Source organism: Parasteatoda tepidariorum, chromosome 1 (assembly GCF_982258835.1).
Source record: "Parasteatoda tepidariorum strain Cologne lab strain chromosome 1, Ptep-v5.0, whole genome shotgun sequence".
In the NCBI taxonomy this organism is placed as follows: domain Eukaryota; kingdom Metazoa; phylum Arthropoda; class Arachnida; order Araneae; family Theridiidae; genus Parasteatoda; species Parasteatoda tepidariorum.
This window is the reverse complement of record NC_141755.1, coordinates 45,091,895-45,152,842: the sequence shown is the minus strand read 5'-3', so window position 1 is coordinate 45,152,842 and position 60,948 is coordinate 45,091,895. Positions and strand designations below refer to the sequence as shown.

The window sequence follows — 60,948 nt, the reverse complement described above, 5'->3', positions numbered from 1 at the left end:
CGTATCTTTATAGTTGGATTCAAAATTACATTAAAGTTATAACAAACATGAAATATGAACTAAATTAAATGAAAGTTGGGAATTAAGCTTCAATTTAGAATAATTTCTTAATTAACAAAAAATTCTTTGTTTTTCTTGGAAAATGCCGATATTTTGAGGAGAAACAATGATGAGGGTTGGTGAACCGAGTTTGCTTTATTAAGCGGTGCCTTTAAAGATCTACTTTAATGAAAATGAAATATTGCAAAAGAAAGATTAATGAATTGATTGTAATGTTAAACTTGAAAAGAGTGTTTGCTAAATACAGAGATGAGATTGTTATTTTTGGAAAATAAATTATCATTTTACCATAAATAAAATGCTAAAAACTTAGTCACATCTTTAAAAATTTTCTTTAATTTCTGAAAATTTTGTCATAAAATAATACGTATTCATAAATTGTGACATTTTTGTAATATTTTTCAAATCTGAATGTTATAAAAATAAGGACAAAAATTGCAATAATGAGAGTTTCAAAAGATTTAGAATACATTTACAAATTCTTTCATAATTATTTAGAACAAATAGGATGATAACATTAATAATTTGTTACACTTCAGAATACACTTACAAATTCTGTCATAAATATTTAAAACAAACAGGGCACGGTGTTAAAATTTAATGATTTGTTGCATAATGCATTTCAGAATTTCTGAATTTCTCATTAAATTCGTTCTGTTTGTATTTTATTCATTACAAATGAGTTATTGGCTCATAACAGGTCAATGTTATTATAAAATTGTACAAAACATTTTCAAAAACATTTCAAACTTCATAGTATAAAAACAAAAAAGCCTTTATCAATATATACATAAATTATCTAAATATTTTTCAAACATTTTCACACTTTGAAAGTAGTCAAATCTTTGTATAAATAAAATATATACACCAAATGCATTTTTTTATTTAGTCATATTGACCATCAAGCACTTAAAGTGTTTCGTCGAGAAAATATATTTAAAATTACAAGAATTCATAAATAAGTCTATATTATTTCAGTTGATATTTATATTACATTTGTTGATAATTTTTCCATTTTTATGCAATATTATGACAGCTGACATAATGATACATATTAGAGTTTAATTAGCATTGATTTACTTTCCAAAACAGTTATTTAATAAATAACAGCTAATTGAAAAAAAAAATGAAGTGAAAAACTGAATTTAAAATGAAAATGCTTTGAGTTTAGATAGTTGATAATTACGTCTCCGAAAATTTTAAAAAAAATTGCTGTTAGGTGTAAGAATCTTTCGGTTCTCTCAATAAATATACTTCAAATTAAGGAACGAATTGATTGTAAAGATTGATTAGGAAAACGAGGATTAGGAGAGTGGTTAAAATATATTGATTGGGAAATGGAAGTAACGGTGAGATTGGATTCAAAAGAAAATTTGGTAAGAGAAATTAAAAAAAAGCATAAAATAAACCTGTGAATTAAGAGCAAGTTCTGAAAGACTTTTATTTCATTTAATTATGAGAAATTTTATGATGCTACAAGAATCACTACCCTTAAAACATACTTTCTGAATCCTCATTCAAAGTTAAGTAAAAAGGAACACATTAAGAATCATTAATTAATATTTAAACGAAACAGAAACAAAAACTGCGTTGAAAACTGTTGAATCACTGGTAAAGATGGTTGAATAAGAAACATTTAAAATCAGTTTGATTGTCTGCTCAACCAGGTGGTGTTTCTAATAATCACTCCCCTGTTTCGTTCCATAATTGTGTTGATGTTTACGTCTCGCCTTCTCTATTAATGACTCTTTAAATGACGATAGCCTTTTTTTTCCTTGTTTAAATACTGACTTGAAACCCTATATCATTTTGAATTAATTTTTGAGAAGGATTCAAAAAATATATTTTGAGGTAGATGATAAAGGAATGCCTTGTAGGAGTTATTTTTATAATTATTCATTTGTTTTAGATTATTCTTTATTTATTTATTTTATAATTAATTATTTAATTATTTTTTTACCACAGAAAATGCTTGATGTTTTTATGACAAAAGCCGCACATACAACAGCATCCATAGGATGACTGCCAGTCAAATCATTTATCATCACAGCTCTGATGGCATGGAAAAGAAATCAGAGATGATCTGAATCTTTCAAAGACTACTGTTTGGTGGACTAGCATCAAAATCATCATCATCGTCATCTTCAGGTTGAGGTTCAGTCACGTGAACAAGCATTTTATTGGATGGCAGGGATTTCAGCTGGAAGTATGCCGTTCGTGTCAATGGATTCTCTTCCATGTTCAGTTCTTTGAGGGAGGCAGAAGCTTTGATTTTTGAGATGTCAATATCTAAAAACAGAAAGATTCATAGAAGATGAGCCATTCCACGTTCACTTGGTTTTTTAAAAAAATATTTATCGGATGTGACCGGATCTTCCCCTACAAGTAAAACAGTACTCAGTACTTTTTTTTTTAAATATTTTAGGGTTAAATGGATCTAGTGCTTTCTATGATGGAATACATTATTATTAATTATTATTATTACTAATTATTTTTTGAATTAATTGCTAGTATTAATTAATTATTAGTATTAATTTTAAATACATTAATTATGGTAAGTTAATTAATCTTTTGATAACTTTTTGTGCGGATTTAATAACTAAAATTTCCATTAATAAACTGACAATAATTGTTTTTTGCATTTTTAAATGAAAATTGTTGATCAACTTATTAATTATTTCATAAAAATTGCAGCAGTAGTATAATAAAATTAAGGACCAAAAAGTCCTTTACAATTAACTTAAATGAGTACAGATAATTAGTAATGTTTAATAACGGTTTTTCAAAAGTTTGATCAAAAAAACTTTTTAATTTGAAATTAGTTCAATATACCCTACCCTGCTCAGTACAAAAATGCACAATTTCATATAGCTTCAACTTTTAACTGATTAAACTTTTTTTACCTGCAATGTAGTTTTTCTTTAAATTCAGGTACAGAAGATGAGGTATTTTGAAGGCAACTTTTGGCAAAATAAGGAAATCATTATGAGAAACATCTAGTTTTTTCAGTTCCTTTAAATCTTTAAGTTCTTCAGGTAATGTACTCAGCCTGTTGTGAGACAAATTAAGCTCTGAAATAAAAATAAAATGTTTAAATAATTTTCTTGCTCATAATTTTTCAAATTTCAAAGCAGAGAACGTAATAAAAACTTATTTTTTAAAAAAAGTTGATTTGACAAAACTGATTAAATTAACAAATATTAACTACCATTTTATGCTTCACTAAAACTACATCTCGTGTAAAAGAAAAACAATTAATTAGATTATAATTTTAATATTTATATAATTTACTTCGTTTATTCATTCTAAGAATGATACGAAAGATGCGTGTATGCAAATTAATACTGCAATACCTGAGTGCGTGCGTGATACTCAGTAGATTTCGAAATAGTGATTTGAACCTCTATGTTCTATTTACTACAAAAAGCTGAATTAATACTGTTGTGATTATCAATAAAAATACATATAATTTAGATCAGAAAGACAATCATGGGTATGTTTGATTAATTATTTTATTAAAAGCAATCTTTGAAGTAAAATTGTGTTTGGTAACTGAAGGATACGAACTAATGATAACCACGAAGCCTGCCAATCATTTCCAAATGAGACTGAAATTCCTGAACATTTATTCTCCTCTTACAATGATTATATCTAAAAAACCAATTTTACTTAAATGTACAAATATTAAAAAAAGAAAATAATAATTTCATCTGTATTTAGCGTCGGTGAGAAGATATTATAGACGCAGGCTAAAATACGTGTTTAAGAAAATGGATTCAGCAAGAAATGGCCTTTTTCAATGTTCTATCCAAATTAAACAACTAAACTCGAAATTTTGAACTAACTTTTCTTTACTTTTACTCATTACGGTGTCAAGTGTCGGAATTCGGGGCTGGGATGAGTGGGCATTACAGATGTAATTTTTCAGTCTTCTCTCCGTATACAAAACACTAAATGATAAAGAAGTTTTAATAAATATAAATTTATACCACAACAATTTAATATGTACCTCTACTTCTAATTTATAGGCCCCTAGACAACCTTGTAAAATAAACTTTTGACTTTTAATTTTTTTTTTAAAAAAAAACTCGTTTAAAAAAAGTTTGAAAAGTGATTTAGGCAAAAGGATGACATCGCACTACGATTGTATTTGAATCCATTAATGCATTCTTTAAAAAAAAAGAGAACAATTTTTATACTGAATCAAATGCTACATCCATTTTCTTAAACACGCATTTTGAGCTGTATCCAGAATAAAAAGCTCACCGACAGCTTTCTTAATAATTTGTTTGAATCGCGTGTTTCATGTCTTCGACACCAACAAACTTTTTTCTATAAATAAGTTTTTTAGTTTCGGAAACAAAATAGTTGTAGTTGCAGGAGCTTTGGCTGAAAAGTATGGTATTCCTCTACCGAAATTAAAAAAAATGCTAAAGGATTTCGAAATTATAACTTTAAACATTATTGCTTGGAACTGAAACATCACGTTACTTTGAAGCATAAACATGTATGTATTATTAGATCAATAATAATAGTCGAAACTTGAAAGTAAAAATTATCATAATCAGTTATTAGCATCAGTTTTTCTCCGTTCTTTAAATGGAAATTAGAATTTTCTTCGATGTTCGATAATCAGCATATTTCTTTCATCCATATAAAAATGAGCGTCGTACCTGTTATATTTACAAATTTGATGGGTAACTGCGCAGGTATCTTTCTGAACACATTGGATGACAAATCACAGGTTAAAACGACAGTATTTCTCATCAAGTGGTAGACAGCTTCTGGGAAGGACATGAGTTGGCACTCGGACAAGTCTGAAATGGATATAAATCATTAATAAACAAACAGGTTGAAACAGTTTACTCATTGTATTCCAATAACAGTTTGATATTCAATTAACAGCTAATAAGAAAAGTTCCCATAAAATAAATGGTCTTAAGCTGGCAGCCCCATTGATTTCGAGGAACCATTAAGTAAAAAAAAATACCAGCAATATTTTATTTTGCGAATACTTTAATATAATAAATAGATAGTCTTTAACCATGGAACATTCAGCTACAAACCATCATCGAAAGTAAAATCAGTAAAGAAAAACCAAAACACAGTTTTGGCACATTCACATTCATTCTAAACAAAATTCAAAATTATAATATTAAAATTTTTTTTTCTTTCAGATTGATGCACATTAGTTCTCTCCTTCTAGTAATTTAAAAGAGTTCATTAAAAACATCAACATTTTAAAATATGTATTCCATTGAGATCAAATAAAATATAACTGGTTATATAGATGTTACATATTCGAAAAAAAGGTAAGAAATACTTGAGCATTCAGTACAAAATGTCAAAATCGTGTTTCAAATGTGTATGTTTTTCGGAACATAAGTACAGAAAAGTCTCAAAACACTCCTGAAACGTTTTTAAAATGTGCCTGGAATGTAAAAATGTCAATTTTTCTAACAATCAGTTTTGAAATATTTCTGAAAATGCTTCTGATGTGTACCCTGATATGAATACCCAAAATTGGTCTACTCAAATGAGAATTTTGAAAGACAATCTTTCAGAAATATTTGTGCTGTTATATGATATTTTTCTAAGAGATTTTTAATAAATCTAAAAATTATTTGCTGTATAGGAATTCACTGCTTGGTTCTCTTATTTTCCATTTCTTTGAGTCCTAAATTTAAGATATTTTATTATTATAATTTTTCTCAACTTCGATTAATTTATTTTTCCTTCATTTTCAAAAACTTTTTTTAAATTAAAAAAAAAACAACCTTTAATAACTGATTAAAAATTAAAACCAATTCCTTGAGCAAAATAATATTTTTAAATGAGTAGTTTGAAAACTACGTAAAGTTTTAAAAACAATATATCAAATCTGTTATTAAAAAAATGTGTTTGGTAACACTGCTTAGGGAAAAATTTAACGGTCGCCACCGGCCGCAGCATGACCATGTTACCCGTGAATGATCGAAATTAAGAGAATGCCTATTTTTACAGCTGAATGTCAACAATCTCATAGTTGCTTAGGTGAATGTCAGAAATATTTGTTACATCCGATTTGATATAAATTTATTCGTTGATATTATTATATTTATTCGATATTTTGATATCTGCTGAGGATAGATTAGGATAACCATCAGTGTTCGGAGTACCGGTTAAATGCATACTGAGCAGTGACACTTGACCTTAAAAAACATTGATGTAGGGCATACCGGGCAGTGGCACTTAACTAGACCTAGTATATATTTCCGACATTTACCAAAGCGACTATGTGATTGTCAACATTCGCCGATGGAAGTCAACAACCACCAACTTCGGTCATTCACAGTAACAGCTGTGTAATAAATGGTGATTAAAAATTTGTTTACCAATCACCATCCGATCACTAATTTTTTTCGTTGTGAACGCACTTTCGTTTTAAAATCTTAACACATTAAAAAAATAAATCTTGTAATGTTAACTATGTTTCACTTATATCAACAGCTTTTTTGAATTTAAAATGTTCAATTTTTGCAAAAGTGGTCACATGTTTCAAAAAGTTGCCACAAGAAAGCCAGTATCAAAACTCCCTAATTTCACCTTGCATAACACTTTCCATTATTGACTGTTGGTTTATTAATTCTGTGTCAATTGTAATTTGCTCAATAAACTTTAAAACTGTTAAAAAAGCCAGTCTCAAAATTCCCTAATTTCACTTTCCATAATTGAATGTTGGTTTATTAATTCTGTGCCAATTGTAATTTGCTCAATAAACTTTAAAACTGTTAAAAAAGCCAGTATCAAAATTCCCTAATTTCACCTTGCATAACACTTTCCATAATTGAACGTTGGTTTAATCATTCTGTGCCAATTGTAATTTGCTCAATAAACTTTAAAACTATTAAAAAAGCCAGTATCAAAATTCTCTAATTTCACCTAGTACAACATTTTCCATATTTGAATGTTAGTTTATTAATTCTGTGCCAATTGTAATTTACTAAATAAACTTATTTATTCTTCATCATTGAAGCAATGGTAGCATAATTTTGCTTTAAAAATAATTTTGAAAGAATTCTTAAAACAAGCATTTATTTTGAGCGAAGTTGCTAAACAAATTTAACAGAGAAAATCAACGAAACAATAATTTCAATGTAGGTTAATAAGGGAAGATGATTTTTGATATCAACCAATTTTAAGTGATGCGAATGAAGTCCGCCAGTTTTACTAAAGTGTGAAAATGTGATCTTTACTTTTTCTGCTAAGACATGACAAATAATTTCCTTTAAAATTAGAAGATATATAGGTTACTTTTCTATTTAATAAACATGAAATATAATTGCAAATAAATGCGCATAATAGGGGCCAATTCCGGTTTATTGATTTCATTTATATACAGTTTACTCCCACAATGTATTATTTTCATAAATATACCATTTATAACGCCAGTAAAGTTTTATCATTCTAGACAAGCGTATTTTGAAACAGAAAAGCAATCGCTCCCTTCAGGTTTCATAAAGAGAAGAAATATTTTGCGTCATTTCTTAAGAAAAGACGCAGTTGGGAAATTGCCAGGAAGCATTTGGGGTGCGATTGAACTGAAAAAAATAAGTCCTTCATGGTTTGAAAATATAAGATCTTATGTTTTTGAGATTGTCTGCCAAAATAATATTTTTTTTTTCCAATTCGAGAAAAATAAACGAAATCCATGTAAACAATCTATATTATATAAAACGCTAATACGTACGTACGTATGTATGTATGTATCAATAAAACCGATGATATTTCTTTTCTCGCGCTGGCAACAGTTTTCATTTTTAATTGATTGGATTCGGCTCGCAAGAGCACTTAGTGAGCAACCAGATAACAATAACCAGAGTGAGCATTATCAGGTTGTTCAATTCTGATTCATGCACTAAAAACATGACAATATTTAATTTAAACTCAATTAGGAATTAATTAATTAATTGAAGTGAGAATGCTTTAAAAGGCCGCTGTTGAATTGATATTTTTCTTCTGGGAGCTACCTGAACGTCTAAAAAAAACGTTTAGGTGTTTGTATTGAATGCATTGAATTTTTTTATATTTCGCGTTTATTTATGCATTGAATGTTCACGCTTTAAAATACAGAATATTAGTGAAGCAATATTTGATAATTTATTTTGCTAATATGTTTCTTATTTAGCTAATGTTTTGATTTTTTCACCATGTACAATCTAAATAGCTAATATACTTTTTTAAAAGCCAATAAGAACATTGGTAGAATTCATCTACATAAGTACAATACTATGTCTTTGATGATAAAATACTATGTCTTTGATGATAATATATTATGTCTTAGTGCTAGAACATTGAGTTCATTGGCGAGCGAGCGCAGCGAGCCATGGTTCACGGCGTGAACCACATAGGATTGCGTAGCAATTCTCGGGGGTTGGCGAGCGTTAGCGAGCAGGCGGCGGAGCCTCCTAGTAGTTCAAAATTCAGTTATCATTCAGTTTAAGTACGAAAATTGATTAGGTAATTACTCAAAATTAATTATTTGACATTTTAAAATGAAAAGTTATTCATATATTTATGTTAACACTGTTGAAATACAATATGCTATTTTTGACTAATGAATAAATAACTTGGTTGAATATTTAAAGCTATCGCACTGCGGCATATTGCGCCGGATGCCAGTATTCTCTTGTATTTGTATTAACATTACTTCCTTCTCCCTCTGCTAAATTATGTAGAATGTGATTTGTCGATCGTCTGGGCTATACAAAAGTTAAATAATGCTTGTTGGTGATCATAAGTCCATTTTAATTACTAATTAAATGCTTCATGTAAATAAATATACGAACGAAATAAAACTGATTTTATCTTCTTAACGTAAGTACTCATTTACTTGGTTATGTTGTCTTATAGTTCTTCAACAGTGCAGTTAAACTAAATGATTGCTTTTTAAGAATCTATTTTTTCATTTTGAAATACATTATTTATATTTTTTTGGATTTCAAGTATTCCTTTAATATAAATAAATTCATAACATTGTAAGTTCATTTGTTTGAGAAAAAAAAACAAGAAAAACTGTACTTTGGGATTTATTCTGTCGACCTGTCAACACTAGCAAAAATACTCAAATTCTTTGGCGCCATCATAAGGATAAGCAATTTCCAAAACAAACATCTTAAACACATTAAATTTTTCAAATAATAATTAAATAATAACAAAAAAATGCAAGCGTAAAAATGCGTAATGAAAAAGTGTAATAAAACGAATCAAAAAGTAAAAACCTCTACTTTTTTTATAATTACGCATTGAACTATTGTTGAATCTAATCATATATATTATTATAAATTCGGCCAAAAAAATCCTTGATAGCGTTTAAAGCGCAAACAAACAAGTCATTATCCTTGTGCAGCCGCCGTTACATAAATTCGTTTAAATACAAATCGGTTTTCGGGTAGTTCTTTTCTGTTAAATAATAATAATTCCTTCGGTGCCATGCAAATCCCAAATTCGAATGATTTTGCTGTGGAGTTAAAGTATATTTCAACACGCTCAAGAAGTCGTTTAGTCAATGATTACACAGTAAATATGATAAAATTTGCGGTTATTGGCGTAGAAGTTACCTTTCGGCGATAATATCGGGTTTGGCAAAAATGGTTGACAGGATAATCCCAAAGAACGAAAATGGTTGACGGGAAAATCCCTAAGTACCGAAAAACTTACAAATAAAAGTAATTGATTCACAAAAGAATGTTTTAATTGCTGACACAATGATAAATCAATAGAAACAAATAAGCGCATAGTTTGATTTTAACGAAATGCTTATTTACTTTACTACCCTAAAAGACTCCAACGAGCCGAACTTTTGTTTAAAATGTTAGCATATGTTGTGTATTGGACATTAAATCCTCTTTTAAGAACAAATTCACTAAATGATAGCCATTTTTGTGAAAGTTGCAAAATGCTACAAAACGCCCAAAATCTGAAAGTGTGAATATTTTCGAAGAATAAATTACATTTACTCTGCAATACGAGTTAATAAGCATCTTGCTTTGACTTTTGACTGTATAATTTTAAATTTCGAGATACTTGAAATTCTATTTATTTAAATAGGTGGACTTGCTGATCACCAGAGGCGGCTAGTAAAAAATAAATAGATGCATTTGATATGAAGCCTCTTTTATCAATAAACTGCTAAACTTAAAATAATCTGGCAACAATTCAATTTTTTTAATACATTTTTTTTCTCGTGGAGAGACTGAATTGAAAATATTTATAAATTTGGAGTGATGATGCTATAGATGCGGAAATAAAATTATCGTCAAATAAATGCTAATGAAAATATCATACTATGTTAATGTGAGACTTCATTTAGACAGTTTTATCACTGTCACCAATTTAGAACAATATTTACAAATTCAAGAAACGTTCCTTTAGAAACTAGTTAAATAAATAAATCTTCAGCCCTTTTGATTTATTTTGGAACGGCAGGAAGTTTCCAGAATTCTGTGCGGAAAAAATATATAACAGTTAAATACTAAGTTTTAAAAAAAATCCTGCCAAAAGTTCCTGCGCAATTTCCTTGACGTGAGGGTTAAAAACGCTTGCCACATTGATTACGTAATTGGAATGAAAACAAGATCACACAGAAGAGGTTTACCTGTGTTTTTTGGCACAATGCCTCTGCCTAACACGTCGCATGTGATAATAACCTTTAAAATAAAATTTGCCAATCCCAGATTTCACCAAAAATTCCCCTTTAAACCTAACTTCTTTTTATCATGAATTATTCTTTATTCTCTTTTAAACCTAACTTCTTTTTATCATGAATTATTCTTTATTCTCCTTTAAATCTAACTTCTTTTTTATCATGACTTATTCTTTATTCTCCTTTAAATCTAACTTCTTTTTATCATGAATTATTCTTTATTCTCCTTTAAACCTAACTTCTTTTTATCATGGCTCTTAAATTAAAAACCAATACTGTTTTGTCCAAGTTTCAACTTAAAACAAAAGAGTTGGGAAAAGAATGTGAAAGAACACTGCGTTTACATTTTACCAAATTCATTATTTATTAATAAAAGGCTAATTTTCTGCTTTGTTTATATATTTGTTTTGTTCATTTTGTTCAGATGACAGAAAATAACTGCATATATTTTTTCTCGACACATCTGTTAGGAATTGTATAATATTTTAAATTACAGTATTTTTCTCTTAATATTCTATTGTATACTAGTAGGAAAATAGATATTTATTATTTAAGGGCTCTTATGATATTGAAGAGTCATTAATCTCTCTGCGTCATTAATCTCTGCACTCCCTCAATCGAATCAACGCAAACTCATTCTCAGTTTTATTCATTTATTTTTAATTTTAAAGATCTTATTTTGAATCAAGTGCTTTTTATCATTTCGTACATTTAAAAAATTTATAATTTGTCTGCGAAATGTGTTTAACGTAAAGAATACGACTTTATAATACTGCAACTTTATGTATTTTTCTGAATACTCTGAAAACATTAAATAATGTTTTTACTAAGGTGATTACGACAATAGTGCTAAAACGCTACCCCCAGTATGACTTAATTTATTGTCCATATGACTTCATTTGTAGTCTTTATTTATTTTGTATGGACTGAACTGGGTACAGTTTGGCTTTAAATTTTTTTACGTTCATATGTAGGGCATTTGTTCAGGAAACTACATAAGTATCTTTTCCTAATTTAAGTAGTTTAGATTTTCTTTTGATTACAAAAAATATTGAGTTCTAAAAAAATTAACATGTCTTCATAATTGACAATAGTATTTGAAAGATAATATCGGTAACCAAACAATATGATAAAAACTATTTTAGTCTTAAGCATTTGAAATAAAATAAAAGTTAAAATAATAATAATAGGTATTAAATATCAAATAGGTATTAAAATAATAATGGGTAATAATAAATAAATAATAAATAATTCATAGATTCAAGCAATAAATTTTTATTAATTTTTCAAAGATGATTTTTCAATTTTCTTTGTTTGTTAGAAAAATATCACGAGATTCATTTCGTCCAATAAAAATAACCAGAAAACAACGAAATAATAACTTTTCTTTATGAATTTAATAAGAAAATAATTTTTTTATCTTTACGTTATTTACAACATTTATCTCCGACGTTAATAGTAATTCAGTGATTCAGTTTAAAATAAAAATCTTGTAAAAAAGTTGCTTAAGATATTATTCAAACAGAGGCTTTTAAAATATTGCACCTAAAAAAAATCACCTAAAAGTTTCTTCACTTACAAAATGTATTTAAAATTTTTTTTAAAAAAAAGAGCGTTTGGAACGGGAAAAATTTCTGAATCAAGAAAAAAAAAGTATTATTTGCAAATAAATAACTGAGTTTGAAAAAGCTTTCCTATACAATAACCTATATTTCTTTGAAATTAATGACAGATATTTGTAAATAAAATTTAGTTATTACGTATGTACAGTGATGCACATTAATCGGGTGATAGTTTGTATTTCGTTATAAACTCCCTGAGTTATCCAGGGAGAATTTAGTGAAAGTATTAGACATATAATTCAATATTAAGCATGTAAGTAAAAAATAAAATAAAAACAAAGAAATATCTTCCGAAAATAATATTAATTACCGAAAAGAATAACAATTCACCAATTGTTAACATGAAGTGCATTGACAAGGAGAATAAAAAATATGCATGAAATCAATGTTTTTAAGTCAACAGTTTTATTTTTAATTAACTCTTGAGATCACGTCGCCAAACAAATTGCGTCGCCAAAAATTCTCATTTCAAATTCATTTTTTGTTGCAATATTCTTTCTAAATTTATTTTGGCTTTTTACTTAGATTTTTCTTCTCAACTTTAAAACGTAATTTGAATTAAGATTAGCTTTTTATCCAAAGTTGTTACGAACTTAGTTATGGAAATGTGTTTATTTATATAGAATTTAAAATTAGTGAAATCTATGTATATTTAATTTTTGCTGTTATTTTTACTCCAGGTTTTAATAAATGCTTGATATAAGGAAACAAGTTTAGGTTTATCAGCATAAGAAAAGATAGCATTCATGCATACTTAAGCTCAAAAAAAGACTATTATTATTCATTAGAAACTTTGCCACAACTAATTATTGCATCATTAACTAATGCAGAAAGATGCAAATGCATTGTACAAACAATGTCTTACAATATGATAGTTTTAGAGTCATCATTTTGTTTTCTCTCCCTTTAGAAATTTTTTGTCGATTTAAAGAAGTATTTTATTCAAAAATGTTGAAAAAATACCCCTTGATAAGATAAATAAAGTAATTAAAAATAGCTGATTTTATTCAATTATATACAATATTAATTAAAAAGAACTAAGTGCAGAAGAGCACGAATAAATAAAATATATAGTCTTTCAAAAATTAAAAAGAGCTTTTAAAAAAACTTTTAAACAAACTCAATCAAATTTATAAAAATAAACCAATTTTAACAATAGTGAAATTTTTTTTCTTAAACTTTAAAAATAATAAAAAATGTATAATTTTCAATAATAAAATTTCCGCGTCTTCTATTAAACCGTATTTATATTAATTTTTTTTTACAGTACTTATTTACTCCTAAGAAGCACTCTTTTCGCAAAAAATTGGAGCATTGCTATACAAACTTAACTCTAAAAGTATCCTAAAAAAATTCATAATCAACAAAATTCTTGAAGCTTTCTAAAACTACCAAGAACTTCTGGAACATAATGTAAAGAAAGATTAAGAAAATCTACCGCGAAATTCTAGAGCAAATTTTTTTTTGCAGTATGAATCGTTAAAGCACCACCATTAAAAAGTTATTTGCATCATTAATAAGTAGTTAAGAACTGGAAGGATGTTAAGAAATGTATGCTAAAATATTTCCACTCAAGCTTTTAAATACTGTTTATAGTCTATTTTCTAAATTATAGTCCTTAAAGAATGCATGCTATTTTTTTTAAAAAGTTTAAAAGTGTAAGCACTATCGCTTCAAATGCTGCACCAAAACAATCAAGGAATTGGAAATAAAAAATGAATGAATTGAAACAAAATCTCATTCTAAATTACCTTATTTTCCAATTTTCTTAGCCTATTATTAATTAACAATTAAATTCAATTAGAGTACTTTTATAGAAATTTTATTTTACAATTACTTTTGTAGCTCTGATTGAATCTGAAATAATAGCTTGCAACTGTTATATGTTGCAAAAAATATTGTAAGAAAATTTAAGAGTTTAGAACTTTTTTGTGCTTGTTGTTAGAAAAATACCAACATCATCATTAAGATTCTCGATTGTGTCAAATATTGAAATGTTATAAGACAATGTAATTTTATGTATTGGTAGATTCATGCATAGAAATATTGAAAAATTATGCGTCAGTTAAAACGAAGGAAATGTCACGGTGCCCCAAACGAAAGTGTTCCAAGTATCACTCTTAGATCACAATGAATTGTGCTCTCATAAATACTATCTAACAGTGTATGTGTACACATTTGAAAAAAAAAATATGGTTTTAAAAATTAGTAAATTTATTTGTAATTTAGTGCTTGAAAGTTGGTTATAAATCTATTGAGCAGTTAGAAACTTTTAAGGTTATATAAGGTCTTTTAAGGTTGCAATGCACGCTAACTTTTACTACCATTTTCTGTGTAGTTAGTTTTCGAGTTTTATTCAGATTAAATGCTAGTGTTGTGAAATTATTTACTTTTTCCTTCTTCCCCCCAAATATAAAAGTTTGATAAACCAGGTATTATTTAAAGAAAAGATGTGATGAATAAATGATTTGCTCCGTAGTAAATTTTATAGACAAGGTTCAATTTTCCTTTAAATGAGATTTCATATCCAGGGTGTTAGTTTTACAAAAATATTGTATGGTGAAATATATTATTAATACATAAAGAAAGAAAAAAGAATATTGATACATAGGGTACTTAAAATACTATTTAGAGAAACATATTTGATGCTTAGAGTTATATTGAAAAAGAGTTTGATAATAAGGTTTCTATTTGGTTATAGGAACTTTTATTACACATTTTATGTTTAAAAAAAGGATTCTAAAAACATCATGTTCTTATTTATAAAATCATTTTCCCAAATGTTATATTCGTTTTTTTCTCGCTTCTTAAAATTTCCTTAAAATAAAAATACTGTTGAATTATAACTTGACATGCTGTTTAAAGGCAAATTATTGTCTCATGCACTAAAAGAGTAATGAAAAATTCATTTATGCCAAAAGAGCTACAGTTAAAATGTACACAGGTGTGTTATTATACAAAACTTATCAACGTAGAAAACTTACCCAAATTTCTGTCTTCTTTTGCGCTGTAGCATCTGTGAACCACTTTTGTGACTGCCTTTCCCGCCATCGCCACTTGTATCATATGAGGTAGAACTTCGCACATTCTGAAGGTCTGCAAAACGTCTATTTTAAGCTGAAAACTATATTAGAGGTTCCTTTTTCCCAAAGTTTTGCAGACACCTCTTCCGCCGTCTATAAATACTGCTGAAAAAGATCGTCATCAGGGGGCACGTGTCCAAGACTTTGCCAACTCCCATCATTCCCAGTCCACGATGATAACAAAGAAGAAAAGTTGGATACACGCTGGCTCCCTTCCTCCAGGGGGGGAGAGGGTTAAAGTACTGGAAGACTTTTGAACAGGCTTACGTCTCTACCAGGAATAGATACTTTCGTATGAAGGGACTGGAAGAGAAAATATATTTATTTATTTTTTTGCGTCTTCTGGAAAAAGATGCTGTTTTTTTTTGTTGAGTTTGTTGAGAAACAAAAATGAAAAGGACGTAGACCGAGATCTCTTACCTGGTGGAAGGGAGCACTAACCTTCATTTATCGGGAAAAACGTCCGGTGTGTAACTGTTTCTTTGAAGAGTTGACTCTAGTTTCAAACGCTTGTAGCAGGATTGCACAATATCAATTTATATTTGATAATCTACGTACATCAATCTCACGTTATTCATTGATTCTAACAGAGACTGTACTCAGTGGGAGAAACTTATCAGGAAAATTTTTATATCTCCTCTGAAGGTGATTTATAATTTAAAGTTTAGAGAAAAAACGAGTCCAGATAAATCTTAAGTAATATTGCCCTGAGTTAAGTTAAATTTAATATTTTGATGGAGAAAAAAATTGGCATCTAAAACTTTATCTTTTACTCTATTAAGTTTGACTAAACTCTCTTTTTCTGCAATTTAAAATTTAAATTATTTCTGTAGGTGAAAGAAAATTTGACACGAAGGATTTCTTCTTCAGTATAGCGTTCTTTTAACATTTCTGGTGCAAAAAACGGGATTATAAGTGACTGTAAAATTTATTCAAAAATAGAGAACATTTTAGAGTGTTGGTATACATGAATGACCTAGTTTTGAATTATCATAATTTCGAAACTATTACACAAATTGCTTTAAACAATGTGCAAAATTTAAAGAAAAAATATGCAAAGCATATTTTTCTTTACCAATGTTCAAAACGCGGTTCTTTCTGTTACCAATGTTCAAAACGCGGTTCTTTCTGTTACCAATGTTCAAAACGCGGTTCTTTCTCTTACCAATGTTCAAAACGCGGTCTGTTCTAATCTGTTGGCTCAAATCCACACATTTTGTAGCTGTTCACAGTCATTGCATCAATGAATTCAAGTTTTTGCAGTGGCATCGGTATTTCATAAAGAATGTCTTTGACATAATTGCATAGAAATAAATTACGCAGAGTAAGGTCTGGGGAATTTGGTGGTCATGTGATCAAAGAAAACGCATTTGTCTTCCGCACGACACTGTTTGTCCATCATCGATGCCGCTTGCAGAAACTTCAAAAGCGCAATTGTGCTGTTAGGACAAAATAATCCTAGGCTCCGATATCATATATATATAACAAGATATTAAATTTTTTTTTTTGGAAAAATGTTTCACGATTAGGAAAAGAAAACTTAAAAATTTATTTTCTCTATTTAAAAAATGTCTCTGGCGTGTATAGGCGGGAAATTATCAAAATTTTTAAAAAAAATCTCATCGCTTAAATGGAATGTTCAGAAACTTTCTACAGTTATATTCATCTCTTTTAATTTTTAAAGTCTCACTTTGAGCTACATAAAAAAAGTTTCAAGAATTTTCCTTAGCCTCTTTTAAAGATTTTGACTCTCTTATCAACTAATTAAATGTAAGAAGGCCTTTGCGTGGAGCTAATGGTGGCCATCAAGAATTTAAATACCTTTTTTTTTTTTTAAAGATACACGGAATACCGAATTCTTGGGCAAGTGGAATGATGTGTTTCAGCATATACAAACAGCTTCCTCTCCCTCTTTTTCTTGTCACGGAATGATATTCCGGAATGACGCCAATCACCATTGGCTGAATGTTAATAACGTATGCAGCGTAATTAGAGCATGCTACTAAGTTCCACTGATTCCGGTGCATAAAATTAATGGAATGCCAACTTCTCTTATTTAAATGAATTCCACCCGGTTTGCTCATAAGTGAAGAAGTGCCATATTATAGCGTGTAATGTTACGTTTTAAACTCTTAAAGTAAAAAAGCACGTGAAAAGCATATATTTCAAATGAAGCTCCTTAAAAATATATAAGGGACTTTTTTTTTTAGGAAGGAAGCTTTAAACGAAGACATTCTTTTAAAGGTTTATCAGTTAATGTCCTTATTTCCATTTATTTTCTTTATTCGTATCATAACAAAATATATTTGAATTCCCCGTATGAATTTTTTCACCAGTTAAGGTTGTTTCATGCTCGTTTAATTCGAGTCTTATACTGTCATAATAGAGTATTTTGAATTACAAATATTTTTATTACTGTTGTTTTTTATGCCTTTTATCATGTATTGTCATAGCTTTACTCTTTCTTTTTATAAAATAGTTCACTGGTTTAGTACAATTTTTACAACCATTTGATTATTACGAAATGAAAAGTCACAAGAACTTATACATAAGGTTTGAGAAATTATCTTTTACTTTCTGTTCGAAAGCAATCAGCTTTTACATTATTTTTTTGTCATAATAGCTAGTTCAAAAAGGCAAAGATAAAACTTGTCATCCCACTATATATATCAAAAATAATAAGCAACAACAACTGCCACAAATATGTTACACATAGAAGTATCAAAGAATGCCTGGTGTTTCTGGGCAAAGTATTACATCTGAAAATTATTGTATGCTTTGTCCCCAGTAACAAGTGTAAAAGGAATGTCTAAGAATTCTATGGCATGATAAACAAATGTTTTTTTAGAAAAGGTAGAAAACATGTGAATTATAACATACTTTTCCTAGCCATTGTTGGGAAGAATGTTCAAGAATTCTATGAAATGAATAATGGTTTTTTTTAAAAGTAAGAAATATGAGAATTATAATATACTTTGCTTGGTTACTGTATTTAATTCCTCCATCTATTGTATTAGTCATTCTATAGAATTCTAGCCTAAGAGGGAAATATTAATCATTTTATACTAGGCAGGTTGATTTTAGACATTCTTCAGAATGCTGAATTTTCTGTATTCATGGTAATATGCTAATATGGTCGTATTTGGAAAAATACTTCGTCAAACAGTTTTATGAAGAAAAAAACTCTTTTATTTTCAGACAATTATTGATTTTTTTCATTAAAAAAAGAACTCATTGAGATTTATATTAAATAACCTAGCCTTCATGTTCTTACGGTTCTAGAATATTGAGAAATAAAATATTTTTATAGATAAATAGAAAAATAATGCAAGGAAAAAATAATTATTATTTTCAAAAACATTATCAGCTGCTTTTTAAAAAAATCTTTTTTAATGAAATATAACAAACTGTAACTAAGTTATGACAAATCTTAGACTATTCGACGACAGCCAGAGACGCTTGATACAATGGTGCAGAGTTGGGCAAAAATGTGATGGATTGCATTTTTCGATTTCAGTAATCAATTACTTGTAATCATGATTACAAGATAACATAATTTTGATTACAGTAATTGTTGTAATCTGTTGTATTACTGTAATTGTTGTAATCGTGATTACAACAATTACAGTAATCAATTACTCGTAATCGTAATTGCAACTTTGATTTCAGCTGTAATCATGATTACAACAGTTGATTACAATAATCAATTACTTGTAATCGTGATTACAACTCTTAAAAATTTTGATTACAGCTGTAATTGTGATTACAATAATTGATTGCAGTAATCAATTACTTGCAATCTTGATTACAATTCACCAAATTTTTGATTACAACTGTAATCATGTTTGCAAGTAATTGTGATTACAAGTAATCACAACAAAAACGTTTACGGGTAATAATGATTACTGTAATCGTGATTACAAGTAATTGTGATTACTTGTAATAAAACTATACGATTACAAGTAATTTCGATTGTATACTATATGCAAATACAATATGTAAGTTTGTATACGGATACATATTTTTATGTACATAGAATGTACGCATGCATGTACGTACAATTTGTGATTCCTATACATGCATATACAATGTATGCACAAAGGTTATTTGTACGTCCAATATACATAATTATATTGCAATATACGATTATGCATTTATGATACATGTACGCATGCATGTTAGTTTGTGTGTAAATGCAATGTTTTGTATGTTTGTATTCATAGGCAATATATGTATGAACGTATATGATAATAATGTTTATACGCATGCAGGCATTTATGTACGTAAGTACATACATTGTATAAATTTACGATAATAGGACATATATATACAATGTACGTATGTATATACATTGTACGTATTTACGTACAATATGTTAGAATGTTGTTTTAAGGTACACTACCTGTACATAGTTGAGTAAATAAAATGCATGCATGTATGCATGTACATTTATATGTACATTGATATATGGTTTGTACTCACAACGTATGTACTTATATAACTATATATTTTGTTAATATATATGCACTTGTAATGTATGGATGTACCAAGAATGGTTATATGAACAATGTACGTATATGCATACAACGTATACATGTACGTAATTACATGTAATGTATAAATACATGCGTACATTTAAATATATGTAATTAGAATGCACACATACATTTTGCGTCTATTAAAAAATTTACATAAGTAAAGTTATTAAAGTTTGTTTTAAAATTTATTCTATGACGTATAAACTCTATCTTATATTTTTTGGAAAGCAAACGGTTATCTTATTTTAATTTCTTAAATATTATTTCCACGTATACAACTATCCATTTTTTTGCCATCTAAAATTTTTAATGAACTATGCATTATGTTATGAGAAAATAAATTTTTTGTGTCAAACATTTTATGAAAATACCTGAATTTTTTTTTTTTAATTCTAACAATTTTAGGATGGCATAGAACAATTCAAGTTGAAAACTAAATTTAAATATCGTTTGATTTTTGTCATTTAACTTCCTTGAATCGTTATCAGTTAATTTATATACATTTTATTTATTCCATTGCACATATATTTACATATAAATGTATTGTACATATGCACATACATTCATTGGATATACATATATTGTATATATACGTTAATACAATATATCTACATTGTACGTGCATATATAGTACATATGGATATGCATAGATGGAACATACGAGTATTGTACTTGTGTGGATACATTCATTGGACTTATATCCATTGCACACATTTCCTATATTGGGATAACATGTATGTACACATGTAAAATTTGTACGAAAAATTTATGTCTAATATATGCATGTACATATGTGCAATATATGTACATATGTTCAATATATGTACATTATAAGAACATCATATGTACACTACATCATATATACATTATGAGAACATCATATGTACACTACATCATATATACATTATATGAATATACATCTGTTCTCTATATTCATCCGTTCAATATATGCATGTCAAATGTATGAATGTACATATGTTATGCATGTCGAATGTATGTATGTGTATATGTAAAATATAAATATGCCCAATGCACGTACAATCGTGAACAAATGTATTATTCATATTTGAATAAATACATTAAACATGATGTGCTGGACATGCATATGATATATATATATATATATATATATATATATATATATAAATGTAAAAGAATTTTTCGTATACTATCTGTCCAAAATTATCCTATATATATCGTTACAGAGTCGCAGTGTCCTGAGGCATGTACAGAGAGTCCGTAAAATCATGGCGGCACCCTTGATTTGTGACAGGTTAAAAGTGCACCATGAATTTACTGTATTAATATGATGTTGGTCTCCCTTTCGCGTTGATGATCGCTTGTACTCGATTTTCAACTAGTTTTTAGTAGGTAGCCGTACCTGCAGGCGTCCATCAAAGCTGAAATGAGTGAGGACGGTCAAAATGGCTGACTTCTTAATCAACACTCCGAAACATTGTTCGATGGGATTTAGATCGGAACTCCGAGAAGGCCAGTCCAGTGTTTGAATACCCATTTTGTCAAACCCCGCCTACGTAGGTCTCGATGCGTGACTGGCAAAGTTCATGTTTCTAATGTCAAGAATAAAGGCCATGAATGACATCTCCACATTGTAAAACACGCTACTTCTTTTGGTGAGGGTCTGAATACTTATGCCCAAATAGAAGAGTTGAGGTAATAAGGAAATAAAAGAAACGCAGAAGTATCAGGAAGTAATTATATGTAATGAATACATAGTATAATACAGAGTGAATTCAAAGTATATAACTTAAAATTAAATATCAAATCATTAATTTTATTGCTCTCTACCTTATAAGGATGTTTCTTTTAGGTAAAGAAGAATTCTCGGTGAGTTCTATTTCTAATTTGCATGCGATTTTGAGTAGAATGGTGAAACAATAGTTATAATATAGTAACAATACTCGTAGGAAAGAATTTTTAATGATTTCTTTTGATTTTTCCGTAGGAGTTGGATACATTGTTTAGCTTAATCTAAACTACTTTTCATTTTTTAAAACACCAAATGAAACTAAAACAAGAGGAGTAAAAATATTATAGAATTGTAAATAGCATAAAGAAAGGGACAATGAAGATTCAAGATGAATACATTATAAAATTAAAAACAAGCAAACAAACTGATAGCTTTGATTAGAGCTGGGATAGATGACAACAGAAAGTAGAGTTTTATTTTCTTTGCATAGTTTTACCATGATCTTTAAATACACACTTCTTCAAAAATAACATTTCTGCCAATATCGAAGTAAATGTAATACCAAAAGATACGCAACTGTCTTTAATCTGGCTTTTGTCCATCGAAAGTAACCGGCTATTTTGTCTTCCAAGGATTCTTAAAATCTTAATGGCTTGTTTACATCCTCCCATACGACCTTTTTTTAAAAAAAAGAAGCAGCATGCGTAGCTGGAGAACAAGTATTTGTTTTGCTTGAATAAGACGTAACACTTCATATTTTTCGACGGAGATAAATTCTTCTTCTCATTGACTACCTATCAATGGATATTCATGACATTCCACTTGGTAATTCTCATGGACTTTTACGTAAATAGAGTGTTTTAAATATCCATTTAATAAAATGAAATTGCAATTTTTATTTCATATTTTTTTGCTAGCAAAGTTATGTCTAAATTGGTATAAAATTCATAATAATTTTTAAAATGAATAACATTAAATTCATATATTTCAGGCCATGTACGAAATAATCAGAATAACAAAAAACAGTGTATGAAATAAAAAATTATTATATATTTTACCTAAGAATTATTTTTAATAACAAATGCTTATTCGTAACGTATGAAATATGAGAATCGCAAACTCTAATTTTTCTTTAATTATTTTTCTTAAAAATTTCTTGATGGGTTTATGACCTAATAAAAATAGAATTTATTTTATATAATTTATAAATTATATTTATAAAAATAAATTTCTCTTTAATCAGCTTATTTGATTATTGTTTGTAAAATTAAATTAGGAAAAACATCAGAGGAAGGCATGAAGGTTGAACTCAAATATCAGTGTAGGGAATACCGGGCAATGGCCCATAAACTTAAAAAAATCAGTTAAAAGGTATTTTAGGGTAATGAACCTTTGCTTTCAAAATATCATTGTGGAGAATATCGGGAAAGTGAATGCCTAGCAGTTGGTTCACACTTCCGTGAAGTGTTATTATACTGCTTAATCTGATCATTATTAATAATGTATGACTGTTACTAAAAATTCAAGGTTTTTTTCAAACTAAAACAAAATAAAATATGAACTTACTTGTTGCATAAAGAAAATACTTCCAACTAATACTATTAAATCATAATCAATCTTGGCAATGTTAGAAATCTTTAAATCATTTAATAACTTTGGCAGTTAGTTTTCGGTACTCTAAAAAGTGAGATTTCTAACTCTTTCGGGGAACTGATTTTAATTAAATATATTAGAATAATATAATCAAATAGAACATTAAATGAAAATTAAAATAATTTGCAATCTAGGAAAACTATTCCTCTACTTTCTTTTCAAATACATAAGCAGCTTTTTAAAAATTTTGATTGCAGCGTTTCAACAGTAAAACATTTAAAAAAAAATTTATTATTATTATTTTAATTTGATTACCAGATGCTGTTTCCCTTCGTACAATAGCAAATCAATTATAACCAAAATATATCGGATAGACACTGCGAAATATTTTAACTGAAAGAATTTTGTAATTAGCGTGGTAGGTTTAATCATATCTTTTGTTTAAATTAATTTGTTGTAAAAAAAATCTGGTTGTGTTTAAAGCGTGAATGAATAATGCTACAAGTAGCACCACTGAGATTTAACCAACACTTTTTTTCGAAGTTTCTTTCAGTCCTACTAATCACAAAGGAGCCATCTAGCAGAAACGACTAAAAGTTACTTTATACTACTGCTTTGAAGAGAACAAACTTTAAAATTTATAACTCAATGTCTCTGCCATATTTTCGTTTACTTCAGTTTATATTCTGTAAATGAAACGATTATATTTAAAGTTAAAAGATTAAGCATTTTTCTGAGTACTTTCAATAAAAAATTATTGTATCAAGATAAATTGCGTGAATTTTGTGACCTAAAGTCAATCAAACATACAAAATTATTATCTGATCATTTCTTCAATGGCATTAACAAATTAGTATTGTATTACTGAGTATTTAAGCCTATTATCGTAACGGATCACTTTACATATTTTGTCAAAAAAAGTTGCCTTTGAATAGGTTTTGGTTTTGAAAAAAAAAATGCGTTGGCTTTTTCTTTTCTCTAGCTTTAGTGTGAAGCTCTGTGGCTCTCAACGCAAAGCTTTGTAGATAGTCTTAAACAAATTCTTTTCTCATAAAGTTTTAGCTACTCATTAGATTGCTTAATCGAATAAAAGTGTATCAATTTGAAATAACTAGACTAAAAGCAAAATTATAAATTTGAAAGCATAAACTGTCAACATTTTTTTATGTAAAACATTTTAGTTAATTACAAAGCATCAGTTTTAAAAATTTTGTGGTTGTTTATATGCAGCACTTTGTTGAAAAATCTTCGCATAGCAAAAGAAATAGATTAGAGATTGTTTTGGTTGAAAAAAATGGAAAAACCTTTGATTGGAAAATTAAACTTTTGAGCGGAAATTTTCTTTTTTACACCTTATTGGCAGATTTAGTAATGTTTTACCCAGTTTAAATGTGAGTCGCAATAGCAGCTCAAAGGTTAAGTCACTAAACTGTCATTTTTTATTTTATTTTATTTTATAACCGTCGTTGAACAGCCGACCCAATTTTTGGGTTTACGACTACTAATGTTCAACTCCGTAGCCTTGTAATTTTGAACACTATCCAGAAGACAAGGGAACTCCTAGATCAAGTATTGGGAGGAATTTTGCTTTCGTGGAGGACTTTTTGATGGAACTAACCCGCATTGGCGTTGCATGGAGAGGAAGACCACGAGAACTTCCCACTGTTAGCCTGACTGCAAGAAGACTCTAACCCATGCTCCGTCTACCACTGAGGATATTTAACGTCAGCACTGTGGTCGGTGCAAGCCGGATGCGGAATTTGTATCGACCAGCCATCGCCGGGATCGAACCTCTGTTCACCTCATTGGAAGGCGAACGCTCAATCCCCTGAGCCATCGCGACTAAACTGTCCTTGTGAAGATCCCCAGCTGTGTCTTGAAGACCACCCAATTTCAGTTCGATGGATACTAACTTGTATGGGAAGTAAAGGCAACTTGCGGAAATGCTGATCACATCGGCTCAATCAGGCCTTTGGTCATGATATTGTGGAGCCTTAGCCTCCAGGACTCCTCTGACTCACACTGTTTCGGAATGCTTACTTTTAAGCCCATGTGTAAATTTCAAGCATCTTAGAAATATTTTATCTTTTTTTCGGATTTACGGAATCTTGTTCGATTATTTCCTTAACGAATTATTTACTTAGAATTATTATTGATAAAGCTAAAATAATTCCAATTTTATTTTTAATTTCATAGTACTTTTTTGTCTTCCCCTATGGCTTTCTTATTAAATTAAAAAAAAACATGTTTTTAGTATTTCATTTTATCGTAATTAAATTGTATTCTGTATCTTTTGGCATAATGCTTTTGCTCGAGACCAACTCATGATAGTAAATATTTGCAAAAATCAAGCAATTTTCTCTTGTAAGACTTTGTAATTCTTTCAAGAATTCTTACAAGAATTTTGTAATTCTTGTAAGAATTCTTGTAATTCTCTTATGAGGGTCCATAAAAAATCTTCTTCCACAGTATATATATATATTAAAATTGCGCCAAATGGGTACTTGTACTCCAAGGAGAAGAAGACCTCCCATACCCACGCATGTGATCTACAACGTCAGTGCCAGCTAATATTTATCAGCAAAATGGTGTATTAAAACTTACAAAAGTTAGAATACATAAGTTAGAATGCTAGCTTATTTTTTTACTGTAATTCAATTAGTACGAGTAGCTATTACCAAAATTATTTATGCATCATTGGCGTCAATAGAAGTACGGCAATTTTTTACGGTTTCCCTTAATGAATAAGTACCTTTTCTTCATTAACTGTTTTAGCAAATTAATTTTTTTAAATTTGAATAAAAACCTCTTAACAAAATTAATTAGGCACCATTGGCGTCAATAATAGTATGGAGACTTTTTACTTTTCACCCAAACTAATTATTACTATTTCTCGATTTATAAAGCTTATCAGTACACAACTTACTTTTTTTGAAATTTCAAATACCATCGCTTTAATTTTATATAAACATCATTTTAAATCATAATTTTAAACAAAATTATCATGTGGTTTTAGATAACTTTAAAAATGCTAATTCGTTTACGTAGTCTACCTGAACTAATACTTTCACTTTGATCATTGAATTTATTTTGCCATAACGAATAAAAAATAATTAAATAATAAAGAACGTGTAATGAAATCTTTTTTTGATTAATGAGAGCTATAAGTAAGCTAACAGCACTCATATTATCTTTAAAATATCTGATATAAAAAATCGTCTGCACTCAATTTATATCAATGGCGAGAGCTTTAAGTCAATGAGAATTTTCCATTTTTCAAACGCTTTTCCAGAAAGATTTTATTGAAATTTTGAACGATTTTAAAGATCGAGAGCTGAAATTGCCACTTTCATCGTCCAAATTTTAAGACGTAAAACTCACATAGACAGACAAATTCTTCATTTATTAACGATTTCATACAATGAGCTGCAGGCAAACAGAGCATTTTACAGTTTTACCATATTCTTTATTTAAAAACTGAATATGAATTTTGTTATAAAATTAGCATAAAACTTTCGAAAAAGAAAGGATTAAATAAATTCTCAAAGTAAAGTTTAAAAGCTAAAGCTTGTTTTATCAAGGAAATTTTATGATTTTATGACCTTCTTTATTTATAAGGTAGGCAATATATTTTTGTGAAGAATAAACAAAAGTAATGTAGTACCTTATTAATTATTCAATGAAAATTAGCGTCGTAGCCAAAACTAACGCTTAAACTTGTTTAATGTATAATTGCTTTAGCTACATATTATTTATAATTAGTCTAGACGTTAGAAAACAGTCCATTTGCGAGTCAAAACAAGAAAACAATTCTTATTTATTTCAGAAACCGAAAAATAATCTCAGTTAGAAAAAGAAGGTGACGTTTGTTTGCTTTAAGAAGTTTTGAAATCTTTTGATTACTTAAACAGCGTAGATACGGTGTTCATTTATTTATTTTTTTGTGCTGCTAAACAGACCTAAAAAATGTTATTACCTTTGAAATGAGGTATTATTTCCAGAACACGTAGTTATTGTTATTAAGTACGAAAATTTCTGTTCAAATAGATAAAAAAGAAGCAGAATTTATTACTTATTATCTCATCAGTAATTATTGCCTTACAGCTTAATGTTTGGTTCAGTTTGAAGAATTTTTTTTTTCAATTACTTAGTTTTGTTTATTTGCTAAAATAAGAGTATATTTTGGATGCAAGGTTTTTCATAGTATTTCAGTAAAAAATACTCTTTATTTTTGAAAAAATTATAAAAATTGTATAATTTTTGTAAAATGCATTGTTTTTATACTAAATTGACCATTTCTTCCGGAAGAAAGACATGAATATAATTTTTTTCAAAAAAAGTTTCAGTTTTTTTTCCGACTGATTTTTTCATAAAATTTTTCCTTCCAATATACGCAGTTTTAGGAACAACTTGAACCATTTTTTTACATATTATGAAGGAATTTCTATAGTAATAAATGGAATGTTTCTAGAAAACAAGTGCAATTATCTTCACCTATGAGTTTATGAAATATATAACTGAGTTGATGGTTTATATTCTTCAAATACCGTTTGCAACTAAGCAAGTGAAAGGACATTTCCCACTGAATTAAAAAATGAGTTCAATAAAGAAAGAAAAAAAATTATTTGCCGGAAAAAACATTTAAAGTGAGACACAAAATATATTTTGAAGGACTAATAACAAAGATCCAAATTCTTTTTTAAAGATGCGAATAAAAAAATTCTTTTGGGGTGAAGTGATTGAATAAGTCAGTGTTTCACAAACATATGACTTTTGCGTACCCTTCTTAAATTTTTCGTAACGCTGTGTACCACCAATAAAGAAATGAATGCATTTTTTACTATAAAAAAATTGCATGAAAGTTAAAAGTCACAACTGGCTGTTGACACCACTAATTATTAACTGTTAACTGTGTAAAAAATAGCCAATAGAAAAATACGTAATCGTAAATTTTCATGGCTAGCTTTGTTTCTAAATAAAAGTTTTTGAAATTTTCGTTTGTTACAAGATATTTCGCATACTCCGTACCCCGGCTAAACTACTAGCGCGTACTAGCGCGTACCCCGGCTAAACTACTCCCGTACCCCTGGGGGTACGCGTAACACACTTTGGGAAGCACTGGCATAATTGATCCCTTATGTATCCATCTGTTATGAATCAAAATTAATTTGCATATAGAAAAAATCCAGCCAATAATAAGTTTTATAAGAGCTTGATATGTAAAGGCTTTTCTATAGATTGTATTTGACTCAAGATTTGCAGGCAGTTCATCCCAAAATAAATTATGAATATCAGAGTAATAAGGAATGCATGTTTATTGTGGAGTATATTTATATTCATATGTTTTATATATTTTTGCATTCAAAATGTTAACCCTTTCAAATTTAACCTATATCCGACATGAAGTTTATCTTATAACACAATAAATAACGTAATGTATACTTTTTTTAAAATTTTTTTACTGTAGTTAAAATATCATATTTTAGGCTAATTATATGATATTAAATTATTTGAAACATAATTATTGCCCTTATTGCATTATTTGCATGTAATAGGTATAATAATTCTCCAGATTTCATTGAATTTTATCTAATCATGTAGAATTTAATGAAATTAAGAAATGTGATATTGCATAATAAATTGTATTTAAAACGATAGAATGCTGAAATAGTGCCTGGCGTTTTTAGAAGAAATAGGATATATGAGATTTAATTTATACTTTGCCTATTTATTGTATAGAATGTCTGAAGGATTTCCATAGTCATTCTAAGAAATGTTTAAATGTGTGAATGATTAATTCTTTCATGTACTATAAAGGTTTGTCATGAGTCATTTTATAAAATTTCAGGCCATATAGGAAACTTTAATCACTTCAAACTTTGCCGGGCGAAAATGATGAATTTCACAAACTAATGGTGACGTATTATAACATACTTACATATCATAAACTGAAAATAAAATATATTTTGGCGTTGGATAAACTTGACGAATAGATTGTTTCTAAAACCATGCAACGGAATAATTTAGAGCAAGATTAGGAAATTCTATAATCGGACAGAGGCAGCACTTTTAACATTAGTCACTCTACGAAGCATGTAGCTACTTTTACAAAAAGTGGAAATTTCAAACTATTAAGAAAATGGTCTATTTTAATAATGAAGGCATTTCATTTGAAGCATTTCTTAAATATGGTAAATATTACAAGGTCTATTTCCAACATGAAAGTTGTAAGAAATAGGTATGAAATAAAATAACTTTTAGAATATTTTCAAATATACCCTGAATAATACCATATTTATTAAAAAATAACAAAATGTAAAGGACTGCATTTTCGATGTAAAAAAAAGTTGCGATCGGTGTGGAGTGACAGACAATTTTTTAATCGTCAATTGTTTGTATTTATTCACCATGTGCCCAGTAGCGATCATTAATTTTTTATCCTCATAACAAACAACAGTATGAAAAATCATCACTCGTAAACACTAATAACATAAAATTTTTTTAATTGAGTATTTTCATTTAAAATGATATTATGAATTGTTTCAAAATAGTAATAACTTGTCTCTTTGAAGTCATTGATGTTTAAGATTTTATTCGCAGCTATTTCTAAAACTTTTAAAAAAGATCCGAAAGTTTTTGGAAATGTTGCCAATCTTAAGAGGGGGTGGCTGAGGGCTGAAATCTCGCCAAAAACGTAGTGAACTAAAAACATGAAGTTGCTCATCAAAAGAAACATAAAATAGTATAAGAGGCTATTAATAGTGAGTTAGCGTAGCAATTATTGAGATTTGCAATCAAAAACACATTGTGAGGAGGCAACTGTCGGAGTTTCATAAGATTTTCTGGAAAAAAAAGTTTTTTTTTTCCGCAAGAGTCATGCATATGTTGTGCAATCTTTTCTGAAAGTTTTATGCATTTATTTTTTAAAAAAAAAACTTTCGAAGCAAGGAAATAAAATTATAAACATTCGAGAAAAAATTAAAATAAAGAAGAAATCTCTTACTTTCTAAAAATATGCTATTGAAAAATCGAATAAAAAGTTCAAAAAGTATTTTTCTTTTAGACTTTGAAACTCACATACGAATTCCCAAATAATGGGTAAGCATGAGATCCATAAATAAGTGTTCCGGAAAAAAAAATGTTACTAAGAAATTTTGTTTGGGCAGTAAATTATTTGATTGCCCTGCACAACAAATGTTTATAAATTAGAGTAATTTAATTAACGTAATATTTCTTTCGAAATTTGAACTACGCATATAGCGCACAAAAAAAGGAAAAAAAAACACCTTGAATATCTTTTCATCTACTGATTTGTTATTCACGTATTGCAACTCAATCCTAATGGTTCGAAGGCCTAAGCTTAAAGATGATAACCAACATAAGTAGCCATCACCCTTATGTAGGAATTTGGACTGATTCATGATGGTCAAACATAAGAATGGTAACTTTTTTGATGGTTTGTTCTTGTTAAACCATCAGAAATTTCCATCATAGTTTCTTAGAGATCAAATGTTGGAACGATCATAAACAACCATCATCTCAATGTAGGAATTCGGACCAATTTATGATAGGCCAACATACAAACTGTTTTGATGCTATATTCCTGAGAACCAACAAGAATTCCCATTAAACCACCATGGAAATGTATAGTTGATAACATCATGAATCATCACGGATTGTTGGTTCATGAGAGTCAAACTTCTCTTGAAGGAAAATTATCATAGTATTAAAGTAGCATTTTCCATCATGGAATGATGGAAGTTTGCTGGCATATCAAGGACCATGATAGCACAATGGAAAATGTTGGACAACCATCAAATGATGTTGGATCATCATGAATTTCACTGAAACCAACGTAAGCCATCAAAATGATTTGATGGGACCATTAAGAATTTTGATTTGGGTAACAGTATGATAATAAAAACCATATTTTATTGCTGATTTTACCAAAAAGTCATTGCTAAAGCGTTTCGGCAATAATTATCGTACTTTTTGGTATTCTCGTAGATCCAGAAACATAGTAAATTTTATCATATTCTGGTTGTTTTGACCATGCTTTTTTTTTTCTCAGAGTAATAAATCTGATCTAAATACGAAAAGCTAGGATTAATCCAAGTACTTTGACACCTAAACTTAAAACATTTCAAGACTTGATTTACAGTAAACGATTCATATGTTAATAATATTGAGAAATATCTTTATTAGTATGAAGGTATTTTAATTTATTTTTCATATAATTACATAATTTGAATTTGAATTACGGTTTTAATGCAGTTCCTAATGTTTCGACAAAATCTATCTGCAAGGTATTTTAGTGAATAAGGAACAAAAATAAATTTCTTGGGATGTAATGGTTATAGTTTTAAGAAGATCCTTAAAAAATACATAAAGCCAAATTTTATTGGGGTATTAAAATATTTCAACAATGTACTAAAGGAAATAAAACTCCAAGCAGGGTTTTGCTTTTAGCAAAATACTAAACTGCGTCCAAGTAATCATTTCTTGTTCCAATGATAATAAGTGAAAAGAAACATAACATTTAAAATCCTAACTATTCTCCATAAAACAGAAGTCATCAAATGCTATGAAAGAAGGGCATTGAGGGGTATTGATTTCACTTATCTTTTCACCATTTTTATTTGTTGATTGAAGCAGTTTTAAACGAAATGTTCCTGGAATTATTTCTGAAGTCCCGGAGGAACAATTAGTGGAAAGGGTATTGTACTTATAAATAGTGAAAATGAAGGTATTTTAAGTTTCTAAATAACTCGCGTTACTCATTCTCACAGATAGTAAAATTCTTTATTATGCAAAGAGTGATACAAAATAATTATCACAACATTCAATGAAATTCCAAATCACTTTTTTTGATACGTAGAAAGCGTCTTTTAGCTTCCATAAAATGTTTAATAACTCAAAGATTTTTTAAAAAAATAGCATTACACAATATGAAAATTTTGAAACTCTAATAAATGCTTTGTTTAGTCTATGTGATATTTTACTTATTAATAGAAACCGATTACTACACTGCAAAAAAGGATTTCTCGAAATTGGGCAAAATTGCATCAAAATAGTTCCGAAACAAATACAGTCGAACTTGAAAACCCTGTGTATACTTTGTCTATGTAAAGAACTCCCCTAGCCACTTGTCTCAAATAGTGGCGGTGACTATGGTTACGAGGTTTAACTATTTCAAGTAGAAGTGTTAAGACAAGTTTTGCCTCGGGCCGGCGAGAGAAAGGGAAGCAGGGGAGAAAGAAACTCCTCTCTTTGAAATGGGCTGCTTCATGGTTCCATAGCAGCAGACGGCCTTAGACTTTGTGGCGAGGGGAGTTCTTTCTATTGACAAACTATATTCATTATTGAGTACAGTGACGTGCTCAAAATTGTGTCAGTTCTAAAAATTCGTCTTTATTTGCAAATTAACATCGCGACGAGGAAGAAAAGGGTTGATTACCGATCGGAAGACATTCTTTGTGAAATAAAGTGGGAATGAAGGTTAGTGGAGTATAATTTTATCCAATTAGATTTTCTTTTCGAATATTTGATAGCAACGAAACTCATAAAATTTGTGACATTTGAGGATGATGTGCCACTTTGTCAATTTTGAGCACACCACTGTACTCAATAAGGAGTACATGGGTTTTCAAATTCGACTATATTTGTTTCGGAATTATTTTGAGAAGCCTTTTTTTTTTTACAGTGATACGCTTTGCAGTACATGTGAAATATAGGTGTATATGTAGGTGTTTGTATAATACACTGGTGTGCGAAAATTAAGGACGAAGTGGTCTTTCGAATGTAAGTTTGAACAACAGTGTTGAAAATCAATAAAAATCATACCATAGGATCCTCAAAATGTAAGAATATGGGAAAGTAAATAAATTGCAAAAATAATGTAATCCATAGAAACAATAAGGAACTTTATTGAAATACAGGCTTAAAACACAATTGCACAAATGACCAAAAAGTAAATGTTACACAGAAATGGCAAGGAAGCCTTTAGTATAGGATAGGATCATCGCTGTCTGCTATGCAGGATTGACATCGTTTGCCTATGCTAAGGACCAGGATGTTAAGAAGCTTTTGAGGAACTGCTGCCTATTCCTGTTGTCGTGCCAATCACATCTGCGGAATTGTTGCAAGCGTCTCCTTAGAGTGTCCCTCACGTGTTTAATCGGATTAAAATCTGGGCACCTCACATGCCACTTCACGCGTGCAATATCTTTACTCTCCAACAGTTTTGTGACAGTCACTGTGCGATGAGATGTAGCATTATCGTCCATAAAATCGGTCTTTTTCGGTGGTCTTAGAAGAGTTATTGCGTGTCACTCGCTCTCTCTAGATGTGTATGCGTCCGGAATAACTGGTCAGACTAAATCTGCTCTCATCCGTAAAGAGTTCTCGACCTTATTGCGCATCTGTTCAGTTGTCACCACATTAAACGGCGTTTCCGGTGAACTGGCGCTAATGGAGCACGTAATTCTATTGCAATTTAAAGAAAGAAAAAGCGTTTAATGTATTTCCTGTGGAAGGCTCAGCTTGGCGACATATATTTTTACTGACTTGGCGACAAATTAAGCAACAAGCTTATATTTCTGGAGTTCAGGTTTCAAAGAAATACGGAACTTAAGTTTACAAAGAATCGTCTAGAATAGCTGCGAAAATTCCATGATTTCATCACCAAGCCTATATAAATACGAGTGATCTCTCTGTAAAGAGATTAGTTTGCAGCTAGATTCTTGTTATTCTTTCTGCTGCATTACTCTATTAAAGTTGTAATTGTCAGATTTGAGTGCTGTAAATAGTTCTGTTATCTGAAAGATTCAGCTGCTAAAATTTGTAAGTTTTAGGGACTGTTTTATTCGTTTTCAACCAAAACGAACACCCTTTACTCAGTATAATATGTTTGTTTTTTACTGTAAAAATATAATTCTCCATAATGTAGAAAATATTAACTTATTTTATATAGATTCTCTTTATAACTTAATAAGTTTTCAGTTCAAACAGAGTTTAATTTTTACGCATTAGTTCAATATAAATTCGATGAATTGCTTAGTTTTAAGTAACTATTTAACTGCATCTTATTAAACGTTTGCCGTCGTTGTTAAAAACGCAGTCATTTATCTCACCATTCTAACTTTTTCTTTTCAGTATTGCTCCGTCAACTTCCAGGAATTGATTAATAAACGAAGAAGATCATTTATCTCCAGGGACATTATTTATCCAGTGACTCATGCAGCAGCTTTAATGACTTCAGTAATTTCGGATTAATACTGGGAAATAGGTAAAGAACTTAATGAAGAGACATTTATAATCATTCATTTAGTTTCCTGAGACTGATACATCACACAGTTCGCATGAATGAATACTTTTTTTTGTTTTATTTTATTTTAAGTACCTCTCTTAAAGGTTTTGCAAATTTAAAATTCCGTTTAGTTCATCTTTTTCGTTACTATAGTTTATAAGTTGATAGTTTACTTGTATTTATTGATGCCTTTCAAGTTTTAAATTTAATCACGGAACAAAAAACTAAATGAGATTCATTTAATCGTATTTTCGCCTCTTTAATACCTGGTTTGAGATTAAAATGAGTAATTAAAATAAATAGATGTATGCCTAAAGGTAAAATAAATTTTACTTACATTTTGTAATTTTATTTATTATGATAAGAATGATGAATGAGAGGAAGATTAGATTTCACCTTCTATTAACCCAATACTATGCATGCAAGTCGTGTCATAAATATTTTATTTTATACCCTTGAACAGCCGACCAAATTTTGAGTTAAAGAACTTTGAGTTATTGAATTTGAGTTGATGAATTTTGAGTTATTGAACGATCAATGTTCAACCTTGTAGCCTTGTATTCTTGAACGCAACCCAGACGACAAGAGATCTCCTGGATCAAGCATTCAGATGAATTAGCTTTGGGGGAGGAATTCTTAATGGGAGTAGTCCACACTTGCATTACAAGGACAGGATAACCACGAAAGCCTCCCATGGTTAGTCCAACCACAAGAGGATTCCAATCCATGATGTACTTACCACTGATGATATATTACATCAGCATTGTGGTCGGTGAGAGCCGGGTGCAGAGCTTGTAAAGACCAGTAAATGCTGGTGATCGAACCTGGATCACTTCGTTGGGAGACGAGCTCTCTATTACCTGATCCATCACTGCTCGTCACTATGGTGAATATTTGTATCAAATAAGTGCGTGGTCGACAAACGATATTCCATGTAAAATTTCGCTATTCTAGAAAATGGTTTAACAGGGTGACCCGTAAATATTGATAAAAAGGTTAAGAGGAGTTTGGGCAATTCAAATGGATGAACATTTCATAGCAACATGACAGGCAGTGTTATCGAACGCTGCTAAGAACGATTCCTTATTATGAACATATTGATCGCGCGTCTATAAACCGATATTTCGTCCAAAATATCATAATTTTAGTTTCTCTAATAATTCTTGTTAAAAATTTCATTCAAATAGGTGCAGAAATAACTGATTCGGCAAATAATTTGATAAGCTAGCTACAATATTCAATTACGCCGACCGGCCTGTGTAGGAAGCAGGAAACTGTCCTTGCATCAGAAAGGGTCTTGGTTTTGAATCCCGGGCAAGAAATGGATGTTCTTTCCTTCTCTGTACTATCTGTCCTCACTGTGGGAGCGATGTTGACCCACCTAATATGGTACCCCTGAAAGAGAGGTCAACAAAATCGCCCTGTAATTACGATAAAACAGCTAATTATGGACCCACTTCAATGCAAATTTTTGACAAAAATTATAAGAAAACATAAAATTAAGATTTTTTACGTCACATAACAGCTACGCAATGGGCTATTGGTGATGGTCTAGAAAACATCCCTTGGGATGATCCTAAGACATACGATCACATTTTTGATCCTTTGTATAGGAGTTTGCTCCCCGCTTTGGCAGTCCTATGACCTGCAAGCGAAGTCGAGTACTTGTAGAACAGTTGAAACATGATCGATACTACTCACCCACGGTTCCTTTGCTAGCTGATCGAAGTGGTCACCCACCCGCTCACTGACTACAGCCAGAGATGCTTGATTTCGGAGTTCTACTAGAAATCACGTATTCAACTACATTCCTTTGTTTTTCCCAACCTTCTCTTTTAGTTTATATAATGCGTTTCAAACGAATTAAGCCACTATGGTTTTGTGTCGTGAATTCACATTAAATAAACCAATAAGAACGAAATCTGTTCATTAAGAAAGTGTATAAACAAATACATATATAAGAAGAGTAACTCACCTTCCGCCCCTCCTTAACAAGAAAAAATACTAAATGTGTGGAAAAGTGGCGAAAAAGTGTTCCATCGAAATAAAGCCACTTGTTTAAAAAGTCAATATATCTACCATATTTATATATGGCATAAAATATACAGAGTTGCATACCATTTACCAATTTCCGGAAAGAAGTTGCGTCAATATTTTCTAAGGTTTCAATGATTGCAGGCCTCAATTTTGTCCCAGATTGAAGGAATATATTGCCCTTCCGAAGAAAGCTCCTCATGTTTTCTTAGGATTGAGATCAGGGGAAAATGAAGGGCGTTCGACATCATGCAACTTACAATCCAAAAATCATACCCGTGAAGATTTTGCAACGTGAATGGAGGCATTATTCTGCTGGAAAATACACAATGGGTCGCAAGTTATCTCCGCGAATGGTAATAAATGGGATTCAAAGCATTTTGTTGGTGTCCTGTAAACTTTATGGGAGAAAAGCCGTATTAAATTAACCACCATAACTTGAGCATTTCCATGACATTTATAAGCCTTCATTTTTCTGTGTAATGGAGAAGAAACCCACTTTTCATGCCATGCTAAGGAAAAACTTATGGGGGACTTGATTTTTAAAAAAAATTCCTTTGCTTGTGGATTGCATTTAACACGGAATACTGTTTAACTCTTTTATATTACAAGTTGGCGGGAACAGCCGGGCTGGTAGGGCGTTGGGACCATATTCAAGAGGTCGTGAGTTCAATCCCCGCTGGCCGAAGACTCCCCGTGTAGTAAATGGTGACTGGTGCGCGTTAAATCTGTTGGGTTACAAATACCTCTATGTTCCCATACAAAATCACTCCTCTGCGGTCATTGAATTTTAGATTCATCGTTCTCTTTTTCAGGTTAAAATTACTACATGTGGCTGAATGAATGATTGGGCTCACCCCATAAACGGGCTGTGACGTGTGTGTGGCCAAATTCATATTTCATTTTTGGCAATGGTGCCACTGCAAAACAAGAAACTTACTCTCTGCCTTAAATTTAAAATTGCAAATTGTTTGTACGATACATAAAACGAAACAGTAATTGTGAAAAAAACAAGAAATCTTCTTTAAAGCACAGCAAAGTAGCCAATCAAAAGGCTTTGATTATCGATTCTACTTTTTCTCCAAGCTGCATGGCTACCAAACATTAAAAAAAAGTAGTAGAAACCCATTTACTACCATTTGCCGACATAAAGGGTGATTTAAACTGCAGTTCCCAGTAAGGCAATGCCCAATTTCATATTGCAAAATCGTCACAGATATGGTTTCTGGATAGTAGTTCATAGAACTGCCTGTTTTTTTCCCCTGATCTCAATTACAAGAAAACGTGAGAGGGTCTCCTCAGTAGGGCAATATATTTCAAAAACCGACAGTTTCAGTCTGGGGAAGAATTGAAGCCTGCCATCTTTAAAACCTGGGATAATATCGATGCAACTGTCCTGCAGGGATTAGTAAATGGTGTGCAACATTGTATATTTCATGTCATATTCGTGGGGCAATTCTTTCTTCTGCCTTTTTGCGCAATCAATATTTTTCCTGCTCAGGAGGGGCAAAAGACGAGTTATTCCAAATGAATATGCATTTGTAAATGCACTTTCTTTATGTACAGTGGGCTTTAAAAAATTTAAAATCTTGAACAACTTTTGATCTAAGAATCGGATTTTCAGGTACAAGGACTCAATCTAATGGTTTGAGAATGTGACCGCCTATATGTTAATTATTTAGTTCAAGCAATATTTTAAGTTACAAAATTAGACACAAAAACGCATTTTCTTTGAATAAATAAGCTATTTAGAAAAGAATTGTAGACTTTTAAAATATAGGAAGTAGATCCATTTAGGAAAATGTGGTCTCAATAATTTCGACAGGAGAACATGTAGTAAGTTTAGCCCTTTTTTGTTAATTTTTCGTTTTCAGTATTTCTCTATATCTCTGGAACAAATAAAGAGAATCAAACACAATTTTGGTGCACTATCATAAAACTACCATTACAAACTAATTATTTTTCATAATCCTTTACTATTTTTTTATTATTTAATTTTATAATGGATAAAAAAAAAGTTTAAATTGAAAGGTATATAAAATTTGATTTCAAACTATGTAATGTTATTTAACAAAAATAAAATAAAAATAAAATAAAAAATAAATAAATTAATAAAAGTCATCAACCAAACATTTTCCGAGTCATTAAATTTCAAAGAAATAAAACTTTTAAACATTCATATTTAAGTCTTTCACATCAGAAAAAGATAAAAAAATGATCACGGAGTTCAGTTTTTTTTAGCATACAAAACTCATAAAATTTTATGGTACGGCAAACAGTTTAACGTTAAGTTTACGTTTACATGAATCAAATGATGCATCAAATTTTTAATGCATTAACTTTACTTTTTTTTAAAAAAAAATGCATTTACGTAACTAGATTGGAGAAAATAAAACTTGCAAGATATTATTTTATGTCAGAAAAACTTTCGATATGCAAAAATTACAGTGTTTGAGGATTGATACTGTTTTTTTCCTTCTTTTTTCAAAAACATAATCTAATTTGCTAAACGATGTGTACCTTATTTTAATCTTTCAATTTGGGTACAACGCCGTTGTTTCCTGACTAAGAAACATACTAAAAGTAAATTTCTTAGTTTACATCACAATAAAATAAAATTTCGAATAAAAATTTGTACTTTTGCATTAATTTATAAAACAAAGGCTTATAATAGTAAGTTAAAGTTTTTTTAGAAATATAAATCTATAATAAAAAATTAGAAAACTTTCAAGGTTGAATTGATATAATTGCTTGTAGTAAAAAAACCATGCTTTCTTTATTTCATTAAAATATCATTTTTTAACAAATAAAATAGGAATCTGGAAAAAAATTCGATATTGAGTTGAATTTAAAACTTAATTTTACCATACGTAGAATTTTAAATATGGGAATTTAGATTTTTAAATTAAAGGAAAAGTCTTTAATCAAAATGCTTTTTAAATATTTTTTGTTAAAAACTAATAAAATATTTCTTATTTAAAGAATGGTTGTAAAGTAGAAATGGTGTTAGGTTCATTTTCTAAGATACTTGCACATTTCGTATCCCTCTTCTTTAAATTATTTTAACTGCTGAAGGAAAGTTCCAGTTAATTTAAAGTATTCAAAGCAATTTATTGCTTGCTTTTAGCAATTGTAGAGGTTTTGGATTTAGTATTTTTAAAATAATGTCTGTGTAGTACAACTAAAACTCGATGTCACTCAAATATTTCTCATTTATTGAATTGCAATTAAACCAATTATTAAATGAAAATAATTTTTAATTGATGTGGGTGTGAAAATTGGTTTACATAATATATAAAACAGTTTATCTCAAAAACTAAGAATATGAGATAATAAAAAATAAAAAATCCAAAAAAGAATTTATAATTGTTTTTCATCAAAAACTGTATTAAATTTTGATTACCTAATTGTTTTATAATAATAGAATAACCATAACCATATGATAATTAAACGAAGTCATGTAATTTTATTAGTTTAATTAATTTCATGAAAAGCAAGTCAATATTCACAAACATAATAATTTGTTTTGTTGAATTTTACTGCATGTAGAGGGTCTTGCTTCCATCTGCAACGATTTTTATTTCTTAACAATAAACAAACATTAAAATTGAAGATTAATTTATTAACACAGATTCAGTTCCTCTAGTCTTTATTAGGATAAAATTAAAATTAATTACTGCAATTATTTAGCTTTAGTTCGAAAACTGTATTCCTAATAATGCTTTACGATTTCTTATTCAATATTTAAATTGCATTTATTGACTGGACACTGTTTAAAAAAAGTAATAACTTATATATATTGTTAATAATATAACTTATTTACTGTAATATAATTTATTTACTGCTAATTAATTGTTTAAGTTTTTATAAGTTCCTATACTAATCTAAGTATTTTTATCACAAAATGTTGTGTAATAAAGTAATTTTATGGAATTATTTTATAATAAAGGAACATAGATTTAGTTTTAAGCCTTTCGTTTGGAATATTAATCGAAATAAAAACGTAATAATAATTATAGAGAATACTAAAAATGGATGATGCATAAATATTGTAGGTAAAAGTATTTAATTTAGGCATAAAGAAACATTTTGCAGGTAAATGATATTTTTATAACTTCTACTTATTCTATACTGGTGGCAATCAATTACGTCTTGATCTTCACATAAGTGAACTGAATCATATCACATTATTGATTTATCCAATTAGGATGCATTAACCGGCCATCATTTTCATCTGAAACTGTATATGGTACCATTTTACATGGATTGGGCTTAAAACAGATGGGAAACGTTGATTTGAGGTAGTTTATTTTTACATATTAAGATTTATTTACATATTAGATTAAGGCAGTTTATTTTTACGTATGAAGAATTTTATTTTATTTTATAACCGTCGTTGAACAGCCGACCCAATTTTTGGGTTTATGACTACTAATGTTCAACCCAGTAGCCTTGTAATTTAAACGCAACCCAGAAGACAAGGGAACTCCCGGGTCAAGTATTTGGAGAAATTTGCCTTAGTGGAGAGGAAAACCGCGAAAACCTCCCACGTTTAGCTTGACGACAAGGGTACTTTAATCCATAATCTGTCCACCATTGAGGATATTTTACGTCAGTACAAGCCGAATGCGGATGTCGTATCGATCAGCCGCCGCAGGGATTCGAACCCGGTTCACCTCATTGGAAGGTGGACGCTCTATTCCCTGAGCTATCACGGCTCAATCTATGAAAATTGTGCTTTTGTTATATTTCTATATGAAATCGTAAGGAAAGATGTTTTATTCATACAATTTGGATGACGAAACTTTTTTTTCCCTCTCATGAAACATGAAATTTATATATTAGTCGCATGAATATTTAAATAATATAGTCTTATAATTATAGTCTTATTTTTTAAAAATCGCAGAAAAATTAACATTTATGATTGTCCCTCTGATGTGGAATTACTCTTTTAAGTGAAAAGAAATTGAAGAAATGCATTAGAATGCATTCACGACACATAGTTTTAGTTTTTTCTGTCCAACAGATGGCAGAACCTACTCTGGTTGGGAGCAAGAACGGCCAGTTCTGCAACCTTCCCAGTGATTCTCTTTGTTAAAATTATTGTGAGGAAGAAAGCTCTGATGCTCTAATTTGCTCTATTACTGTAATCTCCGAATTTTTGTAGATTCTTATTCAAAATTATAAATTTTTATATTATAAATTTGCTCTTGTTTTACTTAAAAATAAAATTGCCTTTTTAAAAAATATTTTTAAAACGCGATTTCAGTTGAGAATTTTTAAGTAAGCTTCGAAAAAGGGATTAGTTGATTGTATAGTTTAGAGACACGAAAGCCTAAAACGGCTACACCGTGCTAAACATTACGTTATTGCATATCCAATATAGCGATCTCAAAGAGTGATTTACACAAAAAAGAGGAAACGCCTCGAAAAGATCCTAGTAATTTAACCTTTGAACTGTACAAACAAACAAATAACATTTGAAATGTACAAAAAGTTTAAACAAAAAAGCATACAAGATGATTCTGTTTAGTCAGGGAAACTTAAAATAGCACGTTTCTTCAATATTTATTCAAACTTTTTTTCTTCCTATTTTCCATTAAATTTTCAAATATATTGTAGAAACGTTCCAGAGGATTTGCAAGTTCTAACGAAAAAAAAGTATTGTGTACCTATTTATAAGACGGTAACGCAACACAAGATAGCGATTTTTGATATAGTTTACAACATTCTCAGGAATTAATTCTTCCAAACTTTCTTATAAAATTGTTTCTAAGAAAGAGTATTCAAGTTGTCAATTTCTTGTTTTATTTGATCTGACTACTAGGATTTTCACTCTTGTGAAAAAGAAGGTCTTTGAGATGAGCGTGAAGATTAAATTAAGACTAGTACAAAAAAAAAAAGAAAAGAATACTCACAGTAACGAAATTTTGAAAATTTGTTTCAAGGATTTCTTTTTTGCTTATTTTTGCTTCATGTAATATAAACCAATCACTCAAATTTATAAAACGTTGTGATTGCAATCAAGATAAAATAATTTTAAGAGAAACAGCTTAGAATTATAGTTTAGAATGAAGACAAAAGCTTTTTAACATTTTAAAAATTTTCACCACTAGCTTAAGGTCAGTGATTGATCGGTTAAATTTGTCAGTGATAGATCTGTCGTGTAATTATTATTGCACCAATCTGACAATTGGTGCAATGATAATTAAAAACACTTGCTTGAGTTTAGGAATTCAGCTTCTGAGAGAAGGTAAAATCCTTTGAATCATTCCAATTTGTAAAATTTATTTTAATATCTACATTGCTCTAAAAAAAATTAAGAAAAAAAAAACAGACCACCCTGATTAACTTTTGTTCGAATGATCTGATCTTCACTTTCTAGGACTCAGTCTTAATGGCTGAAAATAGGGTGACTTCAAATATGATAATTAATAAATGCGCAGACGATATTTTAATTTACGGAAATAGACACAAAAGCGTTCTTTCTCTGAATAAACATATCTTTTTTTCAACGGATTTGGTTTCTTATAGAGTCCCAATAATTTGGTCACGAGAGTGCTCCAAATTTTGGACTCCTTAATGTTAATTTTACTTTTTACGTATTTCGCCAATCACAAGAACTTTTTGAGTGAATTGAAAAATTTTTGCACGCAGCTATAAAATTTGTTTAGCTAAACTTATTCCATGCAAAAATAAATTTTAATAAACATTTATTATTCTTTATTATTTTATTTAAGAAAGGTTAAAGAAATTTTGAGTTGTCAGGCATAAAATTCTTTGCATCATTTAAAAAATGTAATTTTACAAAATACAAAATTGGTGTAAAATTGGTTGAATAGTTCCTGAGAAACTGAATCTCAAAACAGTCAGATATTTAAAATATAATTTCTCAGGCAATATTCAACCGATTTTGCTCAAATTTAATATTTTGCCATGTAAAATTATGTACTTTAAAGTGACGCAAAATTTTTTATTCTTCACAATTCTAACTTTTTCGACTATTATTTAATAAAATAATAAAAGAATTATAAATATTTATTAAGATTTCTTTCCTGCATGGAATTATGCTTGGATGAACAAATTTTATAACTGTGCAAAAAATTTTCAATTCGCTCAGAAAGTTCTCAAGATTGGCGAAATAAGCAAAAAGTAAAATTAAAATCAAGGAATATAAACTTTGAATCCCTCTCTTGAACAAATTATGGGGATTATATTTCCCAGATTGCGGCTATTCGCAATATTTTGGGGTTATAAGTACGAATCCGTTGAAGAAGAAAGGGATGTTTATTGTGAGAAAGTACGTTTTTGTGTCTAATTTTACAATTTAAAATATCATCTGTATTTATTAATTAGCATATCTGAGGTCACCCCATTGAACCATTAAGATTGATTCCTAGAACGTAAAGATCCGAACATTATGATCAAAAGATATTAAAAACGGACCGGTTTTTATTTTGCACACTGTACCTCACTTTAGTTTCATCAATTTATACTTTTATTCATTCTAATCATTTTTTTCAAGTCATTTTTTTATCTATCTACTTTAGAGTGATTTGCTTTTACTTGTAACATTTTGTTTCCATTGAAACACAAAAATCAATTTCACCTTGAATTTGATAGCATGCATTAAGAAGAGGAAACTGAATGAATTGATTGACGGTATCACAAGCAAAAGGAGTCCATTGAAAGTGTGAAACGCAAGTAAAGTAATGACAGTTACAAAAAGAAGTCTTTTGTTCACTCTCATATAAATTGTTTGGATCATCATTAATCCTCATTTCTGGGTCATGAAACAGAAATGAAGTTTAAGAAAACAGCCAAGATAATTCTGATAAAAAAAAATTATCAATCAATCTTTCATCCAAAGGGTGCACCATTTCAGCTTCTTCATAAAAAAGGGAATTTTGATGTTTTATGCAAAAAAGCCATTCAATTTTGACTTGTTTTAAAAGGAAGAGAATAAAAATGTGTCTCTTTTCCTTATTTATTTATTTACTTCAAAAAAAAAAATAAAATTCATGAATACTATTTCATTCAATTATTATTTCAAATATTACTTTTGTTTTGCTGTGTTGAAATATGAAAGTTTTTTTACACTTTCTTAAAGAACTTCTCTTTTAACTGCACTGTTAAAAATGAGAGAAACAAGAATCTTCGTTCAATTATAAAAGATTAAACTAACACATGAACGAGTTTCTTGTTAACAGAGATACAGAAGCTTGTTTCTTTCTGTACATTCATCAAAAAGGACTTTCTTTTTGAGATTTCAATGCATTGTTATTGATTACATGAGTAAGTAGTTTTCCAAATGGTTTAGTGGGTTGAGTCTTCGCCTTTGCCGGCACAGACCGGGGCTCAATTTCCCATGTAAAAAACTGGGTGTCTGATGCATTGTCTCAGATTATATTTAAGTCGAGAGGATTCCACACTAATGCAATGTCCTTATCGGTTTCATGTCCCAAAATGCTACAAAATGGTTAAGGTGGGAAGTAATTTGCAAAGTTTTACTTGCTTTTTCTGTAAAATTACTGTTTCTTGTGTATATTTTTAAAGAACCTTTTCCCTTTTCTTTGCCCTCTGTAACTCTGTAACTTTTGCCCTCTGTAAAAGTAGTACTGCTGTATAAAACTCGGGATAAACGATTTCCAGTAGATTCTCATATATTTTTACCAAAAAACTTGAACAGTGCCATTGCAAATTTGCAAATGAAATGCCATTGCATTGCAAATTTGGAAAATAAAAGTGTCAAATTTGTTAAAACAGTGGGTGCAAAAAGGCAGTTGATTTAATAAAGAAAAAGCGTTTAAAATTCTTTTCTCTAGCCACGTCGTCAGACAAAGAAAGTATATGTATAATACCGGGTAAGTTTAAAGATGTATATATCAAAGTGTAACAGTCCGTTGGCGTACAAGTTTGAAAATTTAAATGGAAGTAAAGCAACAGAGAGATTACTTGAAAAAGCGGCTTCTATATTTAGCAAACAAACGTTATATATTACTATATATATTCGAATGCTTTAAGCAATATAAACACTCTAAAAAGAATTACCTCCATTATTTTTTTAATGATTTTTTTTTAAATATAATGGTTCATCACTAACTAATAGGGGAGAGTGGGGTCAATTGTAACAGGGTATACGATTGTAACAGAACAAAAATTTCGAGTGTCGGGTTCTAGATTTGGTTCCTAGGTGGCGCACAAGGTGTATTTAATAAATCTACATGTACACCCCTGCTGGCAACCATTTTTATGTACTTTTGAAAGAGTTACATCATAAAAGATATTTTCACGCCACGTAAGTACTTTTTTTGGTATTAGAATAATATATTGTAGCAAAGTAATTTTGTTTAAACAAATAAAAATTATTAACCGAATATGTAAGTGGACACCTTAATTAACATTAAAAAAAAGATTAGTTTTGTTAATTAACTAGCATTGTTTTTAACAAATGAAGCTGAAATGGCGTCTTGGGGACGATTGTAACAATAAGTAAAGGGACGATTGTAACAGCTGAAAATAAATAATCTTATGTTTACAAACCATTACTTAACTCTTTAAGAACCGCCAATAGTTTCCTATATCATTTATATTATGTTGCATGTGCATTATTTTATATGTCACCTTTCACAGCATAAATTAAAATTTTTAACCCCTTAAAGTTAAAAGTTTGACCCTTTAGGTCACTGCTCATTATTATTTTTTCTCCTAAAATGTCACGACTATTTTGATCAATAAAAAAAATATATGACAACTATGATAATATACATAATTAACTATGTTTTAGTTGAATTTATGAGCTGTTATAATTGACCCTGTAAGTGGGGACAAATGTAACAAGTGCACGACTGTCAAAAATTGTTACTAACTAATATAATAACATTTAAAATAAGGTATTTTTTTCTAGTAGAGGGTAGTCTACTTTACTCGTCTGTCAACTGATACTAACAATATATTGGATTTTTTGTTAGTTAAAAATAGTTAAGTAAAAAATGTTACAATTAACCCCACTCTCCCCTACTCAATTTTATTCAATAAAGAAGTCGTGAATAAGAAATAATGTTTGATGAATAAAATAAATGACTACTTTTCCATAAATCTATTATTTTATCTTTGAACTCGTACACATTGAACTAGTTTACGTCAAATCAGATATTGTTTTGAAAATGCATGCAAGCAAGAGAGGAAACGAGAACAACAAGCAATAAATTAATTGGACTGCATGTTAGCATGCTATATTGTCACTATAATACTATTTTTTTTTTTACCAAAAATAACTTTTTGTTTGTTTATAACTACGGAAAGCACACATAAAACAATGTTGCATATTGAAAAAGATAATGCTAGTTAAGGGAAAGTTAAAATTGTTTTACTAGTCAATAATATGATATGTGCTTATTTTTTCGTGCCATCATGTAATTTAGATTGAAGTTAAGATAAAATGGATCGTCAATAAAATACGTTCGTATCGCAAATAAACAATTATAAAACCCACTTAACTTAGAACTGACGAGAAATGTTTATGTTATATTAGAATATTTGCAATTAGTCTAGGAATGATTTTACGTAAAAGTTTTACGAATACGTTCCCGTTACGTTTATGTTTATGTTTCTCGTTACGTTATGTTACGTTTACTTACAAGTTGTATTGCTGTAAAACTTAATTATTATGAAAAAAAGTCTAAAAATGTGGTTATTGTGCAAATTAAATGAACACATTATAATTTTACAGCAAATATGAAAAATAAAAAATATGTGTTTGTAAGTCATAAAATTTCTGCATCGCAATTTCTTAATGCTATTTATATATAATGTAGGAGGGTTTAATCATTGCTTAATTTACGATATGATTTACTACTATCACTATAATTTACTACTATTATGAGGGTCAGTCTAAAATTAATAAAACACTGCTTGCATACTGAAAAGATAACCATATAAATATTGATTTTACGTTTGAAATATGCAAAAACTTAACATCCTTAAAGAACTTTACTAGAACTTAAATATTTCCTTACTATTTAATTTTATTTACAATAAAAAACTATAAAGAAAGTTTGCCTTGAAATAGGAGATACGGCAGTTTTGTAACTGTGCTGTTTTTGTCTATACAAAACTATATATATATAGCACAATAAATAAATACAAAAAGGACAAAAGGAAAAAATCGAAGTAAATTAAGAAAAATAATAAGGTTTATTTACTTCTCAAAAGCTGCAAGTAAATAAAACTCATAAAGTTAGTTCAAAACGTGGAGAAAACTTGGAGAAAATTACAAAACAATAAAAAAAAGGGGGAAAAAATTATAAAAATCCGAAAAAAACTGGGAAAGAAATGTAAAAAAAATCACAAAAAAAAGATATAATCTCTTCATCAGCTCATACGATTATATACGCAAAAAGAAGTGCTTTCTAATATTGTATAAATATAGCCAAAGCAAAATATATCAATACAATAGTGTGAGGAGCACTCAAGAAAATATTTTTGAAACAAAATAGAATAGAACACATTAAATAAAACTATCACGTAAAAACAGAAAACAAAATGTAAGGGAAAAACAGAACAAAACAAAACATGAAGTAGACGAGTGGCGAATTCAAACGTATTTACATGAACGGGAAATTTTTCAAGAATGATTTTAAATATTTTCGCAACAAGATTGCCAGATTACAAAATACGAAAAAAGAAACGCAAATTGAGGTAAAAGCGTAAATAGAGGGGTTTTGTTTAAAAGTGCGTTCTTATTGCAGTAGTGAAGCGCGTTTGATTTGTTACTTACCAAGGATGGGCCTGAAAATGTATGTGCACAAGAAAATACTATACTGGATAATTTAAAGCTTGGGTTAAATATATTACAGGGTAATTTGGTAAGGAAATATATATATATATATATATATATATATATATATATATATATATATATTGTTTATATAAGAGTTGATTTTACTTGTTGTCTACTTAGATTTTAAGCAAACTATGGCGTTAAGCTAGGGGGGATTTTAACTAAAGCAGCATATGCTTTAAAAATATTAATTCAAGGAAAATAATAAAATAACTATACAAATAATTCAATTTTTTTTAAAATTTAATTTTCATTCGATTAATTATTTATTCATGCTAAAAAGATATTTTGGTTAATTAAATAAATGCAAAATATTTTAGTAGACGTTGAGCGAATTACTTTATTTACTTAATTAGTTATATATTTTTTTAATTATTTTTCAATTAATGTCCAATTTACTCTTTTTCATCTATTTACTTTTATTTATATTTTCGAGTTCTTTTATATTATATGTTATTCTAATTAACTTTAATGTTAGTTTCTATTCGAATAGTTTTTTTTTCTCTGAATAAATTGTACTTTTCAATAAATCTTATTTTTCTCCAAGGATGTGTATATTTAATGAAAAATAAATGCAAAATTACCACTGAAAAGCATTGTAATCAATAAAAATTAATCGAGTTAAAGTCACTAGAGATATTTAAAGAAATATTCTTGTAGAAAGCAACTCTTAAACTGTAAAGAAAAAAAGGAAGTATTTTTTTACGCGAAAAATAAAAGAAGCGAAGGAAGATAATTTTTTAAAAAGAGAAATCCCCCTAAACGACTGGATCATACTTACTAGAATGAGATTTTTCAACGGAGACCTCCCAACTATCAAAGTACACCATTATGTAAGATTACGTCTGCATTTAAAGAAATGGCTTTGATAAAAGGAGCTTTATTCTTCAGTTTACTATTCTTTACTTCATATGAAGAAAATCCAGCCCTTGCAATAAAAGCAGGCGTTAAATGCTGTTAAACTTTGCAAATGATGACTTAGAAGAATTACTTCTGCTCACCTATAGATCTAAATATTTGTAATAATAAAAGATAATATTATTTGAACGTGGAAAGTGGAGGCTCAAGCGTAAGCAAACAAAATTCATTTTAGTGCATATAATTTAAGTGAATAATTTTAAGTTTAGTAGAAAAACTGTTTTCTGCGAAGAAACAACAATTATTGCGAAGCAATCATTGGGGTTGATGAGCGGCAGCGAACAGGGGGCTTAGCCACCTAGTATTTAACTAAACATATACATGCTTTTATTATAATGCTCTTGTATTACTTTGAAATTAGGATATTTTTTATAGTATAACAACAACATCACTTATATCTCTTTATATTTTGTTTTTATCAAATATAAAAAAAGACCACGAAGCATTTTCGAACAAAATAAATATTTATATCCCAGACGTAAAGAAAAATAAGCGTATTTATTTACGTGTTTTTGATAAACTCCAGATATCCTAAGTCATCGACGCACGCAAAAAACCACAAAAAAGATGAAGAAATCTTGTATTGTAAAGGTAAATTCAGCAAAAAAAAAATACCAATAAGGTGAGGTAGTGTGTATACATAAAGTGATTGCAGTCTTGCGTGAGCTGATGGGAAAAAAGTAGCAAGAACTAAAGCTAAACATTTACGACTTAGCTTTCTTCTGTAAGCTGATAAGCTTTGTTCTGTTTCACAGAACACAATGTTATGCTTTTTCTGTGAAAAGAGTCATTTTGAAAGAAAATATGCTTGATTATATTCTAAATAACTTTATATGATTTATTAACAGAAACTGAAAATATATTCTAAAATATTTTGATAATTATAATGAGATACATAGCATTGTAAATAATTCATGTTAAGTAATGATTCTTAAATATAAAAATTTTTTTTTTGTCGTTTCCTTCGTTAGAATCATAAATCAATAAATATTTAATTCTTTAGTATCTGTTTCTAATTAAACTATTAAATAATTTGCATATTTTTTCTTTAGATTAATTAATAGAACTTTTGATAAGATTTAATAAAATTGATTAATTTAATAGTATTTTTAAAATTTCTGAAAGCATATACAAGGGAGAACTGACTAATTTCAAATTAAAAATCTCTCCAATATATAGATGAATTGACCAGGCTATAGATGGATGGACAGATACTCGTATATAGGCTATAGATGAATGGACTAAACGGTATGTTTATTGTGAAAGCTGTAAATGTTTTACGCAGAAATTTTGAATTTAGTTGCTGAAGTTGCTCATAGATAGCACTGCAAGCACTCGATGACCAGAATGATTGGTTCCACTTTGAAACGTAAAAGTAGATAAATAGGAGATTTTAAAATTGCATTCAATCGAACTCTGTGTGTTTCTGCTACAGGAGAATCTCAGGTTTTCAGATTACAGTTCAACGGTATCTGTATTCTTTTTAAGAACTCTGTGCAGCGGAAATCGCCATTAGCAACCTTTGTGACTAAATTCCAGAATTTCTGAGTGAAGGTTTACAGCTATCACGATAAACAAACATTTGTTTCATTCATGTATTAGCCTTTGTTTAAGAGTTTTTTAATACCAGTCAGTATATCCACTGGACATCCTGTATAATGGCAGTGATTAAATAAACAAACTCCTACCACATTTCAAAATAAAAAATAAATAAATAGATATATTTGTATAATACTGTGGCTAGTTCAGATGATTTAAGCAGAGTACTTGAATAGGATACGAAATGAAGCTGTGGATTTCATGTATGTCGATGGAGTAAAATTCTCAGAAGTCGATGGACACAACACCTCGCATTTATTTAGTGTAACTAAGAACATATAAAATTAGATTTTAACAAAATCAAACAGGGTAATGAAACAAATACATACAGCATAAAAGATCAGAGTTATCTTACTCCATCACTACCAGAATTCAACTACTACATTAGAAAAGACAAGTCTTGTGGTAATATCTATTTTGCACTACTGATTCGGGTGTAAATCGTATTTATCATTAAATTTGTATAAAAGGTTTATTTAAAACTGTATCTAAGAAATGTCTTTTAAGATTGTCGTGAATATTACTGTCATATTCTTGATAAGTTATCTAAGATTTTCGAGTTCGGCACTTCCTCCTGTAGGTAAAGCAATACAGCATGAGTTGCCCGTTTCTTGCGTTATATTTATCATAAGTATATTAGGTTTCACACATGACTTTTTTTATGACGGTTATCTATTATTGTTAAACAAAATAGGAACTGCTTTTGATATGGCTACTTAAATGACTACTTCTAATCATTTTGTTTACTGAAATTAATACGAGTAAAGTAAATAAACATTTACGTTTAGTAGATCTTGAGAATGTCCTTTGGTTGTGGTAATTGAAAGAATCGATAAACGAGCTCTATTTATTTGTCGATATTTAACTTAATGCGGAAAAACATATAAAATCAACTAATTTTTATTACGTTTGGTATAACCACTTAGCTTTAGCTTCGATTATAAATATCAAACATATTAATTTTTCCTATTTTAAGCAATTTTAAAGCGCATGTTGTTTATTTTTTTTCATTGAAAAGCGCTACATTACTTTCAATATTATATATTAACATTAAGCATTACCTATTATATTACATTATGGCTCACTTATCTAACTTGTTTACAAGACAATATGATCAAAAAATAATTTAAACTAAACTTTTCATTAAGGCTATAGCCAGCTTCTACCGTTTTATCGTTTCAGGTACCATTTTTATTTGCGAATGTATCACATTTATTTGTTTATAGTATGTTAATTTGTTTTAATGTTATTTATTTGTTTATTTGTTTTAATGTTTATATTTTTTTGCGAATATATCACGTAAGAATAAAACATGATTTTCAAAAATATTTCCTTACCACTTTTTTGATAGGTGGGATTATACATTAATCTGCAAAAAATAAAATACTAATTTAATTTATTCGTGAAAAAAAACATTTTATAATCTTGATTCGAAAACTCAACTAAAATTATAAATAAAATTTAATGACAACTATGATCAAATGCCTTAAGACACTTGAAAAGAACATATTACGCTGTCCAGATTAACTAATTATACTATTCAATCTTTCAAATTTTTTTGAATACAAAACTAGTTTTCGAAGCATATTCAATTTAATGTTTCAATAATAAACGTCAAGTATACGTTGCTATAAAAAATTTTTTTTCTTATTTTTTCCAGATGACAATGGATTTGATCATCAATAATTCAAATTCATTGTATTTTTCTATTTCTTTATTAAATTTTTACCGAAATAAGTGATAAAAGCAAAATTTTCTTCAGAAGCATTGAGGACAAAATCAATGAAAATGTGCATTAAATAAATGACTTTGGTAGACCACTTAAAGAAGCCAAGACATTCAAAGTTTCTCACTTAAATAAGCGGGTTAATTTCGCTAATCACACCGATGGTAGAATTTTTATTGATAACCAATATGTAAGAAAAAAATGTGATAATTCTGTAATTGCATTTCAAAAACGGAGAACTAACAAGACAACTAGTTTCACTACATGAAGATAATTTAACAGAGAGGCAATCTAAGTAGCTAAATTTATTGCCTGACACTGGATGTACTTGAATAAAATAAAATTTTACAACTATGAAATTTCTTTTTGAGCTATGAAGTTTAGAATTTCAATAGTTATTCCTGTATAAGAACTTGCTTTCACAATTTAAAAGCCATGAAGATCTTTTATTAAAAAATTCAATAAGCTTGTTGCATTTAGTGTATTCACATTTTTAAATATTTTTTTTTATTTTCATCCAAGTTTTAATTAAAAAATTTTTTTTTAAATTTTGAATTTCAATATTTTTTCCACTTCAGACCAACAACACCATATTCATTCATTGCTTAAAATAATTAAAAACAGGTATTTTAAATTAATTATATAAGTTACAGAATGATTTGAAGCTTTTTTTGGTTTTCATCCCAACACTTTTTATTTCTTAAATTACAATTTGAATTGATAACAAAATACAATTGATTGATATCAAAATTGATATTAAAATTGATGCCAAAATTGCATTCATTTCTTAAAATCAATAAAGATCTGCTATTTTAAATTTATTGCACGTTTTTCACTTACTATATTCCCATTTGGGGAATAAATATATAGATATTTTTCTCATCTCGGTTTTAGAAAAATTCTTTCAAAAATGAATTTTTTACAAAATTTTGAATAAAATAATCTTTTCTAGAATCATATGAATTGAAACGCAAATTATAAAATTTAAGGTAAGTAAAGTTAGCGGATTTCAAGGATCTCATAATTTACCACTTGATCAGTTTTCCTATTCCCAGTTTGATTACGTGCTCTTTGCCGTTTTTGTGTTTTTATCTACACTCTAAAAAATTTCAATGTTAAATTACAGCTAGTGGCGGCAAAAAAGTGATTCGGTCACAGAACCCTTAATAATTAATTCTTGCCCTTAAAGCTAACATGACTATAAAAATTCAGCCTGTAAATCTTTTCTTGTAAAATATACTGCTACTGACCGTAAATTAATGTTATGCTCGAGAAAGTTATCTTCAGTTTGAACCTTGACGAGGCAAATTTTTAGTCGAATCAAGGCAAGCTTTGAAATGAGGGGAAATACTAGTTTGTTACCTGTTGAGGTTTGAGAGAATTGCCTATTAACGAACGAAGATAATGTATATCAGAGATTTGCTTTGTTGTCAGCTAGGTTCAAATTTTGAACCATTGTGCCCATAGCCTGATGCTGTTACCACTTTGAAAAAAGGTGTACACACCCGAAGTGAGAAAGGAGCCTTTTTTTTAATAACCGTATAAATAAAGTCAACTGCACAAATTTTTCCGAAGTTCTTTCCAAATACTGGCACTATATTTTTGTCTCAAAGAAGATGTCTGGTTGTATAAAATGACAACTAAATCATCGAATTTTACGGAAATTTCCTTGAGTGAGTTTTTTAGCTATTTTGTTTTATGCAAATTTTCAAATATTTCCACATTTGTATACTGTACCGAAATATTTATAATGGACTCTTTATAAATGATTTCCCACATTTGTATTAAAATTCCTTTTTTTAAAAATCATCTTTTAAACTTTAATCATAATCTTTGGCGATAAAATGAACTTACATATGTGTTAATATAGAAAAAAAATAGGTTTAAAGTATTTTTAAATGAAAGCATTTGTCTTTTAAACTAACAAAGCTCAATGCTATCACAAATATTAAGTGAATGAGTTAAGTGGCATTTGAAAACATAGTGCAATAAATACTGTTATGCTTCCGGCTTGTTTATAAAATATTTATACTAAGTAGGATTAGTAAAATATATTGCTCAAATTTACGATTTACGTTTAACTTGGGTGCAAAATATAACTGTAATTGGTAAAATTCCTAGTACTGATTTGTACTGTTAAGGCTCATTCGTTATGTAAATTCCCTATAGTTATTGGATAGTAAAATCAAGATTTACGATTCTCCATTCTCCCATTTAAACTTAATAGAAAGTCAATATATTCCACCCTTAAAACGCTAGTTTAACTTTTGGAGTTAGTTTCAGAAATTGTTAAAATGTAAATCGACCGATTCTAACACCGTTCCTTTATTAATGGGAGAAGCTGCTAGAGCCGGAATCCGTGTTAAGAATTTAATTACTTTGGAACTTTGATGTTTGTTTTGGACTTGTGTCTAGTAAATGTTTTAAAAAGAGAAAAATTCATTAAGTTGTTTACTCCAAGGGTTACATTCCTTGCCACGCACCATTTTCCACTAGTTTAAAAATATTTTTAACGATATAAAACTTCTTTTAAAAACAAAATTAAAAACCATTTAATTAAATGATCCCAAAATGTTTAATTTGTGAATGTATTTGATTCCACTCATTAAATTCCCGATACTTTTGAAATTAAATTAATATTTAAACATTTTGAACGGTTATCATTACTAACTGATCCACAAACTTAATTTTTCCATTTTTACAGATCAGTTAGATTTTTTAGATTTGTTAGATTTTTTTTCAAAAGTAGCATTTAACAAATGTGTGGAAACTTAATTTGTAGTATTTTTATGTAATTTTAAATAATTACTTTTTAATAATATTTGTAATTAAGTATGTTGAATGTACATGGTTTTAAATGAAATATATTATGCAAAACATGTTATGCAAAGTACATTATAAAAATATATAACTTATCAAAAATTACTATTATTTATCTATCATATTTAATGGCTATGAAACGAACTTAGTGTACTTATCATAAATATAGCAAAAATAATTAAAATGAACTCTAATAAGTTAAATAAAAACAGTATAATTGCTTATAGTATTTGTAAATTACTTCAATAAATGTTTGTATATCTCTATAAAAAATAACATACTATCCTTTATTACTTAAACGGTAGCAGAGTAGCAAAAAATATTCCATACATAGCGTTAATTAAGCAAAATTATGTTTGTAATCTTTAATTGTCTTGATCTTTTTTGAGCATAATTTTGGAAAATTATAATGACTTAGTTTGGGATAATAAAATAAACTCAGAGCTTCATGTAAAATATTAATATGTTTCTAGTCGGGGAAGGGATGCAATTGTTTTCACCAATGAGATAAAAGCATTTTCAAAAAAGTTTTCGTCAGCAAAATAATTACATTAGTGACATGTATTACAACAATTTGACTTAAAGCTTCTGAAAAATTTAAAGATTTAAATTCTTGCAAAAATTTGAAAACTTAGAATTCAACTAAAAATAGTTATTTAATCCATTACTTTCCTCATAAATTTTTTTTATATAAAACTCTTTTATTGAAATATAGACATCTCACATCTCATCACAACATAATTCATGTCTTAATAACATTTGCATAGAAGCATTTATATGGCTATACTTTAGAAATGGAAAATGTTAAAGGAGTAGGATTTTCTAAAAAAATGACATTTTTATGAAACTGTCTCAAATTATATTTCCATACAAGGAAATTTCTTTATGACACAATAAAAACTTTTATGTCACTCTTCGATATTTTAACTGTGGATATAAGAAGAAGAAAAAAAAATTCTAAAATAAATTGACTAGGTCAAAAAAAAAAAATAACATGCCATCCCCTACAGGTTTTATGATGAAAAATAATAGGCTATAGAAAAAATTGGCTTTAAAGTTTTATAGCTCCCCCCTTAGAACTTTGAATTTGATGAAAAAACTGATAAGGAAACTAATAAATTTTGAGAGTTATGAAAATGTCCTTCTCTTAGTACACTTCAGTAAAGATATCTCCTTTAAATTTAGCAATGTTTTCTTTTTTGTTTTTAAAAATGGTAATTATCCCCATAGTATAGACTGTTGCAAAAATTTAAGCGCGATGCATAATTCGGTAATACGATACAATTGAGCAATATGTGAAGTAATAACGGAAATAAGTAATAGAAGTAAGTAACGGAAGTAAGTAACAGTAGTAAGTAAGAAGTGAAGTAATAACGGAAAAACGCAATATGTGAAGTAATAACGAAAAACGTAATATGTGAAGTAATAACTGTAACCGAAAGGAAATGTTGTCAAGAAATATTCTTCAATTTTAAAATTGATTTTATTATTCAGTAATGTGATTTTTAAAAATTTTGATTAAAATAACTGTCTCAAAAGTTTAAGCACTTTATTAATTTCTCAGTAAATGTTGGATGAAGTGACGTATTTCTTGCAAAGCATGAAGACTATTTCTCTTCAAGATTTCTGATACTCATAATGCCTGAAGCTACAGAAGAAACAAAGTTTTGAAATTTTATAAGTTAAAAATTCGATAGAAAGAATGTTTCTGAAATTTCCAGCATTTCAAACAGATCAAAGCGAAGCATTTATCAAGTGTTAAAAGAAGAAGATTTCACTCCAAAAAATCGATATGTGAACGATTGCGTGCAATGAGTGTTTAGACTGATAGGCAAATGCGGAGATAAATAGATGGCAAAATACATCAATTCACCTTATAACACATTTTCGTTTTAGTAGTTTCTTCGGACACCATTTATAAAAGTATTCGAGAATACAATTATATCTATTTGGAAAAAAAACATTGCAGCAAGCCATGTCTTAAGCAACAACATGAACTAGTAAGAAGAAACTAGGCAAAAAAAATTTCATATGCTAATAATTACTATTAGCCACTATTCAGTGATGAGAAAAAAAGGAATTAGATGGTCCTGACGGCTGGAACTTATATTGACATGACATTCGAAAAGAGTCAAAAATATTCCTTCCACAGGCATTTTCTTATGGTTTGGGCAGCATTTTAGGTCCTCTTTAGTCAGTAGACATCCTTGCATTTCTTTAAAGGAAGACAAACATCTGAAATGCATCGAGAAACACTTCATTTTTAAGACTTCCAGGGAAAAATGGATAGTATATTTCAACACTGCTCGAACGTTCGTGTGAAGGGGAGTTCGAATCCAGCCTGCTGAAGACTCCCCGTGTAGTAAATGGTAGCTAGTACACATTAAATCTGCCGGGTCACAAAGTCATCTATGTCATCATAACAAGTTATACTTCTTTGGGTGCTGAGTTGGAGATTGATCGTTCTCTGTTTCAGGTCAAAATTACGATCTGTGGATGAATGAATGGGTCCACTTAAACGAGTGTGGCGCATGCGTGTGGCAGAAGTCAAATTCTTGGCCATAGATGGCGCCAGTGGAAAACAAGAACAATTTCAGCCCTTCTGCCTTAATGACAGACGACAGCAGCAACAACAACACTTTTCTATATATATTTCCCATTTGACAAAAATTCGGCTTTTTCAGCAAATTGTTCAGGTAATAGATTGATCTGTTTTGAGCCGATACCAAAATCTAAGAGATCGTTGGGCTCAATCGATCGTTATAATTATGCCATTTCTGTATAGTTGATTAATCCGCCATGTTTAAAGAAATAGTAAAGAATATAGCACTATTGAAGAACTCCAGGTGTCTATTGAGAAAGTTATGGTATTCTTTTCCGCTATCACAGAGCTGATTAATTCAACATCGTATATTCAATGTTATTAAGAATAATGAGGGATCAATATCCAAGTAAGATCATTTTAAAACTGCTTAATGGTATCATTTATGCTCTTTTGCTTAAACTATTCAGACAACATATTATTTATTTATCTTTATTTTATTTATCAAATCCATGATAAAATAAATATTTTCCAACAAATTATTCATTTCCTGTTCTTAGTTATGTCACATGAAAATGTCTTTTTGTTAAGATTCTGTGAATGCCTCTAACAATCAAAATTTTTTGCTTGTGTTAAATTTTTGAGTTGAATTGAAATATGTTATTAAGGTATTGGATTAAAAACGTTGTTAAATTATTTTATTTATTATGTTTTAAGATATATATTAGTTGTATTTCGCTATTAAATTTCTGCCTATAATGTAGCTAACGGATCTGATTTTTTTTTATTTACGCATTGTATTGAACATTTGGAAATTAATTTAGCTACAAAATAATTGAAAATCGTTCAGAAATAAATGTTTATACTAATTTTGAAATGTATGCGTTGAAATAATTTTACAACTTATATCAGCATATTTGAGTTTTACTGAAATGTGTAAAATAAACGTTTGATTAACCAAACTTTCGATAAAATTATGAAAAATTTTCTTGCATGTGCTTAGTAGGCTCGACTAAAATTCCTTTATTCAGATTTTTTTTATCTATCGGAGCACTCTAAAGAAGGTCAGAACGATTGCAATTGTTAAGCGATTTGGAAAATTCAATATCTTATGTTGCAATAATATTTCTTAAAAACATAAGAAAAAACTATTTGCAAAAGTATTTCAGGGATGAAAAAATAAGTTTAAAGTATTTTCTGTTCAAGTAATAGCTCTGTTTTGTTCCTTACATTTGGACATGCATCAAAACACTAGATTACTTTTCTAAAACGCTTCCACATTATAAAATATAACTTATCTTATGCTACCATTTGGTGAGGATAGTATCAAGTAAACGTCCTGTTGAAAATTTATTCTCTTATTTTTTAAACATCTGGAACTTTACATTATTTTTCTTTCCTAGTATTATATTGACATTTCAGAAAAACATAGAGTTTATTCATATCATCCGATTGAACTGAATCATCTGATTGAAAATTTCTTCAAAATATTTTTTGTGAATTTAATTTAATCAACCACTTTAAATTTAGCAAAACCTAAAAATCGGATAATTTTATTCTGGTCAGTCATACAATGAAATGTGTTTTGTTTACATCAGCAAAAATGCATGATAGTTTTGTATTAAGAACAAATATAAATCAATCATATTGATATGAAATTAAATACATTACTTTTTAATTGAATATAAATTTTAAACGCTAGTTTCTGGTCATTAAAACGCAAAAATTGGTCCTGCCACTGACTATAAAAATTAATTCATGCATTTAAAGTTATAATGGCCATAAAAATACAGGTCTATCCGAAATTTTTTCTACTAAAATATGTGGCCACTGATCGTAAAGTAACGTTAGTCTCTTAAAATTTTATCTTCAGTTCTGTCATTCAAGTTGTTTGAGACTAAGTCTATTTTTTTGTCGAGGAACAAGGCAAGGACAAGTAGTGTAGTGCTGCCATCTGTCAATGAGTGATAGTGCCGCGTGTTTGCATTTTCACCAATGTGGTGGTCGTGAGAGTGTTCTTAGGCGATGGCTGGGATTGAACCCAATACCTTTATATCGCTAGCCTGATGTTGTATTTACAATACAGCAAGTAACGCTTGTCTAAAGTGAGTTAGAAAGTTTCTCTAATAAGCTGACCGCATTAAACTGTCAACTCTATTAATTTTGTTGAAGTTTGTTACAATTACGGGCAATAGACTTTTTTTCAAAAAAAAAAAAAAAAAAAACAGCTGGCCGCAGACATTGACAACCAACTCTCTAAATTTTATAAAAAAATCTTAAAGTGTGTAAGTGAAGCAATTTGTTTTTGGATGAACATCCCATTTATTCATTTGTTGTTGACGCATGCCGTTAAGGCAGAGGGGGGTGCGATTGTTCCTGTTTACCAGTGGCGCCATCTATGGCCAAGAATTCGACTTCTGCCACACCCATACGTCACATCCGTTTTATAGGGTGGACCCATTCATACATTCACAGATCGTAATTTTGACCTGAATCAGATAACGAACAATCTCCATTTCAACACCCCCAGAGGTATTGATTTTTTATGGGAACATGGAGGACTTTGAGACTCGACAGATTTAGCGTGCATCAGTCACCATTTACTACACTGGGAGTCTTAGGGCTGGCAGGGATCGAACCCACGACCACTTGGACATTAGCCCAGTGCCCTACCAACCAGGCTATCCCGGCCCCATTTAATTAGTCAAGTTCCTATTTATTGATTATTTAGTACTCCTTTAGCAAAAGCAATGTTTTGGTATATGATGCCAAGTATTATGAAAATGAAATAATGTAGTTGGAATATCCTATTGTACATAAAATAGCAGAAAAATAATATCAATAGAAACACTGAATGGTTTATTTCAA

General features: G+C 29.2%; 1 protein-coding gene and 1 long non-coding RNA gene across 2 annotated transcripts; one reads left to right on the top strand and one right to left on the bottom strand.

Annotated features, from left to right (window-relative positions):
- Positions 1-375: 375 nt before the first annotated feature.
- On the bottom strand, positions 376-15,542 carry LOC107436710 (leucine-rich repeat-containing protein 20). The gene is made up of 4 exons (XM_016048510.5): positions 15,351-15,542; positions 4,734-4,877; positions 2,964-3,131; positions 376-2,349 (listed from the first exon to the last, which is right to left on the bottom strand). The coding sequence occupies exons 1-4, from the start codon at positions 15,451-15,453 to the stop codon at positions 2,153-2,155; spliced, it is 612 nt and encodes a 203-aa protein (XP_015903996.1). The 5' UTR covers positions 15,454-15,542; the 3' UTR covers positions 376-2,152.
- A 6,822-nt stretch (positions 15,543-22,364) lies between these two features.
- On the top strand, positions 22,365-44,600 carry LOC107436705 (uncharacterized). Its single transcript, XR_001583135.4, has 3 exons — positions 22,365-22,523; positions 34,446-34,578; positions 44,257-44,600. It is a non-coding gene; the product is annotated as an uncharacterized LOC107436705 (long non-coding RNA).
- Positions 44,601-60,948: the final 16,348 nt, after the last annotated feature.

What these genes read in the sequence shown, in the direction of transcription:
- LOC107436710 (XM_016048510.5), bottom strand. Translation starts at nt 15,453, where the DNA reads ATGTGCGAAGTTCTACCTCATATGATACAAGTGGCGATGGCGGGAAAG. An exon ending in CAAATTTGTAAATATAACAG is followed by an intron (nt 3,132 to 4,733) that starts GTACGACGCTCA and finishes TTTTTATTTCAG; the next exon opens with AGCTTAATTTGTCTCACAAC. An exon ending in AAAGAAAAACTACATTGCAG is followed by an intron (nt 2,350 to 2,963) that starts GTAAAAAAAGTT and finishes TTCTGTTTTTAG; the next exon opens with ATATTGACATCTCAAAAATC.